The 68,823-nt window shown below is 34.1% G+C and overlaps 9 protein-coding genes across 15 annotated transcripts; 6 read left to right on the top strand and 3 right to left on the bottom strand.

Moving 5' to 3' along the window:
* Positions 1-13,665: 13,665 nt before the first annotated feature.
* Positions 13,666-17,215, top strand: LOC108461941 (probable 2-oxoglutarate-dependent dioxygenase AOP1). Its single transcript, XM_017761935.2, has 3 exons — positions 13,666-14,342; positions 15,265-15,589; positions 16,849-17,215. Exons 1-3 carry the CDS (start codon positions 13,954-13,956, stop codon positions 17,086-17,088), a joined length of 954 nt encoding a protein of 317 aa, XP_017617424.1. The 5' UTR covers positions 13,666-13,953; the 3' UTR covers positions 17,089-17,215.
* Positions 17,216-19,403: 2,188 nt separating this feature from the next.
* Positions 19,404-24,485, top strand: LOC108461923 (uncharacterized). Its single transcript, XM_017761906.2, is given in 10 exon segments — positions 19,404-19,643; positions 19,735-19,848; positions 19,953-20,132; positions 20,217-20,296; positions 20,710-20,749; positions 20,873-20,980; positions 22,068-22,148; positions 23,510-23,576; positions 23,579-23,631; positions 24,051-24,485. Coding segments are annotated over 10 exon segments (852 nt in total). The 5' UTR covers positions 19,404-19,562; the 3' UTR covers positions 24,099-24,485.
* Positions 24,486-26,398: 1,913 nt separating this feature from the next.
* Positions 26,399-28,456, top strand: LOC108463241 (photosynthetic NDH subunit of subcomplex B 3, chloroplastic). 2 transcript variants are annotated; one of them, XM_017763181.2, is made up of 6 exons: positions 26,399-26,696; positions 26,808-26,921; positions 27,218-27,271; positions 27,387-27,449; positions 27,690-27,752; positions 28,198-28,456. In XM_017763181.2, the coding sequence occupies exons 1-6, from the start codon at positions 26,499-26,501 to the stop codon at positions 28,231-28,233; spliced, it is 528 nt and encodes a 175-aa protein (XP_017618670.1). In that variant the 5' UTR covers positions 26,399-26,498; the 3' UTR covers positions 28,234-28,456. The 2 variants fall into 2 exon arrangements, with proteins under 2 accessions (XP_017618670.1, XP_017618671.1); XM_017763182.2 differs by lacking the exon at positions 27,218-27,271.
* Positions 28,457-30,050: 1,594 nt separating this feature from the next.
* LOC108464578 (E3 ubiquitin-protein ligase At1g12760) lies at positions 30,051-34,493 on the top strand. 3 transcript variants are annotated; one of them, XM_053024284.1, is made up of 7 exons: positions 30,051-30,211; positions 30,332-30,392; positions 30,530-30,585; positions 31,288-32,134; positions 32,856-32,981; positions 33,080-33,371; positions 33,635-34,493. In XM_053024284.1, exons 4-7 carry the CDS (start codon positions 31,470-31,472, stop codon positions 33,902-33,904), a joined length of 1,353 nt encoding a protein of 450 aa, XP_052880244.1. In that variant the 5' UTR covers positions 30,051-30,211; positions 30,332-30,392; positions 30,530-30,585; positions 31,288-31,469; the 3' UTR covers positions 33,905-34,493. The 3 variants fall into 3 exon arrangements, with proteins under 3 accessions (XP_052880244.1, XP_052880243.1, XP_052880242.1); XM_053024283.1 differs by having other exon boundaries at positions 30,502-30,585; XM_053024282.1 differs by lacking the exon at positions 30,530-30,585.
* Positions 34,494-35,041: 548 nt separating this feature from the next.
* Positions 35,042-38,496, bottom strand: LOC108464550 (uncharacterized). Its single transcript, XM_017764904.2, has 3 exons — positions 37,731-38,496; positions 36,165-36,420; positions 35,042-35,729 (listed from the first exon to the last, which is right to left on the bottom strand). The coding sequence occupies exons 1-3, from the start codon at positions 38,052-38,054 to the stop codon at positions 35,353-35,355; spliced, it is 957 nt and encodes a 318-aa protein (XP_017620393.1). The 5' UTR covers positions 38,055-38,496; the 3' UTR covers positions 35,042-35,352.
* A 794-nt stretch (positions 38,497-39,290) lies between these two features.
* LOC108461328 (syntaxin-32-like) lies at positions 39,291-44,552 on the bottom strand. Its single transcript, XM_017761140.2, has 6 exons — positions 44,170-44,552; positions 43,765-44,065; positions 41,851-42,098; positions 41,558-41,730; positions 40,447-40,644; positions 39,291-39,564 (listed from the first exon to the last, which is right to left on the bottom strand). Exons 2-6 carry the CDS (start codon positions 44,003-44,005, stop codon positions 39,405-39,407), a joined length of 1,020 nt encoding a protein of 339 aa, XP_017616629.1. The 5' UTR covers positions 44,006-44,065; positions 44,170-44,552; the 3' UTR covers positions 39,291-39,404.
* Positions 44,553-49,380: 4,828 nt separating this feature from the next.
* LOC108464074 (uncharacterized) lies at positions 49,381-56,406 on the top strand. Of its 2 annotated transcripts, XM_017764159.2 has the most exons (6): positions 49,381-49,864; positions 50,026-52,341; positions 52,471-52,573; positions 52,941-54,698; positions 55,037-55,271; positions 55,360-56,406. In XM_017764159.2, exons 2-6 carry the CDS (start codon positions 50,108-50,110, stop codon positions 55,926-55,928), a joined length of 4,899 nt encoding a protein of 1,632 aa, XP_017619648.1. In that variant the 5' UTR covers positions 49,381-49,864; positions 50,026-50,107; the 3' UTR covers positions 55,929-56,406. The 2 variants fall into 2 exon arrangements, with proteins under 2 accessions (XP_017619648.1, XP_017619647.1); XM_017764158.2 differs by having other exon boundaries at positions 50,026-52,573.
* A 2,293-nt stretch (positions 56,407-58,699) lies between these two features.
* Positions 58,700-64,528, top strand: LOC108463797 (probable E3 ubiquitin-protein ligase RZFP34). 3 transcript variants are annotated; one of them, XM_017763718.2, is made up of 13 exons: positions 58,700-59,072; positions 60,268-61,212; positions 61,337-61,959; positions 62,064-62,151; positions 62,449-62,508; positions 62,627-62,659; positions 62,805-62,882; positions 63,027-63,070; positions 63,206-63,246; positions 63,357-63,439; positions 63,531-63,622; positions 63,711-63,822; positions 63,917-64,528. In XM_017763718.2, the coding sequence occupies exons 3-13, from the start codon at positions 61,754-61,756 to the stop codon at positions 64,025-64,027; spliced, it is 948 nt and encodes a 315-aa protein (XP_017619207.1). In that variant the 5' UTR covers positions 58,700-59,072; positions 60,268-61,212; positions 61,337-61,753; the 3' UTR covers positions 64,028-64,528. The 3 variants fall into 3 exon arrangements, with proteins under 3 accessions (XP_017619207.1, XP_017619209.1, XP_052879908.1); XM_017763720.2 differs by lacking the exon at positions 60,268-61,212 and having other exon boundaries at positions 58,783-59,072; positions 61,703-61,959; XM_053023948.1 differs by having other exon boundaries at positions 58,783-59,072; positions 60,268-61,959.
* A 584-nt stretch (positions 64,529-65,112) lies between these two features.
* LOC108463945 (transmembrane 9 superfamily member 11) lies at positions 65,113-67,857 on the bottom strand. Its single transcript, XM_017763964.2, has one exon. It carries the CDS (start codon positions 67,427-67,429, stop codon positions 65,465-65,467), a length of 1,965 nt encoding a protein of 654 aa, XP_017619453.1. The 5' UTR covers positions 67,430-67,857; the 3' UTR covers positions 65,113-65,464.
* Positions 67,858-68,823: the final 966 nt, after the last annotated feature.

Genomic DNA, 68,823 nt, shown 5'->3' with positions numbered 1-68,823 from the left:
AACATCGAAATAGTCCTTCTATGTAAAATTTCTTGAAACATAGATATTTTTTGGCATAATGACTTTTACGGTCCTCCAACTTTACAAAAAAAATCGTTTTAGTCTTAAATTTAATTTTTCATCTCTTTTAACACTTGAACTTGCATTTTTTGTTAAATTACCCCAAAATAGATGGAATACCCTTTATTTTATATTATATTACTAATTATATTGATATTATTTTTATATTATATCAAATTTTACATTTTACATTTTATTTAATAGAATATATTCTTGTAAATGGAAGTTAATTTCTTTTTGGAAATTATCTAATTAAGCTAGGATTTTATTCCACTCTCAATAGGATTATTCTAACTTAAACGAGGAGAAAAGGTTATGTTACTTTAGCCTAGATGATTTTGATAGCCACTGACTCCATAGTTATATTAGTAGGTCTCTACTTATACATAGAATTATAGTAATTAATTAAACATCGTTAAACATTGGTGACTTAGTGAAACACTCCAATAAAACTGTAACGCCCCAATTTTCGGGAATTCTGTGAATGTTGGCATAGGTTTAATTATGTTAGTGGGCCTCTAGAAGGCCCAAGCTTAAGATAAAACCCGTCAATTTTAGTTAATTTTTGTTCCATAAGAAAAAGGGGGTGAAATTACGAAATAGAACCTATGTGAAAATGTTTGAAAATGCTATAGGCTAAATTGAAGTGGCCAAATAAATAGGAGTGCAAAATAGGAGGATTTGCATGACAAACCTCCCATTTTACATGAAGTGGCTAGCCATCATGTTGTTGTAGACAAAATGTACACTTGATATCCATAATTTATGGTACAAATTGATACAAATTGATAATAGGTTAGGTAAATGTTCCATGATAATGGGTTAGGTAAATGTTTCATGATAATAGGTTAGGTAAATGTTCCATGATAATGGGTTAGGTAAATGTTTCATGATAATGGGTTAGGTAAATGTTTCATGATAAGAATATCATGTCTTTTGTATTAAAGAATTAAATGGATGAAATATGAAGTTTTATTAAAAGAAAAAGGTGAAAAGAACAAAGTTTTGTCCATCTTTGTTCATCATAGCTGAAAGTTAGAGAAGAGAAAGGAGAGGAGAAAGCTCTTGAGTATTCGGTCATTAGGAGGAGGAAAATTGAAGGTAAGTTCTTGGTACCTTGCTTCTTATTTTGAGGTTCATGAGTTCTTCTTGATTCTACCTTAACTCTTGAAGTATATTTTGATTTTAGTTGTGTTGTGAGCATTTAGTCATGAATTAAAATGAAGGAAATGGTTGTTGTTTCATGTTCTTTTGATGAAAAATGGAAGATAGGTGAAGTTGAGCCAAACAAATGAGCATGCATGTGCCTTAGATGTTAAAGGAAAAATCAGCTAACATGTTGTGCTTTTAAATGATGAAATGGAGATTATTCTTAAGTAAAATCATAGATATGTGATGATTGATTGGTGATATACATGTTTAAATAACATGCATGCAAGGTATGTGTGAAAGAGTGATTTGGTAATAAATCTGCTTGGGACAGCAGCAGTAATGTGACTTTGGAAAATCACCATAAATTGTGGGAGATGAATTAGAAGCTGAATAAATTATGTAATTAAAGCTTATTGAGTCTAGTTTCTAATGAAATAAACAAGAACATATTTTGAATTCTGTACAATGAGAAATTTGATTCGTAATGAAGAGTGGTCAGATTAGTCAAACAGTGAAACATGGGAAACTTTGAGAAAATTCTGGTATTGATCGGCTAAACCAAAAATTCTGAAAATTTTATGAATAGAAGATATATGAGTCTATTTTCAGGGAAAATTAACGGAACTTGATTTGGAGTTTCGTAGCTCCAGTTATAAATGACTTAGTGACTGTTGCTCAGGAAGACAGCTTGCAGTGAAATTTTGATTATGTGGTAAACATTGACAAAAATTTGTTAATGAGTTGCTTATTGATCTCTTATAAGCTTACTATGATCTGTAGGTGTGATTGGCCGAATATTGTAAGGGGTTAATACGTAGTTTGTATTTGAATAGTTAGATTAACGTGTTAGTAATCCAATTGTAGGCGGTTCGTGTGTGGATCTCAATCGAATATATCGTCGCAAGCAGTGTGTAACTAACACCCTCTTTCTTAGTCTAGATCGGCAAAAGTCGAAAAGCGAAATGCGAAAACCGGTATTTTGTAGATTTGCGAGTGTCGAATGCTCGTGAGGTAAATCGATTAATGTTTTTGGTAAGTTACAATGTTTGGACCGCAAAGTGCATGATTTACGTGCCTCTATATTTTTGGGCTTAATGGGCCAAAATTGGAATGATGGGCCAATAGCAGGCCCAATTCGTAAGAACCCTCGATGCGTGATTACATTAGTACGTGAAAAGTAAGAATATGCATGAAAAACCCGAAAGTAGCTAAATTACTATAATACCCCTATGTATGGAAAATTCTTGTTATACCCCTAGGTGAAAAATTACAAAATACCCCTAGGGTTAAATTGACCTAAATCGTGTTTGAATGTTGTTATTTCTTGCATGCCATGTTGTTATTATCGATGCATGGGACCGGGACATTGACAGAGGAAGTCTTGAAAGTGGCTTGTCCACGTATTGGAGGCTTTGCCTCAATTCTTTGATAAGCTGACAAAGAAGGTCAAATGTGGAGTTTTAAATTTGGGTGGGTTGAGCTATTCCCACATGGAGTGTATGGCTGGTACGGGTGGAGTGTAGTGGTTGGTGGGTTGAGTAGTCTCCCAAATGGGCTTGCATATGTTCTTGATGTTGCATGTATTTTGAAATGGGCCTATGGGCCATCTTATTATCTGAATAAGGGCTAAAGCCCGGTTTATTGTAATTTGAAAGGGCTCGGCCAAGACCACTTGTTACTGAATGGGCTTAGGCCCAATAGGCTTGATCGACTTGGGCTTTGAATGGGTTTTCCTTACACTGAGTTTCCCAAACTCACCCTTTTATTTTTATCCACGCAGTAATCCCCAACCATAGTGGGCTTGGAGTCATGAGGGAATTGGAGTGGCCACCCGTTCGAAAGTTTGATTTTCTTCGGTGAACTGGACATCCTTTTAATTATGTTTGAGGTTTTGGGCTTTTAAATGTAATAAGGCCGCTTATTTATTTTGATGGTTTTAATATGTATTACTAAGATAGGTATTACTTATTTTAACTGTTGAAATTGGATAGCTTTAGTAGCGTTTTCAAAAACAAAATTGATTTCAAAATAACACGACAACAAGCAAAGCTTCCAATGAAAGTATTTTCCAAAATTAATCACTTTTCCTAAAATGACTTAATCAAATCGGTTTCTAGAAATATCCATGACGTTAAGGTGTGGCAATGGTGGTATGCATGTCTAGGATTGGATCCGAAGGAGCTTGGTATTAGCGATCAGATGGACTCACCACCTCTTTTCCGGTTTCCTACAGTGCGCAGACTTTCATTCACTTTAACCCTTTAATGAATTAATCTTTTGAACATCAAGTACGATTTTCTGGACTTAGAATGGAAATTTTTTTTTTAACGTTTTTGATGTGGCATGCCGGATCCGGCCTTAACGTCTGGGCCGGGTTCGGGGTGCTACAAAAACTATAATTATCAAGACAATTAATGTAAATCTAAGGGATAAGATTGTATAGAGCTTAAATCCCTTAGGACTCTCATCTTGTAGATAGGCAATAACCTTAATCGTTGATGTAATTCAATCTGTACCATCGGATCTGAGGAAGCTCAACAATAAATAGAGGCCTTCCTCTCACTTGTAATCATTCATTATATTTCATTCTTGAGTTAAAAAATGCTTTTGAGAGCATTAACTCAAATACTTGGTACTATTCTTTTCTTATGGCTTTTTTGTTTGTTCGTAACTTTAATTTCTGCGACAATTTTCATTCTTCAAGAGTAAGGCTAACTAAAATGGATTTAAAATTAAAAAATTATCAGAACTTAAACTGAGATTGTTTAAAAAAATTATAATTAAAGAATAAAAAGTATAAAAATAAAAATATTTTTATTAAAGAATAAGACGTGATATCGAAAATTTGTATATCTAAAAGGATATAAAGTAAATAAGATAATATCCCACAACTCCATTGCTGTCCTTATTAAAGAGGGGACTAGCTAGCTATCAAGACAGCTCCATGGCCGACTCCATGGACATGGACTTGCATTGTTTTATGTGAATGGGTTCCACCACCATACTCACATACAAGAAAGGAAGGTGGTGGAAGCCTAAAAATTGGGTATAGCCCCACCCTTTCAAGCGACCTTTTCCTTCCCCAACATTGACTTTTTCTAGCGACTTATGAACCTACTGTTTCGTCTAATAAAGCAATATGCCAACTTGTGATGATGTTGTTCTTTCTTAATTTGCAACAAATTTTTTTATGTTAATAATAAATTTAACTTTTAATGATTATATTTTTGTTAATTTTATCCTCTTTTTCTTTTTTTAAATAAATTTAATTATTTATTTTTTAAAAAAAGTTAAATTATTTTTCTTTAATGAAAATGTTGACTAAAATCTTGATTTTTTAAATGATGTTAACGTGGCCACCCGTGGGGCAATTTACTTGTACTTCATGTTGATATTACACTATTTGTTTTACATGCCACATCAACAAATAATTTAAATTTTATAAAAATAAAATATTCAAATTTCAAAAAATATATAAAAAAAATTTTAAAAAAAAGATGAAATACATATGGATTGTCATACGATTTGCAGTGTTTAAAAATTTAACGTTTTAGAAAGTTTTTTCATTTAAAAAAAAATCAATTCGACTCTTTGAAAAGTTGATAGTCAAATTCGACTAATTTTAAAAAATTAAATGTCAAATTTAGTTAAAAACAATAAGATAAAATTAACAAAAGATATAAACATTAAAGGCTAAATTTATCATAATACCAAACTTTTGGGCCTTAATATGTGTTGGATTCCTTCTGTGTACATTTCTTATGACAGCTTCCAAGATGTTTCAGTGAATAAAGCTTCAACATGGACTGCCACCCTCCATTTCAAGCATTTTCTTGCACTATAGATATATACATATGGACCACCTAAGTTTACAAAGTCTACGTATTTGTATATATATAATTAATGGGAAGTAATCATAAAAAATATTGCAGCTCCTTTTTTTCCAATTGGGTACCTAATATCGGCACAAAATCCTTTCCTTCTCCTTCAAGTTACCTATTTAAATGCATTAATAAGATATATATATATATATATATATATATATACATATATATAAATAACTTGCTAATTGGTTCTGAAATAAGATATATATGTGATCCATAGTATAGTTTATTTTTGGATAAGTTCAATTTCACAAGCAATGTATAAATATTAGCAAAGTTATGAAATGGAACACATGGTGCATACTTTTGTATATCATGTGAGCTTGTTGCCGACTTGGTATTTCAATCACAACATACTCTTTCAATGTGTCCCACCTGAATTAATTTTTTGGTCACATGTGTTAAGTGAAGAGTTGGTAATCCTTTGTCATATTTCCCAAATTGATGTTCAGTGCCATTAATTGCATATTCCTCTTGCTCATTAAACTTCATAATCCTTTCCCAAACATGATTAAAGGTCCCTTAATAAACTTGCATTTTGAGTGTCAGAATTGCATATTCCTTTGCCTCATTAAACTTTCAATTTATGTTTGGAATTTGTAAATATATGGTTGGGTTTCACTACCTTACAACCACAAATGAGAGACTAAAAATTACTATAAACATAGATATTACAAAGAGTTTATTCTAAGGTTAGGACGTAACTCTACATAGGCGATCCAAAGGGGACCCTAGATAAAATGGGCATATTGCAATTTGAACCCCCCCTCTTATTATTTAGAATTACAATTTAATCTTTTTTGCATAAATTTTTTAAGTTTGTCACCCAACAATATATATTCTTATCTTGCGCCCTCTATGTTTAGGGGTATAGCCAAAGGGAGGCAGGCAGACACCTTTACCCCTCTTGGTTGAAGGGTTTAAATGCTTAGCGCCTTTTAATCATAAATAGAAAATTTTTAATTTTTGCCCCCTCGAAATAAACTTATCTTATCTCGATTCTCCGTCATATAGTTCTTGACTTCACCTCTCTTTCTATGTTTATAGATCCTATTACTTAAACCAACAAGAAATCTTTTCATAATTTTTTTATCACCAAATAATCTTCAATAATACAAGTTTAACCAGTAATAAGATATGTGCATAGAGATTTCAAGTTAGGGTTTTTGCATGTGCCCTTTGTTAACATACCTACATACATACAAATCATCTAAAAGATCCTACAATTAATCACTCAATGATAAGTAAATGTAAAAAAATAGAACCATGGTCCACTAGGTGAGAGTAGGTGGGGTTTACTTTGTAGCTTTTCAAGTGACACTTATGCAGGGAGAAGTGCATGAAACATGATCCATTGTTTGCGGACAAACAACAACAGATCCATTGTTTATGGCCATGCAAACAATAAAATGAGTTTCCATCTTCCTTTCTTCCTTTTCTTTTTCTTTTTCTTTTTCCTTTAGTTTTTCTTTATAGTCAATGCCCCTACCTATTTTCTCCCTTATTCTTAGGAAGTCCAGGCATTTTTCACATGTACATAGATCTACTACATACACAAGTTTCCAAACTATGGGTTAACTGAATTCTCGAGTTGAAATATATAGATAAAGGTTAAAATTATAGAAGGATTAATTCCACCAAACATCCCTAAACTATCACTTAGATTCAAAATTGCTCCCTAAACTTCAAAGTATCCTAATTGAGTTTTCAAAGTACCAGTATTGTATAAAGTACTTTTGTCTGTTTATTTGTTAATTTAGGATTTAAATGTCAGTTCGGATTTAACGTGGAGCAAATTTAAAATAAGTTGATCAAATTGTAAACATATATGTACCTATTTCATGAACAATTTGGATTTGATGTGTTAAAAATATATATATATATATATTTTTCAAATTTTCTATATAGTAGGCATATATGTTAACAATTTGATCCATGTGTTTTAGATATATTCCATATTTAAATTGACATTTAACACTAATGCTTTAAAAACTTAATTAAAACAAGTTGAAATTTTGGACAAAATTAAAATCTAAAAAGACCTTTATTTTGTACACCTAATAACCTTTACAATAAATCAATCATTCACTTAAACAAATGCTTCTTGAGCATCAAAAGTACAAAAATATATATTTAAATATTTTTTACAATTTATAAAAAAATTTGATTTTTAAGATTTGTAGCTATTCCTTTTAACAACATCATCTTTAAAATTTAATTCCTAAAATTATAATATAGTATAATACTCTTTACCTCTTTTTTTCTTCAAAGTATCTATTAGAGCGAGTTCAGTAACTAATCATCCACATTCTGTAAACCCATTAAAGGGGTAGATGTTGATCACGAGTTTTAAAACTGCTCTATACTCAAGACGATAATTGAACTCTCATCCACTTGTTATGGTACTAGATATTAGAATATATCCCATACCTTGCCCATACCTTTCCCATACCTACCCATACCTTGGAAAGGTCAAAGTTATGGGCACCAAATATTTATTTAGTGTTGGGCATGGGATAATAGCAATTTTTGGTCCCTAAGTGAATAGGGAATTTGCAAGGTGGCCCTTAAACCTCAACTATAAATAGGCCAACCATTGCTCATTCTCATCATCCCACATTTGCCATTCTCTACTTAAGGCATTGTTCTCTCTCCCTATTTGCAAAGTTTCACTTGTATTTTGGAGTGAAATATATTTGGTAGTGTCCGACGACGTAGGCAAGATTTGCCGAACCTCGTTAAAATTCTGGTGTTCTTTACTATTTATTGTTCATATTTTGTGAATGTGATTGTAGTGATTTATTGTGCTATAAAATTATGATAGAGGGATCTTCTGGCTAGGAAAGACTTGGTACTTAAGTGATCCTCGTGATCCACCTCTCTTTCCTGGGAATTGAACTTAGTGTGATTTTTTAGTACAATAATTTTACTCTTTCACACGCTTCCGCACAACAATTGGTATCAGAGCCAGATTCGTACTTGGGGAATACGACCATTTTACGATACTATTCTCGTATACGGCACTATTCATGTATACTGTACTATTCACATATACTGATCGTTCACGTATCATGAGTGGGATTGAGGAGAAAAATGGCGTGACATCGCCATCGCAAGGACTCTTGTGACAAATGCAAAATTCAAGTAGAGAATTTGACGGTACCAATAATTTTGGTATGTGGCAATGTGAGATCTGGATGTCTTATGTCGCAAGAGCTAGATATAGCCCTTGAAGAAAAACGACAAGATGGATGATAAGGAGTGGGCCAAGATCAATAGACAGTGTGTGGTACAATCCGCCTATGTTTGGCCAAAGAGCGAAGTACTCATCATGAGGAGACATCGTGATGAAGTTATGGGATACACTAGAAGAAAAGTTTCTAACGAAAAGTCTTGAAAATAGGCTTTATATGAAAAAGAAACTTTATCGATTCACGTATGCACCCAGTATGTCGATGAATGACCATGTGAACTCATTCAATAAAATTTTAGCAGACTTGCTAAATTTGGATGAGAAATTTGAAGATGAAGACAAGGCACTATTGTTGTTGAATTCCCTTCCTGATGAATATGATCATCTTACCACCACATTGCTTCATGGGAAGGACACGATCACATTTGATGCAGTTTGTAGTGCGTTGTATAGATCTGAGACTCGAAAGAAAGATAAAAGAGATTACAGAGATACAACTGTCTTAACAGTAAGAGGTCGTTCACACAGCAGTAAATCTGGTAGAAGGGGAAAGTCCAAAGGGAGACCCGCCAAAGATGAATGTGCCTTTTGCCATGAAAAAGGGCATTAGAAAAAGAATTGTCCTAAGCTACAAAAGGGCAAGGCTATTTCTAATGCATATGTAGCGGAGCATGATGAGGAGTCAAACTTTAGTTTGGTTGGCATGGCAATGGCATGTCAAACGGATGAGTGGATTTTGGATTCAGGATGTACTTACCATATGTGTCCTAATAAGGACTGGTTTTCTAGTCTTAAAGAGCTAGAAGGTGGAATTGTTCTTATGGGCAATGATAGTGCTTGTAAGACAATGGGAGTGGGTACAGTCCAATTGAAGAATCACGACGGCTCAATCCAAGTCTTGACAGATGTTCGCTATGTACCTAGCCTGAAGAAAAATCTCATCTCATTAGGGGCCCTAGAATCTAAAGGGCTCACAATCACTTTGAGAGATGGATTACTAAAGGTAGTAGCTGGGCAATTGACGGTGATGAAAGGCACAAGAAGAAATAACTTGTACTTTTAAATGGAAGTGCAGTTATTGGATCAACATCAACAGTTTCTACAAAGATGTAGATTCGAGGCTACAGATTATGGCATATGCGATTGGCACATCTTTGGTGAAAAAGCTTTGCGAGACATTGGCGAAGCAAGGCTTGTTGAAAGGTGCAAATTCTTGGAAAATGGAATTACGTGAACATTGTGTTCGGGCAAGCGAAGAGGTAAAATTTGGTCCAACAATTCACAATCTGAAAGGAATTCGGACTACGTTCACGATGATGTGTGGGGACCTACCAAAGTGGCTTCTTTGGGAGGTATGCACTATTTTGTTACTTTTGTTGATGATTATTCAAGAAAAGTATGGGTGTATCTAATGGAAAGAAAAAATAAAGTTTTGGATGCATTTCTGAAATGGAAGAAGATGGTGGAGACTCGGACTGGTCGAAAGGTCAAACGACTTTGATCGGATAATGGTACTTGAGTACAAAACGATCCATTTCTACAAGTATGCCAAGATGAGGGCATTGTGCGACACTTCACCGTTCGGGATACACCACAATGAGAATGGGGTGGCGAACGCATGAATCGAACTATCTTGGAGAAAGTTTGATGTATGTTGTCCAATCTTTGGATTGGGCAAAGAATTACAGTGAGGCGATTACATATCGTGCCATCTAATTAACCGCTTGCCATCACCGCAATAAATGAAAAACTCCTATGGAGATGTGGATGGTAAATCTACTCACGATTATGATTCTTTACATGTATTTGGTTCCATTGCATATTATCATGTAAAGAATCTAAGTTAGACCCAAGAGCAAAGAAAGCATTATTCTTGGGTATAACGATGGAGTAAAAGGATACCGTCTCGGTGTCTGATACAAGGAAGATTGTTTTCGATGAGATGTGACTTTTAATGAATCAACCATGTTAAAGTACAAGGATTCACAAAGGATGACAAAACCAGTAGTACTTTGCAGCAGGTGGAGCTTGAAAAGGTTAATGATGATCCAGCTAATATTGGAGGGACAAATGATGAAGAGGTTCCTACCCAAAAACCTCTACAGCAATAAGATTCAATTGCATATAGGAGGCCAAGAAGAGAGATTCGTAAACCTGCTCGCTTTGATGATATAGTGGCCTATGCACTTCCAATTGCAGATGATGATGTTCCTTCTACTTACACAGAAGCAATAAGTAACCCTGATGGTGCAAAGTGGAAGCAAGCAATGAATGAAGAAATGCAGTCTCTTCATAAAAATAGGACTTGGGAGTTGGTGACACTGCCCAAGGGAAAGAAGGCAATTGGATGCAAATGGGTATATGCAAAGAAGGAAGGATTTCTGGTAAAATGAAATTGATACAAGGCTAGATTGGTAGCAAAGGGTTACGCTCAGAAAGAAGGAATAGACTACAATGAAGTGTTTTCTCCAGTTGTGAAGCATTCGTCTATTCGGATTTTGCTAGCCTTGGTTGCGCAATATGATCTTAAACTAGTTTAGCTTGATGTGAAGACCGCGTTTTTACACGGTGATTTGGAAGAGGAAATCTATATGACTCGGCCGGATGGATTCAAGGTTCTTTGGAAAAGAAAATTGGGTTTGCAAACCGACAAAGTCGCTTTATGGATTGAAGCAATCTCCGGCGATGGTACAAGCGATTTGATCGATTCATGAAAGGCGAGGTACACAAGAAGCAAATTTGATCATTGTGTGTATTTTCGAAGCTACAAGATGGAACTTTCATATACTTGCTCTTATATGTTGATGATATGCTAATAGCATCTAAGAGCAGAGTTGAGATTGAAAGATTGAAGACTGAACTCAATCTCGAGTTTGAGATGAAAGATCTAGGAGAAGCTAAAAGGATTCTCGGCATGGAAATATGGAGAGATAGAGCTCATGATAGAGTTAGCTTGACTCAGAAGCAGTATTTGAAAAAGGTACTACAACAGTTTGGCATGAACGAGCATACAAAACCTGTAAGTACCCCGTTGGCTTCTCATTTCAAGCTTTCTGTACAATTATCTCCTTCGACGAATACGGAACGACAATACATGTTGCAAGTTCTGTATTCTAATGCAGTGGGTAGCTTAATGTATGCAATGGTGTGTACAAGACCCGACATTTCACAGGCAGTTAGTATAGTGAGCAGGTATATGCGTAATCCTAGAAAAGGACATTGGCAAGCTGTGAAATGGATTTTACGGTATATTCAGAAGACCGTAGATGTTGGATTATTGTTCAAGCAGGATAATACACTTGGTAAAGGTGTTATTGGGTACGTTGATTCGACTATGCGGTGATTTGGACAAGCAAAGATCAACCACCGGTTATGTATTTACACTTGCTGGAGGACCAATAAGTTGGAAGTCTACATTACGGTCTGATTCGTTGTCAACCACGAGCCGAGTACATGGCATGTAAGAGAGAGAAAGGAGGCTATTTGGTTACAAGGTATGGCTAAAACCTTGGGGTTGGTTCGAGAGCATATTAACGTGTATTGTAATAGTCAAAGTGCTATTCATTTAGCAAAGAATCAAGTCTATCATGCACGCATACAAAGCATATCGACGTCGATTCCATTTTGTGCGGAAAATTATTGAAGAGGGAAAATTTGTCTTGAAAGATCAAGATCGCAGATAATCCCGCAGATATGATGACCAAGGTGGTAACAAAGAACCAAGTTCGAACATTGTTTGAACTTGATCAATATCTGCAAGTTTAACAGTTGAAGAAGGCACTATCAAGTATTGTTGTCAAAGGCGAGAAAGAATTGTGTGAAGATAAGATTATCCTAATCAAATCTTCAAGGTGGAGATTATTAGAATATATCCCATACCTTGCCCATACCTTTCCCATACCTACCCATACCTTGGAAAGGTCAAAGTTATGGGCACCAAATATTTATTTAGTGTTGGGCATGGGATAATAGCAATTTTTGGTCCCTAAGTGAATAGGGAATTTGCAAGGTGGCCCTTAAACCTCAACTATAAATAGGCCAACCATTGCTCATTCTCATCATCCCACATTTGTCATTCTCTACTTAAGGCATTGTTCTCTCTCCCTATTTGTAAAGTTTCACTTGTATTTTGGAGTGAAATATATTTGGTAGTGTCCGAGGACGTAGGCAAGATTTGCCAAACCTCGTTAAAATTCTGGTGTTCTTTACTATTTATTGTTCATATTTTGTGAATGTGATTGTAGTGATTTATTGTGCTATTAAATTACGATAGAGGGATATTCTGGCTAGGAAAGACTTGGTACTTAAGTGATCCTCGTGATCCACCTCTCTTTCCTGGGAATTGAACTTAGTGTGATTTTTTAGTACAATAATTTTACTCTTTCACACGCTTCCGCACAACACTAAAGATAATGTTGATATCTTTAACCAAAGGAAACAATCAAAAACTCATAGTTTAGAGTGGTAGGTTTCAGTCAAGGGCCCTCTAAAATTATGTTTGCTTTTATAGTTTTATATTGATGCCAAATTAAAAGCATTAATTGGTAACTGGGTTTTTATAGCTACTCCATCAAGCATACATAAATACATGTCTATGCCTTACAATATAAACTTTTGTTCATTCAGCTCCCACTCTTTCCCACTTCTACTTATTCTGACATACTGCCTTTATTTTACACGATTCAAAATTTAAAATTTAGGATTTATAAAATAATAAAAATATAATAATAATAATAATAATAATTGGAAAATTAAATATATATATATATAAATAAATTTGATTTGTTATATTTTTAATTATATTTATAAAATCTAAAACTCTCAAATAATTACTCATAATAATTCCAATATTTGGTGTGTGAAGGCTTGAAGCTGACAACTATTTAGAAAAGAAAAATTAAATCGAATTCCAATAAGGGTATGTATCAAAGATCTCATTCAATGTATATTAAACAAAATACAGTGTAAGTCGTCAATATTAAAATCACGTGAAGTTCACATGATTAAATGTGCATGTCATCAAGCACCAATGTAGTTAATAGACATTGGAATTTTAGTCTAAAAGAAATTATTAAATTATGGTTTTAATTTTTATATTATATATTAATTTGAGAATTTAGTTGCTATAATTTAATATAATAGAAGCCGGTTGAGTTTTAACTTAATTTGTATGTATATTGTTGTTAATACAAGAAGACGTTGAATCAAATACTTTGAAGTGTCTATTTATGAATTGAAAAGGAACTATAGATAATTCTAAGCGTTATCTCAAAAAGAATAAGATCTTAAATTCAAAATCTTGTTAAACATTAAAAAAAAATGATGATTTAAACTATTGCTTTTTATGGGTACAACTCATATATCTTTAATAAGAACAAATCACTATCTCGCACATATTACGATTTAATCACACAATCGTCCAAGCATTAAGGTTGTAAATTTTTTTTTTAATTCCACCCAATGAGATTTTTTTAACAATACTAGTGATTTAGGTTAACCTTAACGTGATCGAAATTATATCTAATTAAATCCATAAAATCATTTTTGAATTGTGTAGTGTCAACTCCCTTATAACCTAGGGTACCTTCTATTCTTTTTCCTTCATACAGTGAATACTCCGACTGGGAAAAAAAGTGAGGGAAATTATAAGATTAAGATCGAGAGATGGATAGGACAGCTACAATCCCAGTTATTGAATTCTCAGGTGAAGACATCAAAAATGGCAGATCATCATCATCACCAGATCAGAGGTGGAAAGCATTATGCAGAAAAGTAAGAGAGGCATGCGAGAGCCACGGTTGTTTCCTACTAACGCGCTACGACAAGATCCCAACCAGCTTATGCGAAGACATGTTGGTAGGGATCAAGTCATTGTTCGACCTCCCCGAGGAAACCAAGACCAAGTACCAGAACCCTAAGCCTTACCGCAGTTACCAAGGCAAATGCCCCATGGTTCCTTTACACGAGAGCTTCGGCATCGACGACGCCACTCGTCTCGAAGCCGCTCGAGACTTCACTCACCTCATGTGGCCTCAAGGAAACCCTGCCTTTTGGTAATGTTTCTTCATCCTTTCTGTCTGGTTTTTACATGTCAAGCGCTTTTATGTTTGGTTGCATTGGCTATATGTATTCAAGCTAAAATACCCTAATAACATTTGATTTTCATTGCTATACTTTGTTGAAGCAAGTAACCTTCAGCTTTCAAAACAAAACCAGCTATAGTTTGATGAGATTTTTTAACATTTTTCTTTAATTTTCACTAAAAGAACGTATGGGGTATCAAACTTTTCACTAGTTTTAGGAAAACCAAAAGGACCCTTTGTCACAATCAACCGAAAAATGAACTTGAAAAATCATAATACATGTATATTTATCTCTAATGACAATAAGAAAGCTATAGTTTTGACATGATAATGGCTGCCACCAAACACCTTCACTACCAGCCAGTTCCATATTTAATACAGTGCTTATGCTTGAAATAGATTTGCATTTAATATACATTGCCAATGCCAGCTTTAAATTTCTTTAAAAAAGAAAAGAAAAAACATTTTTGTTTATTTTACATACACATGCCTTTGCCAGAAAAAAATCATGATTCATCATAGAGAAAATAAAACTTATGGTCAGTCTCTTTGTAACTGGTCTTTTGGCTGCAGTTTCATTTAAGTCTTCTGTCAATTGCTCAGCTGTAATCTGGTCTACATATTGGCCAATTCAAAGCACTCCATCACCAATCATGAAATCCAGCATTAATAACATAGACAGGCTGTTTAAATTCATATGCCATTTAGTGTCAAAAATGGTAAAAAAATTTAATACAATTTTGTGTATTAGTGACGTTTTGAACGTCACTGTTATTATTTAGTGACGTTTTTCTCTTTTCTCATTTCCGTCACTAAATATTGATGGTGACAATATCTAATTTTGTCACCAAATTATGTACTAATTGCACTCTTTTTTTAATCATTATGATAGTGAGATACTCAATATGATGAGTTCAAAGATGCTAGAGCTAAGTTTTATGATCCTTGAAATGATATTCGAGAGTTTTGATATCGAAGAAAAAAAATATGAAGCTTTGGTGAGAGATAGCGTAAGCTTTTTGAGGGTGATGAAGTATAAAGTACCGACAAGTGGGGACCAAAATTTAGGGTTGGTGGCTCACACAGACAAGAATGCTATCACTATTCTATGCCAAAATGAAGTGCAAGGGCTTGAGATTGTCACTAAAGAAGGACATTGGAAGCAAGTGGTGGTTCCCAAAGATGCTTTGGTTGTCATTGTTGGTGATGCACTTAAGGTAAGTATATATAAAAATAATAATCATCCTTTCATTCATCATCCTCACTTTTTCACTCTGGAAATTCATGATAGCTACCAATTTAATTGAGGATTTACATAAATATCATATAATAAAGAAATAAATTCGATAAATTTAATGTATCTCTTCCTAAAATAATTTAGATTGTGAGAGAGTTTTATTATTAATCACTGACATTAAAAATCCAACACTTTCAAATAAGATGTCATTTTTTAAACTTTTTACTTGCGTTGTGTGCATACCAAATATCTACACTATTTATAAATCTTCTACAAAAAATTCCCTTGTACTTCAATAAAGTTTTTAACATAATACCTCGACCAAAATTCAAACAAACTACAACAACAGATGAAGTGTTGGTAAAAATTAAGGAAATGAAAATTTTAATCGAAAATTTTCTAGTTATTGAAGTTTTCTTTGGAATGAGAGAAAGTTGGGAATGCTTTTTTGTCCAAAGGAAAAATAGTGTTTACAGCTTTTTCTTACGAAGGGAAGGTTTTTAAGAAAAATTGTTTAATTGCTTTAGAGTCCCTTAACTTTAATAGTTTATTTTTCCTTTAACTTTTGTCAGTAATTAACATCATTAGAAGGAGATACTAAATTGGTAGATGGAAATTAAGTTCAGGTACCATATTAGATATTTTGAAAGTAGAAGTATTACATTAAAATTTTTATTAAAGTATAGGGAACTTTTTGTTATTATAATTTTTTATATATCCCAAAATTAATAATTCAATTTAAGTTATTTTAACTTCAAATTTTAAATTTTAACTCTCAATTTTATTTTTTTAATTTTAACTTGATCTAATACAAAATTCTTGAAAACTAGATAAGGAAATACAACCACCAATAAATAGTATATATCTTGAAACTTGATCAAATATAGTAAAACAACCTAAATATAGTAAGGTTTAAATACAAACACATGTTCTTTTAAAATTGTTTTATTATTTTACTAGCTCCACACGTTAATTAGGCATATTCACCACCTTCTAAAGAATGTAAGAAATTGCACATTTGAATACATCTCTACGAGAAGAAAATGTAGAATCTGGAATAATTAAAATAACTTTTAATAGAAGGAAAGACTGTAATTGTTTACATATAATCCCTTTGTTTTAGTTTAATTAAAGACTGTAATTGTTTACATATAATCCCTTTGTTTTAGTTTAATTAGTTGTATCTTTTCTTTTTTTTAAAAAAAAATTCAAATAATAATAAATTGTATATATATATAGGCATGGAGCAATGGAAGACTTGTAGCAGTGAAACATAGGGTGGTGATGAAGGGGGAGAAAGAGAGGTACTCTTTCGGGCTGTTTACAGTGCCAAAAGAAGGAGCAATGATAGAGGCGGCGCGTGAACTTGTCGACAATGAACATCCGCTCCTTTACCGCCCTTTCAAATTCGCCGACTATTTCTCCTACTTTGTCTCCAATCTAAACGACGATGCCCTTGAGATTTATGCCGGTGTTTGACTCACACTCATTTCTTCTCTTTGTTTTTTTAATTAATTTTTTGTAAACTAGTTTTATTATATATGCTGTTTTTTTTAATTATAAAAACAAAGTTAAGATTATTTAAATGAGATTTTTTTATAATAAAGGATTTAAGAAAATAAAATTATTTAATAATTGAATTCGAAATTTATGTGAATCGAAAACTTAGACATAAACCTTTATCATTCCATCTGCAATTCAATAAATGGAATTTGAGAAGGATGGAAATTTTTTTATAAAAATAATAATATGTAGAAATATATTTTGTTGTCTATTGACTGATGTTTCACATCACATAAGCCATCGATGAGAGGTTGGTTTGCTTCATGGTGTTCCATGACTTTCAACCATGCTTCCTACTGTCCGTTTGGTCTACCTTTCTGGCCTTTCGCTTTTGACTATTCTTGTTTGATGTTGGGCGAAGCTCTTCTGCTTTTATAGTGCTGAAATGTTTGACCCCTGTAAAAAGTTAAATCCGATCCTTTAGGAGGATCTGAGTATGTCGTGTCACTATTTAGAAATCATTATTTTATATTGTTTTTGGTGTAAAATTTATAAAATCATAGTTTGAATTAGTACCAGCCAATTGGCGTACAAGACGCAATAATAGTACACTTTAAAACCCTTGAAACTTTACTGCAATTTCATTAAAAACGTAGTTTATAAAAGATAAGTTTTATATAAAAATTCTTTCTCAAAACTAAACATATTGACATCACCCTCCCATGTCATGCATAATACAAATTATCAGAAGTCTCACATCACCGTAGCCCAACTAAATTTCCTTTTCTTCAACAGCAAGCCTGAAGAAAAGGTAACAGCGACCAGCACACGAGAATTTCCTATTTGAGGTGTGCATGTTGGTGGCCAATTGCAACAACCACGTTCTTCTTAATGGGCCACAAGGTGCAGATACCAACACACGAGAAGACCAGGGAGATGGGCCAGCAGTATACACAAGACCCACTCACAACCGCAAGGCACCTCAAAAGTTTACTGAGTTTGTTATGGGAGCTATATCAGCAGAGGAATAACGGCTTGGGGTATAAAGAGGACAGAAGAATGATGAATTAGACATTAGTTATGCTATTCTATTGTAAATCTGAAATTTCGTATTTCTCATCTCCTTCTCTCTGTGATTACTGGTTTTTGGTGTTTGAACTTACCGATATTCTGTTGCAAAAATAGATTGAATTACTCTTTCCTAGCTTGTTTTCCTTTGGGGCTATTTTACTTTTGGTTGAAGGAAATCAATACACTCCACACGTTTGGTCCCGGTGCTCTCTCCCTCTTCTTCTTTAGCTTGGAGATATACCTAATCATAAGACGGGCTACCTGGCTCAAAGACCCGCCCAAAAAGTGGAAAGCTTTGGACAAAAAAATTAGGCTCGTTTTTTAAATAGATCAGACCTTGGGTAAATTTTTTTGGCCTGGCCCAAATTTGCAAAAAAAATTGTTACTTTTTGTTATTGTTTTGGTGTCGTTTCACTATTATTGCTACACTATTTTTATTGTTATTATTTGATATTGTATAACTCTTGTTATTATTTATTTTCAATTTGTTTGAGAAACATTTATATGATGTACTGTATTTTTAAATTTATTTTTATATAAAAATAATTATTTAAAAAATTAATATAGGCAAACTAAGTCAAACTCGAGTTTTAACATTTTTGTTCAGGTCAAACTAGATTTTACCTTGAAATTGTATTGAGGTCCGACTTGGCTCTTGATCATCTCTATTTGGAGATTTGGAGGTGGCAGAGTTGATTGTTAGGATTTTTTGGGGACCGAGCTTGGTTGGGCGTTTTCCTTTGGACTTATGGTTGTATCTTTTTAGATTTTTAGTGTGTGTTCAGTTAGGTGAAATAGTAAAATAATAAATAATACTAATATTTCCTTCAAAAATAATATTAATATTAATATTGGTAAGTAGTAAATTTATATAAATAAAATTAAAGAAATTATATCAATTTATAAAGTAAACTTGCACCATCACCTAGTGTTTTTTTATTATAAATATTTTTATGATTAATAAAATTTATTAAACATAATTGAGTTTTTGCATTGCTATTAAAATTTATAATATTTTTATATCAATCAAATGATAAATTAATTTCAAATTTTAAATTAAAATACACTTTATTAATTTTATTTATTTTAAAAATAAAATTATTATATATTAAGAAAATGATTATATTTCTGGTGCAATTTTTTTGCACGTGTGTGATATAAGTAGAATCACTTGGGCCGAAACTGCATCCAATGGGCCCCTTTAATGCTCAAAACCCTCAAACCATAGCCCACTAACACCATCATCTTCTCTAGCGTCTAGTAACGGTTTAACAGATCGTTAAAATTAAAGAGCTCGCTTTGAGTACCGCGTCAAGCTACGTCCGACTCAGTGTCCGAGTCAACGATTCCTCATCCTTAGCTGAATCTGATCCTGAACAATGCAAGAGGGCAGCAGCGAGCAGGAATTTAACAGTATAAGAGCTTCAATTGCGATATTGAATTCAAATTTAGATCAACAGGTTAATCTTTTATCGAAAGTTATTTATTTTTTGCTTTTATTATTATTATTAGGTAAATTTCCACATTTCTAATGACCTATTGATGATATAGAATCAAAAGAAGATTAGCGTTCTCAATGAATTACAAAATTTACAAGAGAAAATTCGAAAGGAAGGTGCTGAATCCAAAGTGAAAAAATTCGTTTCCCTTTTGGAGAATTTAAAGGTTTGAACTTCTTTTTCCACTTATTGATATGTTTTAATTATTATTAATAAATTCTAGAATCTTGGATGCAAATTGAAGTTATTATTTCTCAAACGTTTTTTCAGTTACTAGAAAGACAAGAATCTGAAATTCGGTGTGATTTTGATGCAAAACGTTCTTCACTGGAAGCTGAGGTTAGTGATTTGGAGGAAAAAATAGCAGCTGGATCTGACAGCAAGATGCTTTCTCGTGGTTTAGATGGTTCTTTAAATGAATCATTGCTGAAGCTTAATATAGCAAAGAGGGTAAAGTAACTTAATTTTTCATGGACTTAATCGCTTTTAAGTATATAAATAGTTACTAACAATTATGGTATATTTGGGTCATAGGAACTTGCAGCTAGACTGAGGGCAATAGTATCAATAAAGCGTCAGCTGGATGATGCACCCTCCCAGTCAGAACTCATCCAGTATGTTCACCTTCCTTTTCCATTGCTGTAAAGTTTTAGGCCTTGAAATCTTGATATTACATAGGTTGTCTGAATATGACTGAGTTTGGTGATCATTCATGAGAGGTTTTTTACTTGTAACTGTAAAGAGCATTGCTATATGAAACTTTTAGAAACAATTTCAACCAAATAGCAGTATGAAGCTTTTCATTTCATTTCAAATATATTTGTATGTATAACTTGGCACTGCCTGTTATTATCCATATGATAAATCAAGAGTTTAGTTCTGGAGAATGTAGGTTATCCCTTAGCAATGTCTGCTTCCTCTGGGAAAAATAGACAGAAAAGAAAAAGAGAGCAATTAATTTTAGAATTTAATTTTCTTTCTTCTAGGTAAAGTGTAATACTGATGTTGATTTAGCCATCACTTGCAGGTATGAGCGCCGGTTGTCAGAGCTGAACGCTCATATTCAGGTGTGATTTTGACCTAGCTTCTTTTCAACACCCTTTGCTTCACTTTTCTTTTTTTTTTTTTTCATTTTATGTTAAGTTCAAATAGCTCTATTAGTGCTAATATTCAACATTTGTCTTGTAAAGGAAAAACTTCAACAAACTCGGAAATTCTATGCAACCTATAATGCTCTCTTGGAGATTAAAGAGTTGATGCTAAAGGAAACTTCCTTGTTGAATTCCATAAATTCACAGGTACAACTCAAATGAGTGATATTTCTTGCATTTGTTTATTGGCTGTTATGCTTCTGTCTCTGAACTTTAAAACCTTTAAGTGTCAACTTGTTTCTTCCTAGTTAATATAAGTTGCTTTTAGTTTCTTCACACTACTTTGCCAGAAAATAAATATAGGTTAATGTTATTAATTTTGACTGACTTATGCTCTAGCCATTTTGTAATTAGATAAAGAGTCTGGTATTTTGTTGAATGCAGTTTTCTTTGATACTTTTCTGCTGCCTGCTAACATGGCTAATATATTTATTAGCTTCACCGATCTTTTTCTGTGGTTCGGTATCTAGATGCTTTCATTTCTTAACCATGAAACAGGAAGCAATTTTTAAATGTTAACAACAATATAACGGTACACCTTGTAAAGATATAAAAAACAATATTAAATGACATAAAAGAAAATTAATATAAGAATTACCAAATGGAAATAGCATCTTTCGCTGTTACATAAAATGGTGACTCTTTTCCAAAAAGAGAAAACATCTAGTTTTACTAACCACATTGATGGTTACAATAACTTAGTTCAAATGATATAATGACATCCGGATTATTTGTAAACTCTAAACCTAATTCAGATATTATAACTCCAGTGGATTCTTGTATATCATAAGTAAAATTGTCAAAGTTTATACCAATCAAATTTAGATATTGTAAACCCTATGCCTAATTCAGATATTGTAAACACTAGTGGATTCTAAAAGTAAGTTCAAAAGATTGATCATCAAGTAACATTGTCAAAGTGATCAATCAAAGTATTCCATGTGTTAGGCCCTCAGTTATAATGGTGATTTGCACAATCAAATTCTCATGACTCTGAGATGAACTTGCTTTGCTTCGAATTCCAAGACTATCATAAGTTATACCTTTTTTAAAATTCCAATACTGCAAAGGTTTAAGCCTTATTTCTGTTTCCTAATGATGAAGGAAAACCTTAATCAAGCATTATTTGCAGTATATCCATGTTCACTCCGATTAGCTCTATGTCATCCTCCGACATTTGGCACTGTATAGTTTCTAACCTTTGCTGACATGTTTTATATTTCCTTTCATACAGTTTCAGGAGGCCATTGCTAGCACTACTGGTCGCATGAAATTAATCGAGTCCATGCAGGGAATTGTAAAGGGCAGCCAACAGGTAATGTTACCTTCCTTTTAGCAAGTTGAAAAATAGCAGGGATATATTTGCTTATTCTCACTTCAGTTTGTTCGTCTTGAGTTTGTTTCAACTGCTCATTTGCCCTTGTACAGTGCAAAACTTTTGCTTTGGTATGGATTAATCAAACCTGTGTACTTGGAAATTTAATGCAATCTAGTAAATTGGTTATCACATGAATCATGAATGCCATTGGGAAATTGAGATGGTGATGACATGTGATACTTTTAGTTTGTGGTAAAATATGTCAGTCATCATCCTCTATCTAGCTGACCATCTCTTGATCAATATAATAACCTAGGATGAGATTACCTTCTGCTTTTGGAAATCAAAGAGTGAGAGAGGAAAAAAAAATGCAGTTTAGAGAGGGTGAAAGAGAATAAAATCCTCAATTCGTTTACCTGCACTTTCCTATCAAGTATCAACCAAGCAACCATAGCTCTTTCATCACAAAGAATGTGACAGTAGATCTTTGAGGAAAATCCAAATTTGTGTCAAACACCCCAATACCAAAACAAACACCCACAAAGCATGTCTCCAGCAATTAATGTTCACTCCGTTTCCAACACTACATCAATTTCAAGGAAACAATAGTTTCACCGGCATTAAGACAAATCAATGGGGCCTATGCGGCTATGCCTTGTATTTTGCTCATATGGTCTAGAAATTTCTCTGAGCTACAATTTTTTTGGCCTCTTATCTAGACATTCTCCTGTACAATTATACTGCTCTAAATGGTGAGGAAAGGCTAAATGGACTTGAATTTCCACCAATACACTTAAGCCACAGTGTAGTCTAACAAAACTGCTTTGAAAGTGTCCTTTTTGCATCTAGGTAGACTTGTGCACATTCCATGAAAGAAAAATGGTATAAAAAGGCATGCCTTAGTTTGTTGTTCTTCTTTTGTTAATTCCCTTTTATTATAACTCTTTATATGCTGTATTTCACAGCACTTTCAGGAAAAATAGAGATATAATTCAATGATGATTGCTAATTAAAGAAGGCAATAAAAATGTTGTCAAGTTTTGGAAGTTCGTTGTCGAAATTGTGTTGCCTTAAGTTTAGAGTGCAATAAATACAAGTTTTATCTTCTCTATTTACTTTTATACTATCTTTATACATATTTTTTATATTAGAACCAAACATGTTAATTATTCAGTTCCTAGTAATTTATTGTTGCTAAGTGATTCATACAAACATGGAACTTCTCCTGGTTAACTGAATTGAAAGTGCAGAAGTTAACAGCTCCATTTCCTACAGAAACTAAATAATGATATTAACCTACTTTGATATTGAGGATGTTTGAGTTTATTTGGGGTTGTAATGAGGCATTTCTTTTGCAGAAGCTAGGGAAGGTGCAACTTGGGCTTCAAGAAGAGCAGAAAGTTTGTGATGCTCTCAAAGAGAGGTATACTGTGCAATGGCGGAGCAAAGACGCTGCTATTCTCTCTTAAAAGCTTTCCAGGTAGGTAATATTGCACATAATGGTTATGAAATTCTTTTTAAGTCATTTTAAAGAAGAAATGGTGCAAAAATTGGAATCCATTTAAAACAATTGAAAATAAGCTGTGTGCTAGTTTCCATGATCTAGCAGACCAATACAATTTGGTGTTCTAAAATTACAAGCCCTGATGCTCCATGTTCTGTTGAACAAAGATGTCAATCTTGCCTGCTCGCTGATGGCCTAATTGTAAATGCAGATGTCATCCTCAGCTACACTGTATATGAGCTAGTAATAAGGAGATAACTACTTCATACTGAATTCTTTGCCCAAATCATTTTTTGAACTCAATTGCATCTTTGGGTGGATATTGTGTTTCAGTTCTCACTATCTTCCTTTGCTGCTTAACTCGGAATTTTTACAAAGAGCTTATAATTTATCAGGAGGAATGTGCAAGGAATGAGAAGCTTCAGACCCAGACTTCTTCCTAACTTCAAATTGACATGTTGAAGCATCATTTATACAGTCAAAGCTGCAGATCTCGTGCCTGCTAGGTGTCTAGACGGGACTGATTAAGTGATTCACTTCAAAAATATCCAGATGGAGATCAAATTATCTTTGACCGAAAGCAAACCTTGTGGCCTACAGGTTAGTGCTTTCTTGGTTTTCATATGCAGTTGATGATCCACACTGATGGTGCATCCATCTCACTAAATTCTACACAAACATTATTCACATGAATTGACATAATTACTGGATATAAATTCTTATTGTAAAATAGTTGCCTATGTCAGTTTTCAGATATGCTGGTAAAAATTTATGTGTGAACTGCTGGAAGATTTCACTATATATTTTTTCTTGGACAATCATAATAACAATATCCCTTTTTTTTTCTTTTTTTTTTTTAACTTCATCTGACAAGTGTTTCAACATTTGATTAAATTCTAAGCCATAACGTTGTCATCGTCATGGTAATACTCAAGCAAAGGAAGCTTGGTTTGACTTGTATGAAAACATGACTGCCTTGTTCTCAGGAAGTTTTTCAAGTTTCAAGAATCAAATGCAAGCAAAGTTGTTGTTAAGTCAAATTTGTCATCTTAGATGATTGGCTTCTTTCAAGGTTTAACAAGAGAAATTGTTACAGTTATATATATAGACCTTTTAATGGTGCGTGTCTATTGGTTTTGGATTGAATCAATCTGAATAAAGTCAAATTGAGTTTTAAAAATTTCAATGATTTTGATTCGAGTTTAAGTCAATTTTGAGTTAATATTGTTTTTTGTTCGTTTGAGAGTTTTCAGGTTGGGTCATTTTAAGTTCTGGTTGTTTCGAATTCGGATAAATTTAAGTTCGGTTTATTGATTTTTTAAGATAAAATCAGGTTGAACTGAATTTAATTGAGTTTAATTGAGTGCTTTCGATTCAAGCCAAAATTAATCAGTCTAATTATTTACGCCAAGTTCTCATATGTATATACACACAAATCATTTGCTATGGTTTGGATTTCAAGGAGATTCGAGAAATTGTTGAAAAGGTGCGAATGTATTGGTATTTTTAAGAATTTATTAGGGGTAAAACAAAATTTGATCGATTCGAAAAAATAAAAAAAAATTGGATATCGAATTATTCCAGTTATACAAATTATTTGAGTTAACTCAAATAACTCAATTCGAGTTTCAAGTTTGAGTTGAGTCGATTTGAATTTCACAATTCAAATAACTAGAATAATTTGAATAATAAATTGGTTTAAATACCCTTTTAATCCTTGCCAACTTTGAAAATAAATAGATTGATCTCTCTCAACAAATTATAAAAAAATCAATATAATTTTTAAATTCAAAATATTTATAAAATTTTTAAATTTTATATTTTTAAAAAATCTAAAATATATATAAAATTTAAAATTTTTAAAATTTTCTAAAATGATAATTTTAAACCTAATTAAGTATTCAAATTTATTATGAGCCCAAACGATGAATTCAATAAGTTCTTGCCAATAATCATGCTCACTGAACAGAAACATTAAACTAAAAGCTCATACAAAATGAGCACCTAAGAAAAGAAGGCCATATGCAGATAATGAAGAACCATACGGTTGAATTACTTGAGATGCTTATGCCCATAAGAAACCGAGTAGCCACCCATTAATATTAATAGAACTTTGCGCAAAATTTCCTCCTATGATATGAGTTACCATCCCTTGATCACTTATAATACCCCAAACATATGATTGCATTTTCCAACTAAAATAGAAGTATCTCATGTTTTATTATAATTTTTTTGAAAGATTTTCAAATATAAATGTTTTCAAATTTATGTGCTCCAATATGAAATTAATTATATATCTAATTTCATTTCACTTGACTCAATTCGATAATAAAATAGGATTCGTGAACTCGATTAATTCGAAATTTTTTCACTCGATTCGATCCGATCGAACTCTCACCCCTAGTATTTATATATATTTTTTAAGTTTTAATTTTTTAATAAATATAAAATATAAATATTAAAATTGGTGAAAGCAAGAAGAATATTAAAAATTTTGTAGCAGTCTGGATGGGCTGACAAAGGTAAATCTCGATGGATTAAAAGGGTTTATAGCATATTATAATAGTGACAAAAACAAAACTATGAAACTAAAATTATGTTGTATCAATTGGTACGACTATGGACACAATGAGTCCTTTCCTTTCTATTTTTTAGCGAAGTTGTTGGACAAAGCCCAAAGAACATGGAGAAATTTCAAAACCCAATAAATGCTGGCCACATTTTTTAACTTTAAACTAACCATAAAAAAGTGCACTCCATTTGAGGCTCAGAATCTTACAAATCAAACTTTGGGGAATTTTGGAGAAATTAAAAAAGCACAGAGAGCATAAGAAAAACAAAAAATGGCATCCTTGAGCTTAACTAGCATAACACCCCAACCAACAACAGGATTTTCATTGAAGAACAGCAACAATTACAGTAACCCAACAACAAAGTTCCTTGCTAAGAAGAGACATGTTCTTACATTAGCAACACCTTCTCCTCAAACCAGTTCATCAACAACATCAGAAAAGCCTGAAATCGAGCTGGAATTTCTTGGGGTACTTTCTTTTTAAGTTTTTTACATCCAAAAAAGATCAACCCATTTTTTTTTATTAAGTTTCCTGTTCATAGAGATTGAATGATGAAATATGTGGTGGTTGGTGGCACAGCCGAAGCCAGGAAGTGATGGGTCGTATCCAGTGGATAAAGCTACAGCAATAAGTGGACAAAAGCTGCTGAGGAACATCATGTTGGATAACAACATTGAGCTTTATGCTGCCTATGTAAGTTGCTTTTTAAAAAAACCCTTCTTCTTTGGTTTTCTTTTTGGTATAGTTGCGGATCAGAATTTAGCTCCGACTCTCAATACATTCGTTATTGTCTACTTAAAAAGTTGAATCACGAGGCACTCAATGAGTTCAAGTTTAACCATACATGACATCACACAATTGATGAAGTAGTCTCATATTTTTAACCACTCCAACTCTACGAAAATAAAATCTCCACCAAAAACAATGCCTAATATTTTAATTTCATACTCTCTTTTTTTAATATTCCTAAGTTGAAATTTTGAGATTAGGGAAAAGTGATGAACTGTGGAGGTTTTGGAAACTGTGGAACTTGCATTGTAGAGGTATGAAAATTAACTACACTGTCACTAATTTTGTTAATTGAAGGAGGCTTAATGTGGGTTATTTTCATTTTAATGAGCAAGCATCAAATTCAAATAAAATAGATATTGTTATCAGATTGTAGATGGGAAAGATCTTTTGAATGAAAGAACCAAGGATGAACTTCGATATCTCAAGAAGGTATATGCTTTTTTCCTCAAGAAGGATGAATTTTTCTTGAAGGTGTTTTCATATATGAAATCTTTAAAATTTAATCCAAAATAAATTTTTAAAAATAGTATAACTTAAATTTAAGATATTATATAATCTCAATTTTATTATTTCAACAATTTTTCTTTTTTTTTTGTATTTTACATAACTTCCTTATAAATATATTTTTTACATAATTTTTTACGAATATGGTGAATATATGATGTACAGAAACCAGAATCTTGGAGGCTTGCTTGTCGAACTATTGTGGGAAATAAGGAGAACTCTGGCAAGGTATGATGCTGAAATATTTTTCTAGCTTGCAAGGGTGGGAGTATATACTAGATAGTTCTAACTCTTTTATTTTTCTTAAAGTGCACTTATTTAACAGTATCCAAATATAGGTATAGAGTTATTTTGCGATTGGGTCAATTTGGATCGAATCAATTTGAGTTTTAAAATTTTGGGATTTTAAGTTTAAGTTATTTAGTATTCGAGTTATTTCATTTTGTTTTATTCGGATTTAATACTTAAGTTTGAATGATTTTAGGTTTAGATCGTTCTAGTTTTAAGTATTTTTTACATAAATCATCTTTAAATTTAGAGTTATATCGTTAAATCATATTGAATCAAGTTTAGATATGGATTAATCGGATTAAAATTTCATATTTAGTCATAGAATAAATGTTATATATATACATAAACACATTGATGTGTTTTGATTTGTTGATTTTTTAAGGTTGTTGTTCAAAGGCTGCCCCAATGGAAGAAGTGAGAAAGAGATTCATGAGTGACTCTTGGTAACCAATTTCATAACATTTTATGTTTGCCACTCATTTTTTTTTACTGTGAATTTTTAATTAAAATTTGTATTATATTTATCATGTTCGAATACGTATCGGATAAATCTATTAGAATATTTGAAATTTTATCATATTAGGATATTTGCAAATGATAGGACATGAAATAATTTTATGTTATTACTAGATTATGATAAATCCATATCGTGAATGAAATTATATAAAAATTAAATGGAAATTTAATTTAAATGGTGAAATAATGTCAAAAGATAAATAGTTTCTACGAGCTCAAGATAAATTTATAAGAAATTTAATGTTTTTGTAGAAGAAACACTAGAATGATGTAACAAATTCAGTAATTCACCGAAATTCCTCTCTTGTAAAATGCTAAAAGGTAAACAATATATTTATTGTTAAAAATTAAAAAAGCTCAAAACAACTGAAATAAAAAATACATTGTTATTTGATCATCTAATCAGGTAAGTTAATTTGTCTAAAGGAAACGTATTTTGTAGAAAAGTGTTTTTCAAAGAACATTTTTCCTAAAAATGCATTTTCAATTTCTCTCTTCAAAAAGGTTAATTTCCTAAATTTCGAGAAAAACAACTTAATTTACTAATTAACTTTAAAAACAACCTTTTTTTTTTTTTGCTAATTCTCCTGGGTTCTCCATTTGTTATTCAAATATATAAAGATTTCAAAAATATGTAAAAGAAATTTTTAAAAAATGAAAAAGCTTACAAATTAGTAGAGTCCAATGTTGAAATATTCAAACATGATCTCAGGTTTTCAAAATTCAAAATTAACATTTTTTCATTACTATAAATAAATTAAAATGCTGAGGGAAATTAGTTAAATTTTTAAGTTAAGTTTTAAATTTTAAAATCAATCAATTTAATCTTCAAATTAAAGAATCATTTTAGTCAAGTTGTTCCATAAATTTAGTTAAATTTCAGTTTTAGCTTGGGGATTCAATTACAATAATTTTAAAATTTAACCCATATATTGGGAGGTTTAATGCAAATAACCCAAAAACAGATAAACGTAGACGGCAAAAATTAGAGATAATCCAGTTGACTCAGTCCACAGCCAGCCGTACGGATAGAGGGGAGAAAATCCAAAAGATGCTTGAAATTTCAAAGTGCAATTCTTTAATTATTACAATTACTATTTATGCCCCTCTTATTTTTAACTATTTTGTGGATCATCCATGCAAACAAGCAAACAAAAGTAGGTTCAATCCATACATCATCATCATATAGATATTATGGTTAATATAACATTTGGTACATGAGTTTGGGTTTAACGTTCAATTTGGTATCCTAATTTTTTTCCCAATTTAACACTTGAATTTAACTTTAATGTTCAATTTAGTACTTAGACCAAATGAAAACACACTTGTGTCCTCAAAAAAAAAGTATAGGTACTTAATTGGGACAAGAAGAAAAAACTTAGGTAATAAATTAAATATTAAATCCAAACTCAAAGTGCTTAATTGGGAAAAAAGAAAACTCGGTACCAAATTAAATATTGAAGTCAAATATAAATACTAAATAGTATATTAACATTAAATATTAGGGCAAGCTACATTTTTAGTAACTCAACTTTTTTTTATTTTGTCTTTTTGGGTTACCCAATTATCTTGGATTTTTTGGGGTACTTCTATTTTTACATTAGCCAACTCAAAACAAAAAAGATAAAATTAAATAGTTGAATGAATATTTTGTAATTTTTCATAATTAGAGAGTGAAAAAGAAATTTTACAATTTTATTTACCATCTCCCACCCGTATAAAGCAATACCCAACAAACAAACCCCCCTTGAGCATTTAACTCCTCACCTTTGAAAAGAACTAGAGGCAGCAACAGCGCCTATCCACTCATCGAACGTCGCCGTTATCTTTTCCGGTCACTTTCTCAGCTCTCACAATCCTTCTAGTTTCTGACCACCTTGGTGCGATTCACTTCCGTTGACTGAGTATTTAATAGTTCCTTTTTATTTTGTTTGTTCAAATTTTTATTAGGGGTTGATCGTTTTTTGAATTTTAGTCAACGCTTCCCCCTTTTTTTGCAGCTTAGGAGGAGGAATCGAGTTTTCTTGTTGATCGAGGAACCTAGTGTTTCATCCTTAAGAGGTGTGGTACTGATTCGATCTTAAATACGGTTGCTATTGACTTTGATTTGAATAGTTTTTGGAAGTGAATTTTTTTCCCCATTCTTTATTTTTGTTGAAAATTATTGTAGGAATTAATAGAAAAAAATTCTTTAGCAGCTGAAGAAACTGTATTAGCCACTCCGGTGGGGGCGGTGGGGGTCGGAATTTGGGAGGTGAGGAGGGTTTTCTTCATTGACAAAAGTTTAGTTCTTGAATTGAAAGTGAAGCTGTTATCTTCATTGAGTTAGTTTAAGAATTTTTAAGAACTGGATTTGGATTATCCCCTCTCCACTAATTTTAAGATGAAATTTGCATAGTTTAAGACTTAATTCCATCCATAAGTTTCTTATTTGTCATAAGAAAGCGTCGAAAGCCTTTGCCTGGTTGAGGGGACTGGTGAGTTTTTAATTCTTTAAATAATCAGAAAGAAAGGAGATTGGATGTTTTTAAGGCAAATCCACGTTGATTTCATGTGCTGGTGTGCAGTTTGAGGGTTACAAAAAATAGACTCTGGGTATGAGCGTAATGCATGCCATTATTTAGTTTTTTTCTTGCTTTCTTTTAAATTTATTGTGTGAATGGTAATCTGTTGATTGCTCTGATGTTATTTGTTATTGGCCATTTATACTTCAGAAAGTATATTTAGGTTATATATGTTTCTTCTTTTCCATGTATTAATTTCTGAAAGCTCAATGGTGCAAACCCTTTCGTTCATTCTTTTGGATGGGATTTAGGGATTCAGTGGGTTCGGTATCTCTTTTGTCCTTTGAGTTTGATTTCTGCTTAGCAACTATTGTATATTCATTTCCTCAAGGGGGAGAAAAAGTTTATATTTTTATTCTGACTTAGTTGCATCTTAATTCTCAACTGAACAGGATTTGTTAATTTATCAACATCTTAAGGTGCCAAATAGTTTAAGTCAATCATCAGAACTTGAACAATAACAGGGAAAAAAGCGTCTATTGTTTCAGCAGAGTTAAGAAGTGGTACATAAAGCAAGTAAACTTTTTATAGGTTTCTATGCTTTCATCATTTTCAGTCGTGTTGGTGAACTTAGATGGGTGTTCCCTCTTCGGGACTGCATTCTGAATATCAAACTGACACTTGTCCATTGTTAATGGAGCAACCAAAGGACTTTAATGGACATGTTATTGACATGCCAAGGATTGATGATACTTCTTCATCCAACTCATCTTATGGAACAACTTCGAATGGGTTGGATGTTTTGCAGCATGTGGATAGACCTTCTACTAGTGCAAGAGCACTAGTTTCAGAACCTTCTCAACCTTCAACATCTTCATCCAATGGTACAAATTCAAGAATCTCATCTTCTGTAAGGAGAGGGGATGCCCGTCGGAGGAGGAGTCCGTTGAATTCTGTTTTGTGGATTTCTGTTGAACTTGTTCTTACAGTGAGCCAGATTGTAGCATCTATTGTTGTCTTGTCTTTGTCACGGAATGAGCATCCCCGTACACCATTGTTTGCCTGGATTGTGGGCTATTCATCTGGATGTGTAGCAACCCTCCCTCTTCTGTATTGGCGTTATCGTCATCGTAACCAGGCTTCTGAGCAAGATTCAGCTCAAAATCGCCATGCTTCACACAATAATGCCCCTGCCAGATCCTTTTCTTTCTCTGTGACTAGGACTTCTGATGGGGGTGATCATCGAACTGCAACTACATCACCTAGAGGTGGCCAAAACATGGGAATAACAAGTGCCAGGTACAATTTTCTTTTTTGGAAATCAGGAAAAGAAAGAAGCACGAGAATTATACATCCCGTCTTAAGTTTGTTATGTTTGTTAAATTTTAAGATGAGCATCCAACCTAAAACCAATTAACAATAGGTAGAGTGACCCTTGCTATATTTTTGTGTCCAATTTACCCTCAATTTAACCAATGTGAGATTCACTTGATCTCCCTCAATACAGACCTTCAAATGTAGAAGACAGCAAACCTATCTTGTGGCATGAACTTCACATGCGGAGATAATGACATATCATGAAATGGTAGAGTGCCTGCTCTGATACCATGTTAAATTTTAAAGATGAGCATCCAGTATAATATCAATTAACAATAGATGGAGTGGCTGTTGTCGTTGATCATAAGGAAGGTGGAAAACACTTGCTTTGCTTTCACGCCAAATTTTAAGATGGGTATCCAATCTAAAAACCAATTGATAATAGCTAAAGTCGCTGTTGCTATATTTATGCATTCAGTATACCCAATTTAGTTTATGTGAGATTTATTTTGACTCCACTCTGGTACCATGCACTGATAGCATCCTTGAGTTGGACTGGAAATATGATAGGTCTGACCATTTGATACTGAACTTTGACAGAGAGTCATCTCGATGAAGGTTATAATGGTCTATAGCCTTGGGGGTTCTTTTTATGGCCCCATGATCACATTTAGTATCCAATCAGCTGATTTTTATATTGCAGAATAAAAGCACTAGTGGAATACTTCAAAATGATTTTAGATTGCTTCTTTGCTGTTTGGTTTGTGGTTGGCAACGTCTGGATCTTTGGTGGGCACTCATCTGCCAGTGAGGCTCCTAACTTGTACAGGTAGTGGCCGTTGCAGATTGCAATATTCTGCATTTAAGTTTTTATTTGTACTTTTCTTGACGATTCATCCATTTTGTTTCATCTTTTTCTCTTTCCAGGTTATGTATAGTTTTTCTTACAATTAGTTGTATCGGATATGCAATACCCTTTATTCTATGTGCCACGATCTGCTGTTGCCTGCCTTGTATTATTTCTGTCCTTGGATTTAGAGAGGATCTATCACATGCAAGAGGGGCCACACCTGAATCCATCGAGGCTTTGCCAACTTACAAGTTCAAGGTGAAGAAAAATAGAAATAGTGATGGTAAGGATGTCAACTCAGGTGCCAGTGAGGGTGGGGTTGTGGCTGCAGGAACGGAAAAGGAAAGGATCATCTCTGGAGAAGATGCAGTGAGTGTTTCCTTTCATTATTGTTTTCATAATTCAGTGACATGTCTTGTATTCCCGATAATAAGATAAAAAGCATGTTCATTATATGGGTTTCTTAACTGCTTGGCTTCGCAATTTTCCATTATACTTAACTATCTGATATCTCCGCGACCAGTAGGACTATGCTCTGATTACTTGGGAATTATCAATCAGGCTTTTTTCCCTTAGATTTTTCTTCTTCCTGTACGTACTGATAGTATTGGAACTTCTCGGATTTTGAACAGGTCTGCTGCATTTGTTTGGCAAAATACACTAATAACGAAGAGCTAAGGGAGCTCCCATGTTCTCACTTCATGCACAAGGAATGCGTTGACAAATGGCTAAAGATCAATGCATCTTGTCCTCTTTGCAAGAACGACATTGGCGAGAATGTACTGGACGCAATATCCGGGACGAGCACAGCCAGCATCTTGAGCTCACTGTCGGGAGCACATGATAACCAGCGACGAGGTGAGAGAAGTGTGGACAACAATTATAGAAGCTCTGGGTTTTAATGATATATAGTAATAAATGTAACACATAAAAATATATATAAATATATATATTGATGAGTTGGAAATTGATACTGTGTATGGTGCCAGCTGCATACAGTTTGATGGTGTTTCTACTAATGTGTTGGGTGGTCGTCCCTTCCATTCTTTATGGTTATCTTACGGGGTGAAAGTGAAACACTGAGAATTGAGATGTAAGCTTGTTACTCTCACTTGACTGTGACTGACAGACACAACACAAACAAAAACAAACCAAACACACGGCAAATTCTTCGATCACCAAAATATTGTTGTTGTTGTTGTACCCCCATCACATTGGCGTTGTGCATTTGTTATGTATGGTCTGTTTACTCTCATTATCTGCTATATGTAATTACTCACACACAACGTATACATACATATATATATAATTGCAGAATTTGCAAGCTATATAGGTTTTAGCTGGGATAAGTTGTATTGGGGCTTCAAAAACAATGAAAATGAATGTAGGGTCGAATTTGAAGCTTTTCTTTCTATTTTTGTTCATTCGAGTTGTACATGTACACGAGTCAAAAGTTATGCTGATGCTAGAAAAGTTGAAAAATTAAGGTAATCGATTAATCTCCTACTTTTATCCACTAAATGATCAATTTAAAGTTTTAATTAATATTATTGAACTAACTTAACATCAGTTAGGTTAGGTTTGACGAAAATTTATATATTTTAAAATTGAAAACATATATTAAAAGTAGGTCAAGATTGATTGTGAAATCTCATGAACATAACTTAGTTTAAAAGCTTATAATGGACTTGAATGAACCGAATTGATTAAATGACATTAGTCAGGTAAATCATTTTGAAGGGTTATCCGGCTAGGGCTCAGCTCCGCTTGTCAACCTATTTTATTATTCAAATAATAAATTTGATTTTAATTCGTATGGGTCGAATCAAGCGGAACGAGCTTATATGGTACATGAGGTTACAAAAGAAAGAGATTGGGGATTAAAATAAAATAAGCAGGGTTCTTTTTCATCGTTAAAATATTAAAATACATCAAATTTAAGTGGATCCTTTCCTTTATAAATATATCACATAATTTCCTTGATTAAATGTCATTATATTTGTGAAATCAAAAACTTAACCCAACCTTTCATAATATCATTTTTAATAAAGTTCTCAATCCGCAATTAGATATATCGAGCATTCCTTTTGTCTCATCTACAGCACCAAAAACATGTAATAAACATGTAAGTTTTAGTGTCAACGGCTGCCTAATGAAGAATTCTTAGCAAACAACTACAACCCTAAAACAGTTTACAATTTTCGTTTTAGTTCATTCAAATACAACTAAAATGTCACCATTTTCGCTGAACCGAAGCTCACTGTTTATTTCATATTGTCATATGAACAACAATAAAATACATGTTCATATCTCAAATACTATATATATATAAGAACAAGGGGATTTGTTTTTACCGCACTGGCTGTTGGTTGTAATGGTTCTTCTCTTTCTTCTTTGCTGCAGCTAGCCTTGCACTCCTTGCAGCTGCTTCTTGTGCGGCAGCTTTTGCAGCAGCATCCATCTCTTTACTAGATTTCTTCTTCTTCATAGAAGCCACCTTCTTTAGCCGCTCTTTCACATCAATGGCAGATGCATCCTCCTCGGTCTGCTCAGTCCCAGCAACTTCATCTGGTCCATTGGTGGTGGCATCTGCACAAGTAGGCTGATCCTGTGATTCTTTTCCTTCCTTTGTTTTATCTTTCTTTTTCTTCTTCTTGGCGCTTTTAGACTCTCCTACAGGGTTCTCCTTCTTTTCTCCCTTCCCGTCTTTGTTCTCTTGCACAGCATCTGCAGATATAAAAGATAAAAAGGCTTAACTTAGTATATTATAGACTTTCCGTTGTTGATATTCAAGTGTGGTTCCGGGACTATAAATGCAATCTTACAGCTAAGTGAACGATAGATAGCCTAAGAGAATATTTTATGAATATAAAAGGTTGCACGCCTGTGCTTGAGAGAGAATTTCATATCCCAAAAGCAGACTCAAAAACAACTTCAACCTCATTATATGCATTTTGTCCCAAAGAAGAAACATCAACCATCCATTATTGTATGTCAAAACAAAAATCACCCTAAAATTTGATTCTAGTGCTTTCTACCCTCGAAAATGGGAATAAAAAATACAAAGACCTGACTTCCCACTGAAAATAGGGAACATTGTCACAGGCAAACAATTACAGAGTACCATAAGAATAATATAAGCAAAAAGTAGATTAAAGCTACCGTGTGACTCATCTTGGCCATTGCTCTCCTTCTGTGTAACTCCAAAATCAGCAAGAAGAGCCTCCAGCTCCGCAAGTTCCTTTTTCTTCCTTTCTTTCTTTGAAAGTTGTCTTTCTGGCTCCTTGGGTGGTGGAGGGACCTCAGCAGCCTTTTCTAGCACAGGCTCAGGATGTACTTGACTCTCTGGTTCATGGTCATGATCTTCCTCAATATCATCATCACCTTCCTCTAAAATATCTTCTTCGCTCTCACTGTCCTGCAAATTTAAGATCAATTAAAATTGATACATAACTTGCGGAAAGCAAACTAATTTCCATTATTCATTCTATATCAATTCAATCGGATAAATCACCAATGCTCAAGGGACTCGTCATTTTGGCAAAATAACAAAAGCATAAAAGGACCCGAGCGTTAGGAGCGCCCAGAAGGAAATCCCAGCTGGCTCTCTGTTAGTAACAGTAGCTATGATGTTACATCATTATATGCCATCCACATATTCTCCTAGACAAGTACAACTCAAGCCTATTGCACTTGTTTGTTTCCCTTCTTCAACCAGCTTAAATTGCAAGAAGCATACAATGAACTTCCACTTAGAACAAGAGAACTAAAAATGTAGCACGATAACTTACGGATTTATGCAACACGACTATGGATAATAAGTGAATTGACAAAATGCACTGATATGATCTTTTTCCCCCCACTTCTCCTTAGGAGGATTCCACAACAAATTTCCTATCTAAAGGAGAAATAAGATCCAAATCCAATGATAGAAGGCAGGAGTGTGAAATTAGATCATGTTACTGGTACAAAAAGAGTTAATATCATAAAAAATGTATAGTAAGTTTATAACGTGATCATATTATAAAGTATTGGAAACACCATAATACTAAATTAGAACAATAAATAAAAGCAAACTAAAACCAAGAGAAACCACCATTGATTTCTATGATAACATAATATATATACATATCTATATAACATCATTCACAGAGTAAAGACCAATATGTTCTTCACTTAAGCTCTGTCAGTAAATAGTTCCGTTGTAGCAAACGTTTCTCCTTTTTCTATATTTCATTTTAGAGCAAGGTTCCTGAGTTAACAACGTCAATCATAGTACACTTCAAAGTATCGCAATCCAAATAATTAGAGTATTCAAAGATGAACAAATGACCATGGTCTTCACCGTAAACTTGCCTATAATCCACTGCTGGCAAAAAGAACCATGAGTAGCATCTATTACTCAATTTACTTGGAAAATCCAGAAAATTTTTTTTTTTCCTACTTAATCCTACTCTACAAGGTCCTTGGGAGTTTTGGGAGTTCCCACAAATACATTTGGCACAATACCATCGGTCAATCCATTAGCTTCTAAAAGTTCACTTTTTTTCCCGTCCATTCTACCAGTTCCCACCACTTAATCATCCAGAACCATTCAAATAATAGCAAAACAAAATCCAACTAGAGGCTTTAATAATATAAATCTTCACAAATTGCACTACAGAATTCCATAGCACCAATTCTGAAAAGAAAAGACTAACTGATCGTTTGAGAGACAAATTAAGTCACCTCTACATGGGAATTGTTGTCTTCAAGACTCTGAGACGGCTCAGAGGACCTCCAATCAGGCTGAGGAGGAGCTGTTGTAGCATAATAATCATCGTCATCATCAACATCGGCCCACGATTTGCCCGTAAGCGGCGCCGGAGACCAAAAGACCTGCGGCTCGGCTTCTTTTTCCGGCTGCTGCTGAGACTTGGAAGAAGATTTCTTCGAAGAACCTCGGTCCTTATCAGATTTCTTCTTCCTCCTGAGAGTTTCAAGAGCCGCGAAAACGTTCGTATTATTGATCACTAAAGAACCCTCCTGTCTACGGCTACTTCCTCCCGCCATTTCTCACTGTTCCCTCCCAACCGAATTCAAAAAAAAAAACCGTCGAATCGAAAAATATAAGAAAACTGAATATTTCGAAAAATAAAAGAGAGAAACGGAGATCGAAATTTGATTAAAAAAAAAGATAGAGAAGGCTAAAAAGAGACTGTGTTGGGGTTATTCAAAAATGAGGAAGTGATACAAGATAATAAGAGAAGAGTGTTTGTTTCTCGGGAAAATGAGTGATGGAAACGGATGAGTAATGGTGGAAGAGCAGAGACTGTAAAGTATAGGGTTTGGGTGGTAGATAATGTAAACTAAAATGGACTAATGAGAGAGAAAGAGAAGCGGTGGATGTGATTTTAATATGTTGTCTTATGTGCAGCTGTCTATCGCTCCGCTTCCACTTACGTCTCTCACTGCTCTTACATGTATATCCTACCCCACTCCATCCAAATCCAGATTTTTATGTGATTTTCGTTTATACCTTTGTTAAGTTTTCCTTCTTTTTTTTTTCAGAAATTTAACATTATAAATAATTTTAAAATTGTAAAAGAAATCTCTCTCATTCTACTCTTCAAATCATGCAATATATATTTGTATTTTAACTTAGCCAAATTTAATATTTAAATCTTTGTACTTTAATGTGATTTTTTTTATGAAATAGTTTAATATGCACACTAAATATGTATCACCATTGTGACTGCCTTGCATAAAGCCAAACCAAACCACATTTCATCCATTGCTATTCTTCATATTAGGGACCAGAATGGAAGATTTCTCGAACATGACAATGATATAGTTAGGAAATTTTTAGTGTTAAAAACTGCTCTAATTATAGTCGTAAAGAAAAATCTGATAATGCCCTCTGAAAATCAAAGGAAGACCTGTTCTATTAACACAATGAGAGAATTAATACAAAACAAAGAATGATCCAATGAAAAGATGAAAAAGATGACACGCTAAAGTGGATAATTAGGAGGGAGAGCCAAAAAGCTTTAGTAGGACAATTCCAATCATAGTTATATCTTCGCTTTGTTTTGTTTTATTGTATCAGAAAAATAAAAACCCAACTAAAGTGAACCTTTAAAACTTGATTATCGGTATAGTTGGGCACAATATCATACTCCTTATCAAAAGTAGATAAATAAATAAGCTATCGTGTTTTTAAATACCTTCTACAAATTGCACGTTTCTACTCATACATACACATCACAGTGATAAAAATGGGTCCAATCACAACACAGCAGGACTGAATTGTGGGCAAAAAGAAAGATGGTATATATGAAAAGAACAGAACAGTCAGAAAAAAAAAAGGCATTATCATTATCGTTCTCTTTTCAATCTCAGCTTTGTCACACACTTTATTGACTATGCCACAAAGAATAGGAATACCATAAGGAAAAAAATCAATACAAAAAATATCTTCATCATCAACCACCTGTTAGACGATATGCTGTTTAGGTACTTGAGCAATGCTCCTTGTGCTCCCTCCACATTTGATAATGTGTCATCCATGTTCTCATCAATCCTGCAAAATAACATATCACAAGTCCCAATCAGTGGTCCTTAGATGCAGTAAATGATCCAGACCGTGATATTGATGCACCTGTTCTTATTGAGTTTATGCCAAACATTTTATCTTTACCCCAAAATGGTTAAAAGTACCATAGAGACCCCTGTACTAGGAGTCCGATTGTATTTTGCCCTCTCTGCTAAAAAATAGACAAATTAGTCCTTGTACATTAGATCAAAAAGCAAACTGGACATTTTGTTTAAAATTTCGTCCATTTTTACTGTTAATAACTGATCTTTGTACATCAGCATAAATTAGACGTGGCATGCCACGTGCCACTGTCAGATTATTCCACCAGCCACGCCAATTTTTAACAATATAAATGGATAACATTTTAAACATAAAGGACCAATTTGCTCTCTGATCTAACATACAAGGACTAATTTGCCCATTTTTTGAGTTGAGTAGGCAAAATGCAGTCTGACTCCTAGTACAAAAGCCACCATGGTACTTTTACCCACAAAATGCAACAAGCAACATGACTTTGTTTACTATAATAAACAAATGACATTCACAAATTCTTCCTAAGTACCAAATAGATAATGCATTTTCAGGACCACATCACTAAGTGGTAAACAAATGACTGCATGGCCAGTCATTTGTTTAGGAGGCCAAGACAATTACAAGACTTACAACGACAAAGCCAGAAGTCAAAATCAGTAGAACAACAATGGGTTTACTAATTCCATATAATTTTAAACACCATGATGCAGCTGCAATAATTTATAATTGATTACTGAATTAAATCATTGTTTCTGGCATGATGCAATTACGTGAAACTCAGATATTAGAAAATAATATATATATATGATAAGCGAAGTTCCTTCAATAAAAAACCTGATAGCAATTTCTCCTTGCTGAGAAACCAGAGTGGCTAGCTGGTTGAATATAGTGCCTAGCTCATGAATAGTGGATTCTACATTTTGAAGAGCTTCGGCTCTGCTCTGCATGTAACTGTCTTGCAATGGAATCATTTGTTGTTGATGCTGTTGTTGTTGCTGGAGCAAAGGCTGACTCTCTGCATCCACCTGCTTTCTGTATAAATAAGAACCAAAAATGAAGTTTCACTATCAGACAGAATTTCCAGTAGATATAGTTCAAATAAGAAGTTAAACCCAGTTAGAACTAAAATAGAACAGTCAACAGTAGTTTTTTTAACACAAAAGTCAACAATAGTTCATTCCAGAAAACTAGAAAAAGAAATGGATTGTTAAAAGCAGAGGGGGGGGGACTGCATGAAGAATAAAAGCAGATGTGCAGCATTCAACCATCACAAGCACATGCGAACTGCACAAAAAGCAAACAAGAAATACAATTCTGTGCCTGTTCTGGACAAAAGAGGACAAATATACAACTGTTACAAACTGCTACAAACGTACAATAAATTTTAAAATGTGTTATGAACACGAGAACAGGACCGAGTCAAAAGACAATTGACGGAGAATCAAGTCAATTGCCCTCCCTTTATCTCAATTACCTATAGTGATTGATAGTTCAGTTCATCAAAGGGAGACTAAAACATTAAGACTCGTTAGAGAGATGCAAATCTAAAACTCCTTAGGGCCTTCTATAGAAATTCTGCTTGGGGTTTAGCATTCCATAAGTCCATTTAAATAAAGACTAGTCTTATTACATAAATAGGAAACTTATTCTAAAATGAAAATAAATTCTCCGAAAGAAAATCAAAATCAAGAAACCTAAGGAATTAAATCAAATCGCAACCTAAGCCTTAATTAGAAAATTGAAATTAATGGCCTTTCCTAATGTAGGTTCGGCCAATGACAAAATGTTCCATATCCAGTAACAAGTTCATCATTAAATGGACTTGCAAATTCCAAAAATTCAGTAATTATTGTAAGTGCTATATTATTTCATGCGGTTAATAAGGCATGTTACATGTACCAAAGGGAAAGTTGCTTAAGTGCAGATCATCTGAATAAGCTGTTACCTTGGAAACAACTGAGATGAAGATGCAGACCCATTAGCCCATTGAGGAAGGTTGTTTGAAGCTCCTGCCGCTGATTTGGCAGCCAGGGGGCGCTGCCGTATAAAAGGATTTGGAGAATCCTTTGAAGCAGTGGAAGAAAATAACTGTCTTCTATTCTCGTGAACCTTTAAATTCTGGACAACACAATTTGATTGCCAGTCAAAGGAATCAATTGCCAATGACATTACTACAAGGAACAGTAGCAAAACAGATCAAATTAAACAAAGCAAATAGACTGAAAAACTCAGCCTTACCTCTGTTCGCATGGTGAGGACATCTTTAAACTCTTTTGTGGCACTCATTAAGCGATTCTTCAAGTCATCGACAACTGTGGTTGAATGACTAGATGTGTCACTGGAGACACCACCTTCGTTTTTAGAATTGCAGAAAAGTTGCAGGTCTACCACAGCAGAATTAAGGGCAGTGATATCCTGCTTGATAACTGCAGTGAGCTCTTGAATTTCCATAGTAGGGTCATCAAAAACTGAAGTCCTCTTGGCCACTGAAAAGTAAAATATGGGATTTTTTTTTTTAGTATCACAATAATAATAAACTCCTACAAATATCTGGTCTTTTTGTCTTCTATAATATGTTACTGACAGTTGTGCACACTGGATTTCATCAAGTTTTGCTACAGCAATAGTATGACCTAAACCAAGACAACCAAGATTGGACAACTTGCTACTTCAGTTCTTATGATCAAGTTCTAACAATTGTTAATTCAATTCCTATCAAACCAAAGACAGGAAAAAGAAGGGGAAACGGAAAAAGTTCATGGTTTTGACTATGGAAGTTTCTGCATAGCATAATATCTGCTTAAAGTGTAGTACTCGAGGATATACACAATAATCCAGCAGTAAAACTGTAAACAAAAAGATAATGAAGTTTCTCTTACTGTGACCATAATCTTGAGTAATTTGTTTCAGTTCAAGGATGACCAATGAATAAACTAATTTAAAACCACTTTTCCATAGATGTAAGCAAAGTACAATTTGAGTATTTGACAAATGAATAATTTCCTAATCCACTATGTACTAACCATAAATATCATGTACAATAAACATAACCAAACAAATATCATTACTCACTGGTATCATTAAAGAGTTTGTCAGGCAGAAAAGGAGAAGGTGAAAAAGAGGAAAGAAAATGATTTTGCCTCATTCTTGGTCAGAAAGACAACAAAAGCCATTGCCATTTCCTGCAGGTGCTCATGTGGCTGGCAACCCACCCAAGCCCACAGGCGAGACCAATTAGGTCCATACTTTAGAGCTTATGCAAGTGTCTGACCCGATTAAATTATTGTTTTAATAAATAATAAATTTATTTATTATGTGAAAACTATTTTGGATATTGGTAATAAAATAACATTATACTATTTTTATACCAAAATAATATATAAATGGGCGACCAAGGCTGATTTGAGGTTGACTTTTGAAAAAGGGAAGTTGGTTAGGACCGAACTGGCCCTGCCCATATTAACAAAAATCAATCCTCTCAAATTACAAATCTTAAGGGAGTGAATATTTGATGGTGTAAGTTTACTGCTGCAAAATGTAAAAACTTACTCACCTTTGTAAAAATGTTTGCCCTTCTATCTACACCTCACTTGAAAAGGTTATAAAGCATTCTTTAGAAATAACATTTTAATTTCCATCATTCTTAAAAATCACAAGCCAACAGTTCAACTAATCCTCCATTTATATCGGTGCTACGGATACCCTATTAACAATAGTGGAAAGAAACAAAATATATTTTCATTCCTTTCACTTTTTGTTGCCTCTGAATATTCTAGCCTTACACTTTTCCACACTTGATACCAAATAAAGCATCAATGAACATCTTTCTTTAAAATCATACTCTTAAGAGACTTTTTGACCCAACAGGAGCTTTGAATTGTTTCAAGCACATTCTTCCCATATATTGTTTGACTGAAATAGTTTCAAGTATCTAAGTTCATTTTTACACAACCCATAAGTCCATTAAATCTATAACTCCTCTTAGAAGCTCCTAAATACTAAGCTACACGCTCGGAGAAGCTAAATTTCAGGATTTAAATAACCCATGCCTAGCTTACCTTCATTTTTTTCTAAAAACGATATACCATATAAACATTCCTTTTGAAGAAAACCAATTCCAAATGATTAAATGAAGCAGATATGAGTACTTACATTTTGCTAACTTTGAAAGCTTCTGCGAAGTCTGATGAATCCCAAATCCAATCTTCGAAGCCCTCCTATTAAACTCAGATTGATGCGCAACCACAGATCTCTTTTCCTCCGCTCTCGAACTACTGCTACTCGGTCCATTTTGGCTCGTTCCAGACGTGATCGACTTCCTTAACCTCTCCGACACGCTCAGAAATTCTTGCGTCCGATCCCTAAATGACGATTGTACCGCTTTTGCTTTCATTTTTTCTAATTAACCTCCACGATCTTTAAAAAAGAAGTCTCTAATCTAACATCTGATTCCCTGGAAAGAAAATGAAAAGGATTTTTTTTTAAGAAAAAAAACATAATTCCGTCGCTTTTCTTTGCAATTGAGCAGGAATTAGGGATATGGACGAAGATTCTTACTTCAAACTGAAGAGATCTGACACCGAAATATCTCATACCAGCTCAATCTTTGGAACGAATATTGTCGTATAAACTCGAATTTTTTTTCAATAGGAGAAGAAATTGAAGGTCCAGATTTAGATCGAAATCGACATCGATATCAATAAAAATGCTAATAATTTGCAACGAGTAAAAGATGAATGCGATTGGTGGGCGAATTTGAAAGCGAAGAATTTCCGGATGTGGCTTTAAACAGGGAAATTGCAATGGTAATAGGGAAGGCAACGATGCAATAGAAAGGAATTTTACTATAGAATTTGGGCCATTGTGCTGCTTAACATATAAGAAGATCCTTCAATTTTATTCATAAATTTAAGGGTAAATTATGCCAAAAAAATGTCCTATACTTTAACCACTCAATTTTAAAAAATCTCAAGTTTGTCACTAAACTATTCTAAATTTATTGTTTAAGTCATTAAACTATTTCAACCTTATTGTTTTAGGAGCTTATTCACATATGCCGAATTTAAGCTCGCTTCGAATCAGAGCAATGTGGTAATTTTACAATTTCTCTAAACTCTAGGATTAAGTTATAAATAATAATAATAATTTCATAAATTTTCTCAAATAATTTATTCAGATAATTTTCTCTATATCTATCTCTTAAATTCATGTGAGTGAAAAATAATAACGATAGTTTTCTTTATATAGAGAGAAATTAGATAGTTCAACTGCAATTAAATTTAATCACTTTAATATTAAATTAGTATAATACTTATCTACAAGACAAATATTAAATATATTAAAATAATATTATTTTTGGATTAGTTAATTTGAAATCAAATTATCCGATAGAAATGTGATTCCTCCACTGCTAAATTGCTGAAGGACAACCCACCGACTACCGGAATGTCTTTGTCGCTGCCGGCACCATCGTGTCCAATAGTTTCATCGCAGCTGCAACACCCTGAGCTAGTTCGACTATTGTCAGTTCAGTCGTTGCCGGTTCAGTCCGGGCCTAATGATGGGTCCGATTCAACCAGTTTTGGGTCTCAATTTTGGGTTTTCGAGCCCAATTTTCAATTTCAAATTTAATTTTCAAGTTCAATTACCCATTGAGAGTCAGAAAATTAATTTTCAAAGATATCATATTTATTTTAATTAATTTGAGTAATTTAAATTTACTTTATTAAAATTAATTTTACCAATAACCACTAGAAAATTAATTTTTCAAGAAAATTCTTTAATTAAATTCTTTAGTTGAACAATTCTCACAATCACCCAATTCAATTCCACATTAAATAAATCGATTCAATTAAATTATTTCCAAAGTCGTAGAATTTCATTCTTATTCAAATGTAGTCAAATTGAAATTTTATTGAGCTAGCAGAGGGACCAATCGAACATATACAATTAAGCTATAGTAATTGTAATTATATTCGGAAGCATCGTTCCGATAATTCGTAATTTATTTAATCATAGAGCCACTCCACAAGAAATACTATGATTGGAAACTCCTTATTATATACTTTTTAAGAAAGCAATTCATCTAACTGCTTTGCCAAATGACCTCGTCATGTGTGTTACCCTCATATGATATCCTTGATTCATTTGAGTTAAATTCGTTCACTCAATACAATACTATTTTATCTCATTGTGTCTTTTTAATGATTAATATGACCACTGTCAACAAATGACTGTGATAAATTGCTTGTTCTCGAACAAATAACTTGTAGTCATGTTTTATATTTATCAATCCACACAATGTTAATGAAAGAATGTCGTTTAACTCTTTAATTGAGTTATGAATTCCATTGTTGCTAGTAAAACCATTCCATACATAAGTTATATACTCAATATACCAACAATGGGCTCAACCATCTTTAAAGTATAAGCCTCCACTTATATAAAAACACATGATCAATGACTAACTCAGGATTTAGATAAATCACACTATAAAAGTAACAAGTAAATTAATTCAAATAAATTCAAAATTGATTCATCTTAGGTCTAGTCCAATATATTATTCTCCTAATGAATAAAATTATGTCTCTACCTGTAGAGTCAACTGCTCTAATAGCCAATACTAGTCAACTCCCCAAATAGAATTGTAGACAACATAATAATCTTCTAAGTATTTGAAACAAATGCTCATTTTGATTATTTTATAGGATTTCAGATTCATTTAGATTATCTACTAAAGTAAGTTGTCTTTCTTGCAATGTAAATGTTCTTACAGTGCCACTTATCATCAATTTTAACTCAGACAATTAATAAATTAATATTTGCTTGTCACAATTTTGCAATGTATGCAAAACATGAATGACAAACACTAAAGATATAATAGTGAAATATGAAATAAATTTTATTTACTTATTCATAGTTCAAATACATAAAAAATAGTTATATGTTTACTATAATATAGACACATTTCTCAAACACTGCAAGCTAGGAATGGACCATGTTATTGTATGGCCTTAAGTTTAGACCTATACTTGAAAGGTATAGAAATACTTATATAACTAATACATGCTTTTAGGAAGTGATGTTGCCACATCCTTGTTTTGATGTTTCATTTTATATTTTGTTAAAGTTTCTATTTTCCTTCTTGATTTTTTCTTTCTCTCCCGTGGACTTAATCTAGCTTAATAACCTTGATGTAATGTCATGAATTTAAATTCGAGTGCATGAAATGCATTACATTACGTTGTTGAAGCAACTCAAACTATTTCAAATTATTACATTAAATAATTTGATATACAATCATAATAATTTTCATACGATCATAAAATTATGCATAAACATAATGAATTAATGTCAAATAAACTCATATAAAGTGTTTATTAATTAAGCATGATCAAATGTGAAGTTAGGATTCGAATCCAAACTCAAAGAACCAAATTTAACAATGTGTCTCGAGACATTAAAGTTCTTATCTCGAGACTTAGTTCCCCTATTTTAAACCCTTAAATTTGATGTTTGAATGTCTCGAGATTAAGGGATTCTTATCTCGAGACCTAAAACAAGACAAAATATATTTTAGGCTCGATGTTGACTCGTCTCGAGATAACAAAATCCTTGTCTTTAGGCTAAGCAAACCATGTCTTGACACATGCTTATTCAGTCTCTAGACCATTACCCAAAAAAGCACCATTTTGCCATTTTTTATCATACTGTCTCGAGACATGACTAATGTGCCTGGAGACCTAGCTACTAAAAATGCAACTTTTTCAACAAACAAATGATGTCAAAACATTACACCAAACCCAGAACACATCATAACATGTAAAACACAATCAATAACTTAAGAATCATGGAAAACCATGTATCTTATATTAACATTAGTAAGTAAAAAAATTAAACCAACTAGATACGCATTTTAATTACTTAAATTAAATTACACTCCATAAATTTATGACAAAATGACCATTTTAACTTACTTTAACCTAATACACACCTATTAAACATGTTTAATTGCAATCAAATATCTAAAAATCATGTCACTAATTTCAATGTGACTAGTCCAATTAAACTAACCATTCATCTAAACTCTAGATACTCATATTTATATTTCCATATGCTATAAAGTAAATAAACTCAAAATCATCTCAAAATCATCTGACTATTCAACAAGGCATCATTACCGTATTTAAAAATCAAAATATTATAAAGACTCCAAAATATTTCATAATGACTTCGATATATGCCATACGTAACTGAACTTAGTAAAATCATTACAACGGATGGTTGAGCTAAGAAATTAAACATAAGCTTCATGTTTAATTACAACTCAGTAAAAACATTACATGCCATGCATAACATAATTAATTTCTTAATCTCATAATAGGTTTGAGTTCTTTGGTTTAACTTTTTCGGACAGTTCAAATAGTAAATTTAATATCGAAATTGACTGTTCCAACACTGATAGAAATTGAGTCATTACGGTGAATAAATATTCCACATTAAACAACTATAGTACACAAAATTTATTTATTCAATCTTTGATGTGGCTTAAGTTCGACGTTCAATTTTTAGAATGTTACAAGACAAGTTTTCTTAAAAGGCCTAATACCCCCACCCTCCAAAATAAAAGAGGGGATGTCCGTAAAAAATAACATACTCTTTAATTATAGGTATCATTTTATATTATTTTGATACTATCATTATCTCCCCTATTTGTATATCTTCTAATCCATTATCCAAATTTGCTAATCACTCTCAATTTCACTACCCACTATTTTAGCACAATGGTTCCCACTTTTTATTATTATTATAACCATTTGATAAATTTTTTATGGCATATAAACGTTTTATTTTGAACTATTCAATTTTTTGTAAACTTGAGCGCTCTAGAATTCTTTTCGTATCTCTCTTATTATTATATCTACGGCAGCCATAACTCTTAACCTTTTTAGCCTCTTATTGTTTACATAACCACTGTACTTATTTTCTAAGGTTTGTTCTGATGTTCTTTTCGCTATCTCTTTACTACACTTTATTTTACTAATTTGTAACGTTTCTTCACTTAATAAAAAATCATTTACAATATTTAATATATATTTTTATAATAAAATTTAAATACAAAAACATTTAATTTAAATTTCGTAAAATTTAATATTATTTGAATCAGATCGAAAATTATTTAGAGTATTGATTTGGAGAAAATATTAAATTAATTAATTCGAGAATCGATAGAAATCAATTAAATCAAATATTTAAATTTTTCATTTTTATAATTTTTAATAATTTATTTAATTAAACTCTACTAACTAATATAGAATGAATAAACCGATCACCCGTGGATTCCACCACCAATTCAGCTTAAAAAACCTCGGTAAAACCAGTTGAAAGCAGGTCAGTCAGGTTGGGTCGTGAGGTAACGAAGTGCTCTGGCGGGAGAAATAACATTTAATGTTGGACAAAAGTGTAATTACAAGCAAATTTCGTGTAATTTAAACTTCTCACGTTTCCATCAAGTCACTGTGCAGGACGTTTAAACAGTTACCAGCTTTAACGTAGCACTGCCTCTCTCCAACGCGCCACGACGACAAACTCGCCGCTTTAACTGTACACAGTAAGCAATGATCAAATCCTTCCGCCACGTTTCCATTTGTTAAAGCGAATACCTTTTACGCATCAAGATAGCGAGTGGCTTTTCTCACTCCCGTAATGGCGCCTACCCACTTAAAAATAAAATAAAATCGATGGCATTTTTTATATTTTATGGAAACATCAGGGTTAATTTACCAATACGAAAATGGAAATGAGGAATAAAACTTTTTTCTTTCTCCCTCTTTTAATTTACAGTTTTAGCAAAATGGAGCCGCTTAACTACCACACCTCTCTTTTGTACCTGCAAAATCTAAACCGTCCACTTTTCAGTAAACTCAATCGTCGCCGTTCGTTAATCAAGTAGCTTTAAACAATCGAAACCATATCTCACCACACAATGTAAATCCGACGGCCAGTATATCGCCACGTAGCTAAAATAAAATAGCCTAGTATATATAATTTTTATCATTTTGCAATCTAAAGAAGCCCTAGGATTTTCCGTTTGTCACGGTAAAAAAAAAGAAAAAAAGAAAACAAAATTATAGAGAAATTAAAATAAAAAAAATTCGAAAAATCTATCGAGGATTCAAACCCTAGCCTACGATAACACTCTTGATTTTCATGATTCGGCGGAGAAATTGATTTTTTCTGATACATCGATCAGGTAAGTAATGAACTTTATAGCGTTTATTTGTTAATAGTTTAATTTATTAAAGAATCATTTGAATATATAGGTATTGGGATTGATTGGCTAATTTATGGGAAATTTGAGAGATTATTTTTTTTCATTTTTGGTCAATTTTGGGTGCATTTTTGGTTTTACAGATCTAAAACATGCATGATGGGTAAATGTAAAAACTAAAAAGTGGGAGATTGGGGTTTCCCTGTTTGCATTGAGGGGTTGTTGATGGAAAATAGAGTATTGAACTCTCATGGAGCGGAAATTCCTAAGAAATCAAGATCTTTGGATCTTAAGAGTTTGTATGAATCTGGTGATTCAAAGGAGTTTTTTAAAAATAAGAGCTTGAAGAGGAAAGAAAGTTCACAAGAAGGTGATGATGAGAAGAGGAGTACTATTAATAACAAGAGAAAGAAGAGTAGGAAAGCTCTGCCTCTCAGTAGTTTTAGAACCAACCATGATAGTAGTAGTAGCAAGAGTTTAACTGAAGTTTATGATGGGGGTGTTTGTTCTGGGCTGCATGGTCCAGAAAGCTTGAAGAAGTTTGGTTTGAGTCAAAAATCAAAGAATGGTTGCAGTGCTAATGGCATTTCACTTAGTTTGGGTGACAGTGGTACTAGTATTCCCAGGCGTAAACGTGGGTTTGTGGGGCGAAACAAGTTTGAGAGTGGTCAAGTCTTGAAGCCGGATGGGCGACCTAGTAGTGTAGTTGTTGGTGTTAGTGAGGATGTGAAGTTAGCCAGTGAAGATTCCAGCACTCAGAATGTGTCTTTGAAGGTTGAAGAAGAGAAGCTTATTGATGATTTTAAGGAAAGTAGAAGCAGTGAGCCAAGTTCAGTTCAGCATTTGAAGGAAGAAGATAGTGTTGCTGGTCACTCAGCTGTAAATGATGGTGATTCTTCTTTAAAAAGATCAAGAAGAAAGCCTAGGAAGAAGAAGGATACAGTAAAAGGTGGCAAATCTTTTGCTAAGAAGGTTGAGAGATTAGTAGATTCTTCTGTAAAGCCATTTGGTGATTTGCAAGATGATGATGAAGAGAATCTTGAAGAGAATGCAGCGAGGATGTTATCATCACGGTTTGACCCAAGTTGTACTGGCTTTTCTTTGAACAGCAAAGTCTCTTTATCACCGTCTGAGAATGGATTATCTTTTCTCTTAGCTTCTGGTCGGGATGCTAGTTCTAGGTCTAAGAAATTTTCTGGTTGTGAATCTCCCTCTCTCGATGCTTCTGGTAGGGTATTGAGACCAAGGGAAAGACATGGAGAGAAAGGCAATTCAAGGAAAAGGCGCCACTTTTATGAAATTTTCTCTGGAGATTTGGATGCAAACTGGGTGTTAAATAGAAAAATTAAGGTGTTTTGGCCTTTGGACAAGAGTTGGTATTATGGCTTTGTCAATGATTATGACAAAGAGAGAAAACTTCACCATGTAAAATATGATGACCGTGATGAGGAATGGGTAAATTTACAAGAAGAGAGATTTAAACTCCTGCTTTTTCCAAGTGAAGTTCCCAACAAATCTGAGCCAAAAAGATCTCAGGGTGATGGGGACACTGGTGATAGAATCAGGAACATGAAGCTCACCAAAGAGAACCGGAAGAGAAATGCCATGAAAGAAGATGACAGTGGTAATGGTAGCTATATGGAGTCAGAACCCATCATATCCTGGTTGGCGCGCTCTAGCCGTCGTGTCAAATCCCTACCTTTGCATGCTGTGAAGAGACAGAAAACATCTGCTTCTTGTAGTTTTCATCGGCAACCATTGTCTTGTGATGAAGCTGTGGATGAAAACGGTTGTCTTCACGGGGGTTCCTTGAAAGCAAGAAAAGTTAAATTGTTTGGTTCCTCTGCACTGTCAGATAGACCTGTTGATGGTAGAATCATCGAGGATTCTTCTTTGGGTAGTTGCCCTAAAGACGGTAAACATCCTATCGTTTATTTTCGAAGGAGATTTCGCAGGACAGAGAAAGTTTTGTGGCAGGCTTCTGAAAGCACTTGTGGTGCCAGCATGGTGTCTAAACCTATCACTTTTCTTGGCTCTGTTGATGACTTTCGGGATTTGGGAGAACTTAATGTTTGTCTTGGACGGTTGGATCCTGAAGGAGATCTGTTGTTTACTGATAATGCAGGGCAGTTACAATTAAATATTTCGCTATTACATTCGAAACAGTTCAGGTGTGGATTGAGCTTCCCCATGCTCTCTGTCAATAATTTATTTGGAGTGAAAAGCTTTTGGCTAGTTCATTCATTGTTGCTGCTTCAGTGTGGTACGGTGATGACTATCTGGCCAATTGTTCATCTAGAGGTCCTTTTTGTTGATAATGAAGTTGGACTAAGGTTTCTCCTGTTTCAAGGATCGTTGAAGGAAGCTGTAGCTTTTATTTTCCAGGTCCTGAAGGTATTTTATCGATCTGCTGAACAGGGGAAGTTTGCTGATGTGCGGGTGCCTGTAACTTCGATCAGGTTCAAATTTTCTCTGACTCAAGATTTTAGGAAGCAGATTGTCTTTGCTTGTTGTTATTTTCATGAAGTGAAGCATTTCAAATGGATGTTTTTGGATTGTAAGCTGAAAAGATATTGTGTGCTCAATAGGCAATTACCTCTGTCTGAGTGCACTTATGATAACATTAAGGCGCTTCAGAATGGAACTAACCAGCTGTTTAGTTCTCCTTACAAAGGCTCCTCATCGCTTGAGGTATGACTCTTCCCCATGTTGCTTTGCTATTGAAATCTCAATGTCAAAGGTGTTCTTTTGGCGTATGTGTTTTACTTGTGAGTGTAGTCTTCTGATGAAAAGAAATATATATTTTTTCTTTTGTTATTTGCCCCTAAAAACCACACTTGCCCTTGCAAAAAGAAGGGAAGAAAGGAAATCCATGCTAAAGAAAGGCCATGTTAGTTTTAGTTTTACCATGCAAGTCCTTGCTGGTGATTTAACTATCAGCCATGGGTTCTGGAGTGGTGTTTATTTTTATATTTTTTGCTGTATGGTTAGATATCTAATGTCTATCTTTTGTTTTGCGGCTGCTATTAAATGTTTGAATTTGTTTGCTATTGAACAGGGCTCAAGGAGAAGATATAGGCAGGGTCTCAGCCGTATGGGTGTTTCCAGAGGATATAGTTGTCTGGAAGTTGGCCAACTTTCTTCCAGTTCTGAGAAACAGAACAAAAATCTTCCTCTGTTTACTCTTTCTTTTGGTGCTGCGCCTACTTTCTTTTTCAGTTTGCATCTTAAACTACTTATGGATTATTGTGTTGCTCGCATCAGCTTTCAGGATCATGACTCCATTGAGAATCCAGAAAGCTCTGGCAATTTGTTGTTGGATGAAAACTCTAATAGAGAGGACTGTGTGAAAAAAAGTTTCGAAAGTTGTTTAGGAAATTTTCTAAAGGCTTCATCAAAGGTTGCTTCCGTCACTGAGTTAATGACTCTTGATCTCTCAGTTTCTAGTGATGGTCGTTGGAGAAAGTCCTTGCAGAAGCATGCAAATAGTGATCAAATTGTAAATGGAAGTCCTGCCATCTATCATAAACCTGAAGAAGTTGGAGCCTCAGCCATTGATCAATTAGAGAAGCAAAAATGTGACTATTCTGAGTCTCGGCAACCGTTTTTGTCGTCAAAGGTTGTTGATGGTTGTAAGAAGGGTTCAGGGTCTAGTTCCGTTTTGAATGGTATTAGGGTTGAGCTTCCACCCTTTGATCAATATAAAGTTCATGTTGACAGCAAATTACCCAGCACTCAACGGTCTACAGATTTGACTTGGAATATGAATGGTGGTGTTATCCCAACTCCTAATCCTACTGCTCCAAGAAGTTATTGGCATCGAAATAGAAGTAGTTCATCGATTGGATATCATGCCCATAGATGGTCAGATGGAAAGGCTGATTTCTTCCACAATAATTTTGGAAATGGACCTAAGAAACCACGAACTCAGGTATCATATTCAATGCCCTTTGGAGGTTTAGATTACAGTTCAAAGAATATAGGTGACCACCAGAGAGGTCTTCCTCACAAGCGAATTAGGAGGGCAAATGAGAAGAGATCATCTGATGTTTCTAGAGGTTCTCAAAAAAACATGGAGTTAGTATCTTGTCATGCAAATTTGTTACTTACCCTTGGTGACAGAGGATGGCGTGAATGTGGAGCACAGGTTGCTCTAGAACGTATTGATCGTAATGAATGGAAGCTGGCTGTGAAAATGTCAGGGTCAACAAGGTGCTCTTACAAGGCGCATCAGTTTCTGCAGCCTGGATCTACCAATCGTTACACACATGCTATGATGTGGAAAGGAGGAAAGGATTGGATCTTGGAGTTCACTGACAGGAGCCAGTGGGCTATTTTCAAGGATATGCATGAAGAGTGCTACAACCGAAACATTCGTGCTGCTTCAGTTAAGAACATACCTATTCCTGGAGTTTGCTTGGTACATGACTATGATGAAAATGCAACTGATGTGACATTTGTTCGCAGTTCTTTCAAGTACTTGCGGCAGGTTGAAACTGATGTCGAGATGGCTTTGGATCCATCCCATGTTTTTTATGACATGGATACTGATGATGAACAGTGGATTTCAGGAATTCATAGATCTTCACAGAGTGATGGTAGCTGCAGCACATTGGAATTTTCTGACGAAATGTTTGAGAAGGTTATGGACATGTTTGAGAAGGCTGCATATACTCAACAGTGTGATCAGTTTAATTCTGATGAAATAGAAGAGCTCATGGCTGGAGTTGGGTCCATGGAAGTAATCACAGCTGTCTATGAGCATTGGCGGGAGAAGAGGCAAAGAGTTGGAATGCCTTTAATTCGGCATCTCCAGGTATGTTTTTCATTGATTTGCTGCATTATAAATCGATGTACTCCTTTTATTGAGATATAGATTATTGACAGATAATTTGTGGTTGACTCCTATAGAACCCTAGGTGTGAAGCTTATGGATTTCTTCTCTTTTCATTCAACTTTTCATGTTCTCCTTTAGAATTAGATCAGGGATTTGCTTTTGAAATCAGCCCCTTGTGGCCAGCAGCATAAGGTGTATGGGCCCGAGAATTTTACCACATTCACCGTGGCTTGTTTGTTGTTCATGTTATGTGTTTGTTTTATCTTAAAACATTTTTTGCTCTCTAACTCTTGATAAAATTTTCTGTTGTCATTCAGCCACCATTGTGGGAAAGGTACGAACAGCAAGTGAGAGAGTGGGAGCTAACCATGTCTAAAGTTAGCTCTATTCCATCCAATGCCGTCGAGAAGCCACCCATGTTTGCTTTCTGTCTGAAACCCCGTGGCTTGGAAGTTCCAAACAGAGGGTCAAAACAAAGATCCCAGCGGAAAATTTCAGTTTCTGGTCAAATCAACCCTGCATTGGGAGATCATGAAGGTTTCCATTCTTTCGGTAATGTTCTTTACTTATTTCACTTCCATCTGGCTTTATATAATGATGTTATCTTTTAAGAGTTGGACTTCATTTGTGATCATTTCAGGCCGAAGATCAAACGGGTTCCTATTTGGGGATGAAAAGGTTCTATATCCTCTGCATAACTATGAATCTTTAGAAGATTCCCCGCTATTTCAGGCATCGCCAAGAGTATTTTCACAACTAGATTCAGGTATCAAGGGATATTTTAGGGATGGATTTGATAAGCATCATCATCAGAAACTTCGAAGAAGCGAGTCAAAGAAAATTTGCACTTTTCTATCACCAAACGAGTCCCAAATGACGACTTCATATAGTCAGAGACTAATTGGCAAGCGAAATGGGATTCATCAGCAGAGCATGGCCTTTTCAGAGTGGCCAAGCATGCATCATTACTTCTCAGATGGATTACAAAGGCACGGCCCCAAACAGTTGGATAACCCTGATACCGACGAGTTCAGATATCGGGATGCAGCTAGTGCAGCCCGGCACGCACTTAAAATGGCCAAGTTCAAGAGAGAAAGAGCTCAGAGATTGCTTTTCAGAGCAGATCTAGCAATTCACAAGGCCGTTGTTGCTTTCATGACTGCAGAGGCAATCAAAGCATCTTCCGACATTGTAAATGGTGACGGGTAGAATTATCCAATGAAATATGTGTCGAAAGAACAAAATTTAGCCAGCACCACGCAGTTTCGGAATTTGAAGAATACCTAAACAACTGACAATTTTTTCCCTGGAATAGGATCCGGTTTTTCCTTTCTCAGTGATGATGGCTTCAGGGAAAGTACTAACAGGAGAGCTGTGAGCGGTAACACTATTTTTTTTGCTTCTGCTGTATATATTGTGGCAGTTTTTCGTGCAACTTCAGTTCACAGCTCTTACGGCCGGTAAGTTTCTTTTAAATCCCTGCAGCAAGGTTTACTCAGGTTGAGTCCGATTGTTGTTCGATCCTGATGGTAAGGGGTGTACGGAATTTTGACAGAGCCGATCTTTGTATAGAATTTTTTTAACCCCTCCCCTCTTACTTTCTTTTGTTCCCCTTAGCCTTTGATATCAATGTAGCAGGTGTGGGTCAAATAAAAAATACAGCACCACTGCAGAATTAACACGAAAATTTTCATGCTTGAATTGAAATGTTTGGAGCATTTGGCATATGCATAAAGCTTGAATTGAAAATCTCAATTAGACCCTCAATTTTTTTTTTTAAATTTTCACCGAACTCCTAAAACTTAAATTTGACCCTCAATTTTTTTTTAAAAATTTTCACCGAACTCCTAAAACTTAAATTTCAGGGTCTGCACGTGCATAAAACAATTATTTTACTTGCGTATTTTTGTTAATCAATCTGAACTTTATGCTTGACGAAAGTAAATGCGTCACATGAGAATTATCCAGTAATTGATTCGGTCTTAATTTTAATCACGTTTCACGTGTAATACGTGTCAATTTTCCATTCGTGCTATCAGTAGTTTGCAGTATCAACTTTGCGTATCGTATCCAAATATCTCAGCTGTCTTTATATTAATCAATAATCATAGAAAATATCGTTAAAACTTAAAACCATTAATAAAATATTAATAAGGATTATTTAAAACTTTTACTAAATTTAAAATTAGGCGGGATTGATAAACACAACATTAATTCCTGCAAACTAAATATTACATCAATAACAATGTAAAATTCGAGTGAACCTCTTTAAAAATAACAACTAATTTAAATTATTTTACAATTAACACGAGTTAATTTAGAAAATAAACTTAAATTTATGAAGAAAATAAACTTAAATATTAAAAAATACAAGAATTTTATTTTAATTTGAAGGTTTATGCTTTTTTAAATTATCAAAAATTGTAAGAATAGATCAACCGTGAAATATTAAAAGATAATATAATTTTAAAAATAAATAAAATTTATTTTTATTAAGGGATAGAGATAAGTTATTCTTATCCAGTTATCATTTTCAATATTTTTTATTAAACAATTTATGAAATAATTTTAATTAAATATTTTACATTTATCTAATATTTTAGCAAACATTGCCCATAAATAAAATTACGTGACAAATCTTCCTTTCTTTCCTTATCAGATATATTTCTCTCTGTTTTTTTTTATTACTATTTATAATATCATAATAATCTCTCCACGTCAGCCAGGGGCGTTTTCCGCCCACTAATCTTAACATCAAATCCACCTGTCTGGTTGACTATACACGTGTCTTCATTAAAATACATATGTCAGGCATCAACTTTTTGCGGTCACATCAAATCCCGGCCGTCCATTCTTCGAATTATCGTTCTTTGCTCCATTATTGGTGTGTCCTACATCACCGACAGTTTTGTCAAAACACATTAACGTACACTCAAACTTTAATAAATATTTTTAATTGCAAAACAAAATAAAAAATAAAATTGATAATTAAATAGTTCTTAATCAATGCTGATACTTTAATGGGTTAATAGCAAAGCATATCCTTAACTATTGCAATATTTTAAATTGGTACTCAAAATTAGGATGTTCTAGTTAAGTTCTCAAAGTTTAATATTATATCAATTAGATCCTTATGTCAAACTAATGGGTATTTTAGGTGTTAAATGCAAGTTTGAATATGTAAATATGTTTGTGCTTAACGCATAGATAGTTCAGACCGAATGTGTAAAAAACATAGATAAGGTCAATAGAGGTAAATACAAGTGAGACAAGTTACAACCTTGCTCCCAAAAGTGAAAAATTATTTTTTAGTCTTTTTATAAATGATGAAAATAAAAGTTCGTAGCCTCCGAAAATGAAAAGATTTCTGTTTAGCCTCTTCAAAAATGATGAAATCACATGATAAAGTTACACTTTGATATTTTCAAAATTTCATAATTCAATTCTAACTCACTTGAAAAAAATTTAGGAGTATTTAATTTTTTTAACACTTTAAATTTAACACGATTTGTATAGATGCACTTGCAATTTGTTCCACGTGCTTTAAATATGTTCTGCTTTATATAGAAGCCAAAAATTAAAAATCCATACAAGCTATTAAAAGGACTTAAATTGAATTATGATTCTTTTATAAAAGACTAGAGTAATTCAACCATTTGAACCAAAATAACGATGGCCTTTGCCTGTTCCCATTGAACTTTTCTCTTTAACTTTGGAATTGACCTGACATTTAATACTCAAGCAATTGATAAAGTAATAAAAAGACCCGATATGACATTAATATTTTGATAATTCAATTAGAACATTTTAGAATTTAAGATCAATATAAAATTTGATTCACAGTTTAAGGACTTTTAGTAAAATTAACCCTAAAAATTTAAATCAACAGTCGAATACGTATTAATCAGCACTGATAGTTTAATCCTAACGAGGTTTCAAGTTCTTATAAAATGGTTGCGTTTGTAAAATATAATAATCCTTTTGTCTTTTCTTTCCGTCTTCTTGTGGAAGATATTTTGAAGTGGAAGGGTAAATCCGTCATTTCGATATTTAAATTTTGTGACAGCTATGACAAAATCCGAAACCAGTAAGTAACAGCTTTCGCTTTCGTATCGTATGAACCAAAATAATTTTCGAAGTCTCGAGAAATCGAAGAAATCCGATCATATTTTTCCAAACAGCTATAAAAGGGCAATCACATGATCATCGTTTTCTCACAAAGCAAAATAAAATAAAATGCTCTGATTTTGCGAAATTGGAAGAATTATTTTACGTTTGCGATCGGACGTTTCTCATCGGGATCACCGCCGTTTGTTCTTATTCGGATCGGAGCGATTTCTCTCTAAATTTAAAGTTCGTTATTCAATAAAATTTACTTTAAGCTTAATAATATTGTTTTCTTCATGTTGTTGCTTGAATTATTTGTTTAGGTAACGTGCCAAGCAAATGTTTTTGTTTGAATTTTAGTGATTCCTTGAATTTTTATTTAGTTTTCCGTTTGGTTTATGAGAGAATTTGAGAGAAACGGAAGGAAAAAAAAAAAGTGATTGAAATTATTCGTTTCCTTCTCTAGAGGACAAACATGAACGTTTTGGGAACTAGGAGAGCTGGTAGATTATTGAAACGGTGGTTCCTATTTAGCTTAAGATCGTGAAATTTTGATTGATTGTTGATTTTGCTCGAAATTGTTTGTGTTAGAATAATTTGATACAACTCTCAGCTTTTAATATTCTTGCTGGCTGATTGATTTGAGCTGTGGCTGTGTTGCTGTTGCTTCTACTGATTTATTATTGTTTGTCATTGCTGCTGCTGATTTCTGTTTGCTTGAAAGTTCTTCAAACCGTTGTTTGTTTCTACTGAAGTGGTTGCTTCTTTTTATTACAAGTTTTTTTTTTCTCTTTGCTTCGATGGCATTTATGTCAATATTGTGGATTAGATTATTATAATTATGTAACCTGCTGTTTAGAGCCTTCAGCATGAACATATGATTTCTATCAATGAAGTATTCTAGCTTAGGTATTGCTTGTTGCTAAGCAATACTATAGGTTAACCACCCTCGATGGTGTCTTTTATGTTATTACTTGTGTATCATAGCATACAACCAATCGACATGTTGCATCATGAAGGCGTCTTCGTTGATAGTGTGGTAGGACAAACTGATTAGTTTTGGATGGTATTAACCCAAAAGTTCTTTAATTAAGTCTGTTTTTGGATGTAAAGGGGGAAAACGAGCTTGCATTATTTAACATAGCATACAGCCTGTCTGACATGATGCATCATGAAGGCGTCTTCATCACTAGTGTGATGAGACATTGATTAATTTTAGATATTATTAACCAGGAAGTTTTAATTTTAATTAAGTCTGCTTTTTGCTTGGCAACCAATTTTTTTATTCTCTTGACACAAAATGTGATCTCTTTTTGGGTTTGGATAACTTCCAAGTCTTCGTTAAACTAACAAAAAAAAATAATAATAATGACTTTACCAGCTCATTTTAGAGTTCACTTTGGAGATTGGTATGCTGATATAGTGTTATATCTTTCCCCAGCAAGGAAATCCCAGATTGATAGTGCACTACATGTGGGATGTGGGAAATGTGAAAATTTTGTGTTGGCTTGGTACCTCAAAATGTGCGGTTGATTGCAGCTGGGGAAGGACGTCACAGTTTTGATATATGTACTTTGAATTTCATTTGCTCCTGCCGCTTTGATTAGAATTCATTAGGGATTTGTGTACAGATCTCTTTTTTAATATTAGCTGCAGGTGTTGAAGATGCTCAAGGCTGCAAAACCCCTAGGATTAGTTGGTTTGCATGACCCTTCTTTCCCCGGAGATTCACTATCTTTACAGGTTATGAAATTTGTTAATGTACACAGTCAAGGGGCTGAAGCAAGTTGGATGCTAAATTTGTCTTCCATATCTCAGCCAATTGATACTTCTCCAAGTTGCCATTTCCGTTCATTTCTTCCTCAGATTTGAACCTTCATTGCATTTGCTCGATTTTGCTAATGACAAACACTTGTTTTTAGATATATCGTCACTTTGCTGCTCATTTTTTATCTTCCCCCTTCTAAACTTCGATTGAAGAGTGGTGATAACATAAGACGTAGTCATTACTTTGTCTTGTTCCAAATTATGGGGTCAGCCCGAGCAGCTATGATTCATTTCCAGAAACTTTAGGAGGGTGTATTCCCAATTGGCAAGGGCCAAGAAATAAAAGAATCTGTGCTAATAGGGTTTCTACTAAAAGCTTACTATCTACCTAGAAATGAATGGGTGGTGAGCAACCAGCTTGGTTTATATTCGACTAAAAATCTTCTGGTAGTTGGAGATTTTCTTGTAGAACTTGATTTTGTGAGAGAAATGATTAAGTTCCAAATAAGGTCAATTATTTCTGAAGATTTACCTTCTCAAGTTATAAGGATGTGAAAGTTTTAAGTGATGAGTAAAAACTATTCTCAGAGGAGAGACTTGGTGCAGAAATGTGATAGAGGTAGGCTTGTTGTTGTGGATAACAACGCAGAAAAATTTTGCAATCAATCACTCTTTCCCGTTTTGTTTTTTTTCTTTTCATTAGAGAATATGTTTGATTCTTTGATATATTGCTTTTACCATAGGTTGGGACGTCTATGGTCGTCTCCAGTATAGTTGGATTTGGGTCCAGAACTTCAAGCAATCAAGTTATCATGCAATGCTATTGCTTTCTAATTCACTGCTGGAGGCTCTGGAGTTCCTCAGTGCTGCATTATTCTTGTTTTTGTGGGTTTCTTTTTGTAGTTCTACTTATTTTGATGAATCCTTCGCTTGGAGTACTGCTGATTGGAGCTGTTCAACCTTTCTTGGATTATTTTGTTGCTGATTTCGACTGGTCTGCGGCAGTGTAGAAGAAAGCATCAATTTCTTGGAGTGCTTGCCTGGCTTGTTCAAGCCACTAGCTATTTTTAAAATATTGGAATCTTTGCTAAATTTGTTATTATCTGCAGGTTTTTAGGCTTTGCACCAGCTTGTAAGATATCGTACGGTTTCATCTGGAAATGTCATTTTCAATGGAAGAAGTGGAAATTAAGCATTCTGGAGCTGAAGAGCTTAGCTATCAGCAACAAAATGAAAGCTGCGAAGCATTTGAAGAAGAGGCGAGGGGATCATTCTCATCACAGTCAGGTGGAATTTGTGTGGATAAACAAGAATCAAATGGTGCAGAAGCAACTGAATTGCTGGACAAGGGGTTTATGGAGTATGGGTAAGTTCTGATCTTTTCCTTTACTTTAATTAGGTTCTGTTCAGGTTCCGTTCTTTTATTTGTTGGTTGACGATGTGTTGTTGATTTTCCCCTGTTTTCTACAGTTGCCCACATTATCGAAGAAGGTGCCGGATTAGAGCTCCCTGTTGTGGTGAGATATTTGATTGTCGTCACTGTCATAATGAGGCAAAGGTTAGTTTACGTCCTTAACATTTTATGATCAACAGTAGTTGCTATCTATATTACACTAGTTTGAGAATGTTATTTCATTAATTTGAGTGTTATTTTTTTCACTTTGTTTATGTTAACCTTTTAAGGCCATCAGATTTAGATATTTATATGCTTTAACTGAAATTATGTAGCGATAGCTATAACAAATTAATACATTCTAACATGCAACTGGAAGTTCAGATTTATCATCCAAAAAACATCTTTACCTTTTATTAGTTTCAATAATATTAACATCTAACTGATTCTCATTGTGCTCAGAACAATATCAATGTTGACCAGAAGCTCAGACATGATCTCCCACGCCGTCAAATCAGTAAGGTAAATATATCCATAAATTCAGCCTAGTTTCTTGGTACCTGGAAATCTTTTTCTTTGTATTGGTGGCATCTCCACTGTATGCTCCAGGTTGCTAACATTTACCCATAACTTTTACCAGGTTATTTGTTCGCTATGTGGCACAGAACAAGAGGTAAGTTAGTCCAATTAATTCTAGTTTTCATGACATTCTTGATGACAAGGAAAATTTAGTTTTGCAGTGTTTAGCATTTTAGAGGCTCTTTGTACTTGGTTGGATTTCTTCTGAGGTTGTTTGCTTTTGATATTGTTTTGAACAGGCTCAACAAGTTTGCATCAACTGTGGTGTTTGTATGGGAAAATATTTCTGCAACACCTGCAAACTTTTTGATGATGATGTAAGTGGATAGCCAAACGCAAACCTAAGTTTTTCCATGTTTTATAGTTCTGTGACTTGTTCTGTTGTCTCAGCTCTTTATGTTTTGCTCAAAGAGTTAAAAGATGCACGCAATGGCATACTAATGTTTGTTTCTACCATGCAGACATCGAAGAGACAGTATCATTGTGATGGTTGTGGGATCTGTAGGTATGTTGTCATTTCCTGGTTTTCTTCGCCTTAATTTATGAAATTATTTTTACTTATTTCGCCATCATTCACTTACCTTTTTATCTTTTAATCTTGTCATTTTCACAACTAAATAATAATGTTATTTTCTCCCAGGATTGGAGGGCAGGAGAACTTCTTCCATTGCCACAAGTGTGGTAAGCTAATCTGAATCCATCTTTATGTAAGCCTTTATTAGTCTTATTGGGGTATTTGAACATCACTAATACTTTTATCCGTTTATTTTTATGTTTTTTGTTGCACGAAGGTTGCTGCTATTCAATTCTTCTGAAAAATAGCCATCCCTGTGTTGAAGGAGCGATGCACCATGACTGTCCCATATGCTTTGAGGTAATTTCAAGTTCTCTTATTTACCATTAAATTTGATAATGAATTACTTTAATATTTTACCTAACTGAAAGACCTCAATCTGTATACGCAGTTCTTGTTCGAATCAAGACAGGATGTAACTATTCTGCCATGCGGACATACAATTCACACAAATTGTTTGAAGGAAATGAGGGACCATTTCCAGTTAGTGCTTCAGCTCAATCTCAGGATTTTACTATTACCTACTATTTTGTAACTCTATTATTGACTGATATTCCAATCACTTGAACAGATATGCCTGCCCTCTGTGCTCCAAATCGGTTTGTGACATGTCAAAGGTCTGGGAAAAATTTGATGAGGAGATCGCAGCTGCGCCAATGCCGGAAGAGTACCATAACAAAATTGTTCGTAATCTCTTGAATGACAAAGCCTTATACTAGTTGAGATTCATTTTCGTGGAACAAGGTTTACTTAGAAAATTCAATTGTGATTCAACAGGTTTCGATCCTTTGCAACGATTGTGGGACAAAATCTCTAGTTCGGTTTCATGTCCTGGCTCAGAAATGTCCGAATTGCAAGTCATACAATACTAGGCAAACACGAGGCTGAAGTGGCTTAGAGTGGGATGGTAGAAACCGACTTGGATGGCATATTTTCCAAATCGATGCATCAAGCATTGAGTTCTGGTTAAGCTTCTGCAACGCGTAATGGTACCGGTTGTGGCGCATGGTTCCTTCGGGGGTTCGGTTTAGTGCTTGTTATTTTCAATTCTTTTGTAGATGATTCAATCAATAGCCAACAAATAAACATTTGCTTGTATGGTCCTCTGTTTAGATTTCCTACCTTAATGTAGGATAAGATGGATGTTTCATCCTTTTATATTCTCTAGAAAATGTAACTTTTTTCCTTGTCGTTAAGAGTAAATACTTTTATCGTACCCGGTGCCAGTTGAATCCTTGTTTTATTCGGCGCAGCTCCTTCATATACAAGCTCGCAATATACATGTACTCAGTAACGGAGATTTCAGTTTCAAAGACTGTATCAAGACTTTTGACTTTGTGGTTTTAAGTCATAATTGAAATCTTTTGGGTTTAGAATGAAATTATAAAATATATAGTTTTATCATTATTCAATTTTCTAACCTCACAATTTTTAAACAAATTAAATCATGACCATGCTACATTTGGGGGCAATGCCGTGTTGACCTTTAACACCGCTCCCACGGTCTACTCCTGAGTAATAAGTACAACGCAATTCTATCAAGGTGGAGGAGTCATATTATATAATATATATTAAATTAAAGAATATATTAATTATTTTATTAAAAAATTAATGTGATCAATTGAATAATTAGATATTAACATGGCATGTCATAAATATTTCATATTGAAGTACAACTAAGTTTAAAATAGACAATATTTAATAAAATGACCATTTATTCTTTGATTTAACTTAAAAATAAATTGTACATTTCCAAATAAAGAAAGTAAAATTCAATTGGACCCTAATAGAAGAACCTTCATAACCATATCTAGTCTGGCTTTTTATATATTCAAATTTAGGTTTAATTTATCTACTTACCATAATTTATTAATCCATCTCAACAAATAATTAATATTCTTAACTAATCAAATATATTATAAAAATAAAGAAAACTAGATTACAATAAAAATGAAAATAAGTTAAATTAAGAATTCGAAGATGGTAAAAGGACCAAAACTGTAATTTGACCAACACACCTCAACAAAGTTGAGACCAATAAAAATGTGAACTGTGCATAGCTTGCATTACAGATCCCCAAATAAATAGTATAAAGTAGCACCAAGAAATGTTACAAACACAACCTAAAAACCAGCAGTACCATGCATCATAGTAACAACTAATAAAGAATTTAAATGAAACTGCGCCATATTATTGTTATTGCATTTTACTAAAGTTCCCCTAACAAAGTAAATGAGCTCAATATAACACCTGTAATATATGATAAAGTGATGTAAAAGGTCCAATTCTTTCTTCCCCTGCCTCTCGGGTTACCGATTTACATCTTCAATCCAGCTTTACGGAAGAGAACAAGTAATGCACAAACCAGAAAGATGAAAGGAACCCGATCGTGCCAGTGGCCAACATGATTGCGAGGACCATGAAGAGAGAATACCCCAAGTAGAGAGTTGCAGAGACCGGTCCACTCAAACTCTTGAGATCGAATATGAGGTAGTTTACGGAGTATAAGAAGATGTAGATGGCGACTGAACCAGAAGCGAAGAAGGATTTCCACCACCATTTCCAGTCTTCTACGCAGAGATGCATGTAAGTTAACACCAATGATACTTCGGCACAAACCACAACAAGGAGGACCATAACGATGAGAAGAAAGCCGAAGACGTAGTACACGCGTCCCATCCATATGCTTGACATGATGAAGAAAAGCTCGATGAAAAGGGTACCGAAAGGTAGAGTTCCAGCACCGAGAACTAACAGCCATGATGGGTATTTTTGAGCTGGGATTTCTCGAGGGATCTGGTTGGTTCGGACAGGGTATTCAATGTGAGGTGCCTTGGCTCCGAAGTATCCTCCGACTAAGGTGAGTGGAACAGAGATGCAGAACCATAATAGGAGTAGAATGACAAAGAGCGAAAATGGGATAGCTCCAGTGCTGTGACTTCCCCACAACAGGAAATTCAAAATGGTGAGAATTAAAAAGGCGATACCGGGGAAAAAGCAAGCGGCTTTCCATGCAACCGAAGCCCATCCCTTGTGATCACCACAGCCGATAGTCCTCCAAAGCCGAACTGCAACATAGCCAGCTGCAATTCCGAGAATCATGTAGAAGAATAGCATACCTGTAATGAGAGTCCCACGGGATGCCGGAGACATGAATCCAAGAGCAGCAAACAATATAGTTACAACTCCCATACCAAGGATCTGAACTCCATCACCGACCATAATACACAAAAGAGCAGGATGGGACGGGGCACGGAAAACATCCCCGACAACTAACTTCCACCCCGACAACTCCTCGTTCATCTGCGCTTGAGCCTCCTTGTCAAGCTCCTCATACCGAGTCAGATCCCGCCTAACAGTCCTTAAAAAGATCACAAGAACTATACCAGCAAGGAAAGTGATCACCATAAGGGAATTCAAGATCGAAAACCAATGAACTTTCGATCCTTCCATCTTCAAATAAGCATCCCAACGAGATGGCCACTTGATATCACTCTCCTCAAAGGCAACTTCATACGTGAACACAATTGGCTCACCTTCCTTGATAGGCACCGTGACGGTAGTTGTATCGCATTTAATCTCAGATGGGTATTTATCATACTTTTTCAAATCCTTAACCAAGTTACCATTATGCATAACACTACAAGGAATTACCTCGAATCCAACAACCATATACCCCGGCACATCGGATCCACCTTTACCACCACTGGGGAAAACATCAACGGCATCCCCTGTCCCCATCACACGCGCCACATTTGTTTCCTCGTACTTATGAACAAGAACCTTAAATTTCAAATGATTAAACACATAATACATATCTTGAAACTTAACCCCAATCGGATACCCGGTCCACCTCGACACAAAGCCCTCTTTCACCGTATACCTAATCGCCGGCAAATTATCGAGAATCAAATTAACCTGATACATCTCATCAATCCTCTCCTTCAACAACTTAAACCCATCAGCCGATAACTTACCCGATTGACACAAAAAGATCAAGGTTTCATTAGTATACATCTTGAACCTATATGGCGAGTTCTCAATACGATCTCCCATAAGAAGCTCACCCAGATTCTCAGCACTATCTTTAACACCCTCAGCAGGTTTACAAAAGGGTAAACTATAATAGCTAAAGGGCATTTCAGTATCAATTGAAGTTAAGGAATTCACTTTAACAGATAAAGGATCCCCAACTTTATATTTGTGAGGGTAACTACCAGGCAAATAAAACCCATACCCAGATTGAAAAACCAAGAAAATCGTTAATACCCAGATCCCAAAACTCGCCATTGAGTTCAGATTTAGTCAGATCTGGGTAAACCCAGATCGAGAAATGGGATTATAAGCAAATATTCAAAGGTTTTCGATGTGGGTTTTTGAAGAAACAAGGGATTATTATGAGTGTAGCAGTTGGATGTAAATATAATGAAGAAAGTATGTAAAGAAATGGATCTGACTAACCTTTATGAAAAGAGAAATGAGAAATGGCGGAGAGATTGACGTGAAGGGTAGTCTCTATGAAGAAAATTGAAGTCCAAACATAGAGATCTTCAAAGTGTATTATATTTTTTTTTCTTTTAATTTTCCAAGGAAACGGAAATTTCGAGAGAAAGAAAGCGGCAAAGGAAGGTAAGATATAACGGGCCTCGTATTAGTTGAGCTTTGTGCGTTACTGCTAATCCACAACTCACCGACACCATGTTGAGACGGATTTTTTGTTTTTTGTTTTATCTTCTTTTTAGTTTGATTATCTTTTTAATTTTTTTTCTAAATTTCTTTTTAGGGCTTGCTTTATATATATATATATATATATTTATATATCTATATATAATCATCAACCTAAATGTCCTAAAAGGATTTGGGTCCCCAACGATTGACCTGGATAGACCCAACTCGGAAGAAGCATACTCTCCAAGATAGCTTACAAGAGGAGTTCGCAGGCACACCTCGCAAAATGGAGTCACAAACGATGTTCGCAAGAAGGGTTGCAAGCCCTACAAGCAACCCAGGCTTGTGACCAACGAGTACGGAGCTAGCTGAGAATGTTAGCCCCAGGATCAGAAAGGATCGCGTGTTATGCAGGCAAGCATTCAACAAGCTAGGGGGCGCACACAGAATGTTAGCACCTGAGACAAGGAATGTCAGTACTGGAGACCTCAAGGCCGAGACAAAATAGTAGGCCCAATTATGAACTGTAACAATAGGAGTATATAAATACCTCAATATTCCTCTCAAGGGGACATGAAAAAAAACACTCAATAGAGCTTAATCACAAGCTCACAATCTTTTCTCTTTTCATGTTAGTCTTTGATGAGTCGATATCATCTCAAATATCTTATTGCCGTCACCTCCCCTATGGCCTTTCTCGTTGCCACCAACTCTGACCTTCTGGTAGCGTTTTTACCACAATTTTTTTTCTTTTACCTTCTACCTCTGTCATGGATGGGGTTATTGACTTCCCCATTGCGGAAGCAATTTTGTGATCGTTTTTGTGTCTATCTGTAGCGTTTGCTCCAAATCTTGATCTTTGTAGGCTACCGAGTTTTGATTGATTTTTTTTAGCTTTCTCTGCATCTATTGTTTCATATCAATAGTGGTGTTCCCATCGTCTAAACAAGTGAGAGCGTGAAAAGAGACTCTTTCGCATCATGGTGGCTATGATTGCTTTGATGATCAATTGATTA

The sequence above is a fragment of the Gossypium arboreum genome, chromosome 13 (genome assembly GCF_025698485.1).
Source record: "Gossypium arboreum isolate Shixiya-1 chromosome 13, ASM2569848v2, whole genome shotgun sequence".
NCBI lineage: Eukaryota > Viridiplantae > Streptophyta > Magnoliopsida > Malvales > Malvaceae > Gossypium > Gossypium arboreum.
This window is presented reverse-complemented; position numbering and strand designations above follow the sequence as displayed.

What these genes read in the sequence shown, in the direction of transcription:
- LOC108463945 (XM_017763964.2), bottom strand. Translation starts at nt 67,429, where the DNA reads ATGGCGAGTTTTGGGATCTGGGTATTAACGATTTTCTTGGTTTTTCAA.
- LOC108463797 (XM_017763718.2), top strand. Translation starts at nt 61,754, where the DNA reads ATGTCATTTTCAATGGAAGAAGTGGAAATTAAGCATTCTGGAGCTGAA. An exon ending in GATGGTTGTGGGATCTGTAG is followed by an intron (nt 63,071 to 63,205) that starts GTATGTTGTCAT and finishes ATTTTCTCCCAG; the next exon opens with GATTGGAGGGCAGGAGAACT. An exon ending in AAGAGTACCATAACAAAATT is followed by an intron (nt 63,823 to 63,916) that starts GTTCGTAATCTC and finishes GTGATTCAACAG; the next exon opens with GTTTCGATCCTTTGCAACGA.
- LOC108464074 (XM_017764158.2), top strand. Translation starts at nt 50,108, where the DNA reads ATGGAAAATAGAGTATTGAACTCTCATGGAGCGGAAATTCCTAAGAAA. An exon ending in CTTTAATTCGGCATCTCCAG is followed by an intron (nt 54,699 to 55,036) that starts GTATGTTTTTCA and finishes GTTGTCATTCAG; the next exon opens with CCACCATTGTGGGAAAGGTA. An exon ending in TGAAGGTTTCCATTCTTTCG is followed by an intron (nt 55,272 to 55,359) that starts GTAATGTTCTTT and finishes TGATCATTTCAG; the next exon opens with GCCGAAGATCAAACGGGTTC.
- LOC108464550 (XM_017764904.2), bottom strand. Translation starts at nt 38,054, where the DNA reads ATGGCGGGAGGAAGTAGCCGTAGACAGGAGGGTTCTTTAGTGATCAAT. An exon ending in ACAACAATTCCCATGTAGAG is followed by an intron (nt 36,421 to 37,730) that starts GTGACTTAATTT and finishes TTAAATTTGCAG; the next exon opens with GACAGTGAGAGCGAAGAAGA. An exon ending in TGGCCAAGATGAGTCACACG is followed by an intron (nt 35,730 to 36,164) that starts GTAGCTTTAATC and finishes TTATATCTGCAG; the next exon opens with ATGCTGTGCAAGAGAACAAA.
- LOC108463241 (XM_017763181.2), top strand. Translation starts at nt 26,499, where the DNA reads ATGGCATCCTTGAGCTTAACTAGCATAACACCCCAACCAACAACAGGA. An exon ending in TCGAGCTGGAATTTCTTGGG is followed by an intron (nt 26,697 to 26,807) that starts GTACTTTCTTTT and finishes TTGGTGGCACAG; the next exon opens with CCGAAGCCAGGAAGTGATGG. An exon ending in GTGGAACTTGCATTGTAGAG is followed by an intron (nt 27,272 to 27,386) that starts GTATGAAAATTA and finishes TATTGTTATCAG; the next exon opens with ATTGTAGATGGGAAAGATCT.
- LOC108464578 (XM_053024282.1), top strand. Translation starts at nt 31,470, where the DNA reads ATGGGTGTTCCCTCTTCGGGACTGCATTCTGAATATCAAACTGACACT. An exon ending in GAGGCTCCTAACTTGTACAG is followed by an intron (nt 32,982 to 33,079) that starts GTAGTGGCCGTT and finishes TTCTCTTTCCAG; the next exon opens with GTTATGTATAGTTTTTCTTA. An exon ending in TCATCTCTGGAGAAGATGCA is followed by an intron (nt 33,372 to 33,634) that starts GTGAGTGTTTCC and finishes GATTTTGAACAG; the next exon opens with GTCTGCTGCATTTGTTTGGC.
- LOC108461941 (XM_017761935.2), top strand. Translation starts at nt 13,954, where the DNA reads ATGGATAGGACAGCTACAATCCCAGTTATTGAATTCTCAGGTGAAGAC. An exon ending in CAAGGAAACCCTGCCTTTTG is followed by an intron (nt 14,343 to 15,264) that starts GTAATGTTTCTT and finishes TCATTATGATAG; the next exon opens with TGAGATACTCAATATGATGA. An exon ending in TTGTTGGTGATGCACTTAAG is followed by an intron (nt 15,590 to 16,848) that starts GTAAGTATATAT and finishes ATATATATATAG; the next exon opens with GCATGGAGCAATGGAAGACT.
- LOC108461328 (XM_017761140.2), bottom strand. Translation starts at nt 44,005, where the DNA reads ATGAAAGCAAAAGCGGTACAATCGTCATTTAGGGATCGGACGCAAGAA. An exon ending in GCTTTCAAAGTTAGCAAAAT is followed by an intron (nt 42,099 to 43,764) that starts GTAAGTACTCAT and finishes TTTACTTTTCAG; the next exon opens with TGGCCAAGAGGACTTCAGTT. An exon ending in TCATCTCAGTTGTTTCCAAG is followed by an intron (nt 40,645 to 41,557) that starts GTAACAGCTTAT and finishes TTATTTATACAG; the next exon opens with AAAGCAGGTGGATGCAGAGA.